Source organism: Xyrauchen texanus, chromosome 19, assembly GCF_025860055.1.
Source record: "Xyrauchen texanus isolate HMW12.3.18 chromosome 19, RBS_HiC_50CHRs, whole genome shotgun sequence".
In the NCBI taxonomy this organism is placed as follows: domain Eukaryota; kingdom Metazoa; phylum Chordata; class Actinopteri; order Cypriniformes; family Catostomidae; genus Xyrauchen; species Xyrauchen texanus.
Window position 1 is genome coordinate 21,666,635 of NC_068294.1, and position 72,089 is coordinate 21,738,723.

General features: G+C 39.4%; 1 protein-coding gene across 2 annotated transcripts; it reads right to left on the bottom strand.

Moving 5' to 3' along the window:
- Positions 1-16,738: 16,738 nt before the first annotated feature.
- On the bottom strand, positions 16,739-44,712 carry LOC127659642 (F-box only protein 38-like). Of its 2 annotated transcripts, XM_052149550.1 has the most exons (21): positions 44,341-44,712; positions 43,829-44,027; positions 43,480-43,613; positions 36,546-36,709; positions 33,134-33,299; positions 32,771-33,046; positions 32,405-32,498; positions 32,181-32,311; positions 31,386-31,556; positions 31,036-31,178; positions 30,570-30,768; positions 30,361-30,483; positions 29,840-30,007; positions 28,319-28,903; positions 26,700-26,800; positions 26,508-26,610; positions 25,927-26,093; positions 25,252-25,397; positions 24,763-24,866; positions 24,353-24,466; positions 16,739-20,206 (listed from the first exon to the last, which is right to left on the bottom strand). In XM_052149550.1, the coding sequence occupies exons 2-21, from the start codon at positions 43,957-43,959 to the stop codon at positions 20,028-20,030; spliced, it is 3,399 nt and encodes a 1,132-aa protein (XP_052005510.1). In that variant the 5' UTR covers positions 43,960-44,027; positions 44,341-44,712; the 3' UTR covers positions 16,739-20,027. The 2 variants fall into 2 exon arrangements, 1 of the variants encoding a protein (XP_052005510.1); XR_007972561.1 differs by lacking the exon at positions 16,739-20,206 and having other exon boundaries at positions 24,763-24,864.
- Positions 44,713-72,089: the final 27,377 nt, after the last annotated feature.

The window sequence follows — 72,089 nt, forward strand, 5'->3', positions numbered from 1 at the left end:
CTTCCCTGTTGAAAAGACCAGTATGCTCCAGAAAGACCATGTTGGTTGACCAGCATTTTCTACTGGTGAACAACATGGCTCTGCTGGTCCACCAGCTAAATTATCACTAAACCAGCCTAAACCACTATGCTGGTCTAAGATGGTCTTTTCAGCAGGGATGATGTCTTTAAACAGCTTAATTCTAAAATGTTATAACACAAGACAGATACATTTCACAAATCAACAAGACAATGATGGACAGTGGTGTTAGACATACAGTAAGTTGAGAACGACATACCTCTGTGCAGTCCAGAGTCTTGAAGGGAGGTTGGTAGGTGCCGGTCTGCATGTATGGTGTTGGGATGAGTTGCAAGGAGGGGGTTCCCACTTTGTTCCCATGGATGCCGTGTCAACCACAGTCTGAAGGGGGTTCCCGGCAAGAGGCTCCTTTTTAATATGTGGCTGGCCTGGGGAGCAAAGACTTTTCTTTTACCTTATATGAGGCAAAGAGCCGGCCCACCATCTGAGCAGCATGTTAGGGAAAGCCCCCTTAGCTGCCTGATTGGCTGGAGTAAGAGCCCCCATGACCCTGAGCTGTGACCCGCGGTGTGTGAGGATGAGAAGGGATGGGGAGGGAGGGCTGAGCCCATCCGCTCAGCTAAGGAAGGCACATTTGACAATTTTCATATTTCTTCTAAATTTGGAGTTTTCTGCCCGTGCTGGAGTCTTGGCCGCCCTCTCTGAGAGTCCATGTGGAAACCATTAACAACAGAGGGCTCCTTGCCATTCCTGGCTGGGAACACAAGGCCTGTGCGCAGACACAGTTATTTAAAATAATTAATTTCCTCTCAAAAGCGCAGTGCTTCCCCATATGGGAAAGCATTTGCTTACCGAATGCTAGGAATCATATACAAGTCACAAGGAGAAAAGAGTGAGAAAGGGCAAGCAAAAAGAAAAGAGAAAGAGGTTTGTTTATTTTCTCGAAGAAGGCAGTATCGCTGTCGGGCATGAATCACAAACTGGGTCTCCACACAAACAGTCCTCTCACCAAGCCACACAAAGACTTTCCCTGATGTTGGCTGTTTTATCTGTAATCAATGTACTCTAAATAGGTAAAACGTCAAGAGAGTATTTGGAGAAATTGGAATATCAAACTAAAATCAAACTTAAGCTTAAAATCCCATTGTAGAAACACAGGAAATAAGGAAAACTGTGGCGTGTTGTCACACTATGGTCACGATGGAAACAACATCTTATCACAGGCATTCCAGCTAAATTTAAATGAATGTTCTGGGTACATACAAGTTAAGCTCAATTGACGGCAGTTGTGCAATAATGTTATTTTGTACATAAATAAAAGTAATTTCAACTTATCTTTCATTTATTAAAAAAAAAAGATAAAAGAAAGCAAAAATTCACGGTTACAGTGCACTCAAAAAAATAGCTCATTGGCAGAGCTTGAAAGTGGACAGTGGTTCCACATGTTTGAAATGAGTTTGTAATAAGCTTACATTTATTATGTTATCTCAACAAACAATTTGTGTAGAAAAAACCTAGTTGATTTTTGGGTAAACCTAACAAAATCAGACAATGTGTTAATGTACCTCAAATAAATCTCTTTTATGTATTAACTACTGAAAGTCAATGTTAGCATGCTAAATGCATGCTGGTTGAAAGCACTACAGAGTGTAGTTTAGGATCTATGCTATGGTTAGCACAACATTTGCTCAACGAAGCAAACAATCAATTTCATGTGTGACATCTCATTGTAAGCTTTAACTCTACTCTTCACCATAAACCTCAAAAACTCCCACTTAACAACCTCTTCTCAATCTCATCATAACAAAACATTAAACACTAACAAGTAAAATAAACATTAAAAAAACATAAAATAACACTTAATTATAACATTTACTCTCCCTATAGAGCCCCATGCAAAGCATAATGGAAATCCCCTGCCCAGTTTCATCAATGCTACATTAACACCACATAAAATACTCATGTAGTCCCAACTCAAATGGATTAAGTAAATCTCAATTTTACTAATTTAAATGGGTAGAATGAGATCAAGTTGTGACATATAAACAAGGGACATGTTGAAATTATTTAATCTGGTAATGAACATTATGCCACAAATGCTGTGAACCCGAAACGCATTGAACCCGGAATATTCATTAAAACAGTAAAACAATTATGAAACAGCCCACAAAACAGTAAACTGTAAAAAGTAACATGCAAAATGTTAAAACATTTTTTAGCAAGAAAAAAATAAATTGCAACCTGACATTTTTGAAAAAAAATATTCTTGGCCTCAGAATAACATTTGAGTTAAAATATACCTTCATTATGTACACATTTGACCCTTGCTTAAATGCAAAAATGTATAGAAACTTTAGTTTGCAGGATAAAATTCACAAAAACGTTCCTAATGTAGGTCAGTTGTGAAGTTTGTGTGTGATTTTTGATACAAAACCTTTTAGTTTCTGAGATAGAGCCCTTGTTGCAACTTCCCTTTTGCAACAACTAGTCCTGGTCTACCCTACACATCTGAAAAATATTTAGATGAAACTGCTTTGTTTTTTTGCCTGCATGACACAAAGATTAATGACTCTCTGATGATAGACGCTGCGAGTGTAACAGACCAAGGCAAAGCTTTGCTGTAATAATAGAATATGGCTCTGTAAATCGCCTTGTTACACTGACTACTGGTAACACAAACAGTTCCGTAATGAAATTATGCCCCCACATGGATAAATATAGATTTTTGTTTTATTGATTAATATTTTAGTGTGTATTAATGAGTGAGTGAGATAGAATAACAAAAAGCACTGGCAAATTTGTCCAGTTACAGTGTTTTTTTTACAGAAGTTATGAGGCAAGAGATGGTCATGTTTGATATATTTAAAGTGCACTTTTACATTTACATGTATTCATTTGGCAGACGCTTTTATCCAAAGCAACTTACAAAAGAGGAAAAACATCAGCGAATCATCTTAGGGAGACAGTGGTACTAAAAGTGCCATATTACAAAGTTATAGTATACAAAACAGATTTAAGTGCAATAAGAAATGTAAATATTTTTTTTTATAATGTATATATGTAATTTTAATTTTCCTTTGTAAAAATTTTAGTTACCGGTTAATTGCTTTTGGAAAAGATGTGTTTTTAGCCATTTTTTGAAGATAGAGAGTGAGATAGCTTCCCGGATTGAGTTGGGAAGTTCATTCCACCACCGTGGTATGATGAAACTGAAAGTCCGGGAAAGTGTTTTGGTGCCTCTTTGTTTTAGTACGACAAGGCGACGTTTCTTAGCCGACCGCAGGCTTCTGGTGGGAACGTAGCTCTGCATAAATGTTTTTAGGTATGCTGGAGCAGACCCAGTGACCGTTTTGTATGCCAGCATCAGGGCCTTGAATTTAGTACGTGCATGAACCGGCAGCCAGTGGAGAGAGACAAAGAGTGGTGTAACATGTGCTCTCTTAGTTTCATTAAAGACCAGACATGCTGCTGCATTCTGGGTCATTTGGAGAGGTCTAATAGCACATGCAGGAAGGCCTGCAATGAGAGCGTTACAGTAGTCCAGTCTAGTTATGACAAGTGACTGAACGAGCAGTTGTGTGGCATGTACAGAGAGGAAGGGTATTATCTTCCTGATAAGACCCTTTGTATTTATTTAATTATAATGCATTTTGCCATGTTGTAGTACATTTCCTTATCCCCTTATAATTGCATAAATGTAAATATCACTGTATTCAAAAGGGGTTCAAATGTCCACATTAATAAATCTGAGTTTAAAATTCCATCCTGATCTCCAAATCTTCTTTTTTATTATACATAAAATGTAAATTATGTGACTGTGGCAAAATGACACATATAGCAGCAGTATTGATGTGAAATATCCACTGTGTGTCTCTAAAAGTGAGTACAATTTCCCCCCAAACAGAGGTTTTAAAGTTTAATGCTCTATCGAGGTTTAAATCAACAAAACTTACCTTCCTACCTTAAACCTTAACCAAAACTATAAAGTCACAAAAGCAAATGTGGGATGAAAAAGCTATTTTTTTCACTTCTATGACACTTTAATCTCACATGTCGATTCATGTGCTCACCATGCCTCGTACTCCTGGTCCTTTAGAGTAATGTTCTATCAACTGAGCTGAACAAACTGATTGTTTCTGAATAAGCCTGTAAGTGTAGTTGGTTATGTAACCCAAACATTCAAATATATCACCTTTTTTTGGTGGTAAAATTGGTTTGATGTCATAAGACTGCATTGTGTAAGTGTTTATTTACAGAAAAAATTGGGTTTTACTTGTCATTTATGTAAAGGAAAAAGCCACTGTTGTTTTTGCACCACTAGTGTTTGTTTCACCAGGAATCTGCAGCGATACGTTCAATGAGCCCCATAAAAATAATTGTGAAAAATGTAGGTATAGTTACATGATTCTAACTAAAATCGAACTATAGTGTTTTGTATTAATATATGTTGAAATTAACATTAACTAAGATTAAGAAATGCTTAAAAAGTATTGTTCATTGTTAGTTCAGGTTAACTATTGTTAACTGTAGTTACCTAATGTTAACAAATGGAACCTTATTGTAAAGTGATACCAATACATTTTTTAGAGGGACCTTTATATTATTGCCCTTTTTAGGTAAACCTGGAAAAAACAGAAAGTGTTGGGATATTGAAAAATTTCAAACAAAGAAACCCAAACAATCCAGACATTCAGCCACATCAAGTCTCGGCATCAACGGACCAGGACATCTGCTGAGAGGAGAGATAAGAGTAAGTATAAAGGAAAGCGTGACAAAGCCTTGACCTTGTGCTGTGCTGTCTGCCAGATGAATTTTCCTCCTGGACATATTGAGCCACAGAGGTCAAAGAAGCAGACTGAATATGGCTAAAGAGAGAAAGAGGGTGTTGAGCTTTGTCTGTGAAATGTCCATCAGGGTTAGAGCCCCTTTTCTCTTCCATAAGGGAGCCTGCAAATGCTTGTTACACTAATGTTTAGAGGTTCTGTCTCCTTCCAGACACATGCTCTGGAAAGTCTAAATTTAGACAATAGTGGGGAGAGGTGGGAGGGGGGTGACAATACAGTGTTGGTGTGAGTGATTGTTTGATGAGACCTTCATTAGCTTCAGTAAGTAACAGAAGAGGTCGCCCCCTAGCTCTCCCTGAGAAGTCTTAAAAAGGCAATGTTTGGGGAATATTCTCTGTTTACATCTTGAGAAACAGGGGCCATTAAAAACAGCAGCCAGCCAGTGCCTCCTGGCCTGGCACCTCTGAGCACTAACAGCCCTGCTGATAAGTTCTTTTCCTTCAAATAGAGAATGTCATACAAGTTCAGTTAAGCAGTCCAATTTCCTTCCTTTCTCAATTTATTTTTTGCACATTTGAATAACGGATCATTTATATATTTAATTATCTTTATATACAGTGGCCCCAAAGAAGTATTTGGACCTTTAAAGCTTGATTCTGTATAGCTGTCATTGCACTGCAAAACATCAAACGAAGTGAAAATTGACATGTTGCTTCCGAAAGTTAATGTACCTTGAAATCAACCCCATTCTGATGAATTACTGACAGGCGGCATTCACCATTATACATTTTTGCATAAATTCTAAAGTGATTATTTTTTCCTCAAGCCTTACAGATAGCGTGTACAACAGCAACCTTTGAGACCAGGTTCTGGTCCTGTGGGAACCAGGAAGTAATCGTGTTCACTTAAAAAAACTGATGGTTAGGTTTAGGGTTGTGGTTTGGATTAGGGTGTAGAGTTAATAAAATATGCATTCCTGTTGACTGTATTACATCATTTATGAATAAAAATACAACTCCACCCTTAGCCCTTTTCCACCGAAATTGTTCGGGGGCAGTGCAAATTCTCAAACTGTTCTGCATGTTTCCACTGCAGAAAAGGCTGTTCTGGGGTGGAAAATCTGGCTTTGCACCAGCCCCAAAAGCTTGCTGGTCTATATGCAGAAACCGATTATGCCAGAGGGCGTGAATATGTTCCGTCAGCAAAGTTTTACAAACAACAACAGAAGCTACTGTCTGCAGCACTGAGTACGTCATCACTCTATCGCAACAAAAAAATTAAAAAATAAATAAAAAGAAAAAAAAGGAAATGTGGACGAAAAGAGCACTCTACTTGCTTCTATGGAGATCCAAGTTAAACTAGAGATTGTAAAGAAAGAAAAAAGAGATACAGCAAGAAATGATGCATGCCGGTGTTCTGAAGCTGATCTCAGTAAGTTAATAGCAGACATTGTTAGCTTTTTTTTCACTATTCTCATCTTATTTTGTCCATTGTTTTATCCAGTAAGGGGATTTTTATCAAGATATACACTAAATCAGGACAATTGCGGCTATGTGTTATGTAAACCGGTGGGATTCTCAATCAAGACGTAAAGATTCAAGACAATCAATATTCCACTGTTACATTAGCAAGATAAGACACTTTAAAACTGTTAATACATTATAATGCTATTATGTTATCTGTTGACTTGGAGATAGTATCGTCACTGGCAATCTTGTTGAGCTCTATATGTTTAAATTTCTCCTAAAAACAGGAGTTAAAACTGTAGGCTACACAAACACGTGCCATGTTTGTTCATGTTTGAGGTAGTCAGGTAAAACTACACACAGCCACGTAACCCGTTTCGCAACCGTTCGGCTCTCAATTAGTGGAAAAGCGCGGCCCGTTTACGACAGGCTCTAGATTGTGAACCAGCCGAGCACAGGCTGGCAAGTGAACCATTTCAATTTCGGTGGATAAGGGCTATCTGTGGACATTTCACCCAGAAAGGCCCACACTATTCTCCAAGGCATCCACGCACAACTCACCACACGACCCACCGAGAGCGAGAACCACTTTATAGCGACCATGAGGAGGTTACCCCATGTGACTCTACCCTCCCTTGCAACCGGCCAATCTGGTTGCTTAGGAGACCTGGCTGGAGTCACTCAACACAACCTGGATTCGAACTAGCGACTCCAGGGGTGGTAGTCAGTATCAATAATCACTGAGCTACCCAGGCCCCCCTCAATTCGAACACTTTTAAGTGTATCATAGTGTCCAAATATGTTTCAGGGCCACTGTATATTATAGAACGTTTTGAGTCTATAGAGGTCAGTAGTTTATTTTTGAGCTATAATCTGTTTTCTGCCATAGACTTTGACCCCAAACAGAACAATGTTTTTAGTTTTAGTGATAGATGACTGCCCGAGACTGGTACACTGCTCAAATATACAAAGATAAATAAAATCTTAAAGACTATTTACATTAATGTGTTTTGTGGGGCCCTTGCTTGGGTTAACAAACTGTGGCAAACTGATTCCAAATGTCTTGAAAGGAATTCAAAGCAACTAAGTCAACAATACAGGTAACAACATCTTGAAACAACTGCAAAAACTTGAAACTGTGGGACCAATTTCACAGTCAATTTCCATGAAAAATACATGCTGGTGTAATCAGTTTCATTTTGCTATTTGTATGAAATTACACTTTAGTAACCGCAAAGATTTTTTTATGATGACACAACTAGTCTTTTAAAATGTGTGGTTGTTGTGAGGTTTAAAGTGTGTATATAGTGGTATAATCAACTACATCTCTTGGTTCCCACAAAACATGCCCCTATTTCCCAAAAGAATAACACAGAACCCACTCCAAATGTAGATGAAATGATGGATCAGGAAGATGACGGACTAGAAGATACAGCCAGTCAATGATTCAAAGTATATAATAAGGACAACTCTCAATGCAAATAATGTGTACATTTATTTTTGTATCCTTAAATGCTTGCATGGAAGTATATGAAAAAAGAGTAAGTGCTTAAAGGGATAGTTCACCCAAAAATGAAAATTCTCTCATCATTTATTAACCCTCATAACACAAACAAAGATTTTAGAAGAATATCTCAGCTCTGTAGATCCAAATGACTCCAGTGGTTTAATCCATATATGAATCCATAAATTAAAACATTAATCGGTTTCTAATCCACACTTATCATATCAAGTACGGATTACTTTTATGCTGCCTTTGTGTCCTTATGGAGTTTCAAAGTTCTGGCCACCATTCAATTGTATTTTATGGATCTACAGAGCTGAAATATTCTTATAAAAATCTTCATTTGTGTTCTGCAGAAGAAAGAAAGTCATTCACATCTGGGATGGCACGAGGGTGAGTAAATGATGAGAATTTTCATTTTTGGATGAATTATCCTTTCCAGCATGTTCATTTGGGGGACCGGATTGATATTCACTTTTTTGCTTTTAAAGGTTATTTATAAACATTATGTAATGTCCAATGAAAAAACTTGTCTAGTTTCCCCAGTAAAAAATATCTATAAATTCTTAAAACAAGATCAAATTACATTAGAAGCAAAATGACAGATAAGCTTAAAAAAGATATTATGTCTTGTTTTTTGAGAAATCGAACACAATTTACAAATGATTAAAAAAATTGTTTCAAAGGGAAAACTATTTTTTTTCTAACCCCATTGGCACAAAGTTTTTTTAAGCAGAAACCCCACTAAATGTGGTAAATTTTTCGCTGAAAATCTTATAACAAGGGATTAAAAAATGGTTTAAGGAACGAAAATGAACAACATTTTTAGCAGAACGTTACTGAAACCGGAACAATGTGATTTGTTCCTTAATTTTTGTAATTATATTTTTTTCATGAAATTAAAGGCCAAAGGGTTTATCACATTATATGTTTGGCACTACACCACTTCATGTTGCCTGTAAAAATGAAACGTGATTTGAACCTGAAGGAATTTTTTTTTTAACAACTATGTATAATTACATATACATGCACGTCTAATTCAGATACAGGGAAAACATTATTAGATGTAAAAAAAAGTTTCTCAGTTGTTTCCAATACTTCACTGATTTATTGTAAGATATGATTCATTAATACAGATTTGATGCTGCTGGGTTTTGAGAGATATGTAAATAAAATTTTACTTAACTGTTAATTAACTAAATGCTTGTTATGATTTCTATTGTGATAAATCGCTAATGATTTGTTTATTTTGAGCTTGTTTTTCTTGACCAGATATGGCAACACTGCAATTGGCATTTCACCAATAGTCCTTTGCATCAAAAATTTTGAAAACCCTTGAACTCTATGACAAAGGGAGATTTAACCGAAATGATTATTGGACATTTTTACTGTTTAATTTAGCTCAAATGTCTATAATAGGCTGTTTAATGGCATGTTCCATATGACAACTTATCCAATTTAGTGACAACATGCCCTGCTATTTGGTTAAGTTGTCACAAAAAGGTCAAGGTGTATTCAATGAACTGTATCTTTTTACCTGGGCAATAACAGTGGAAATGTTCAATAGCTTTTCTATAGCAAAGACAATTAAAAAATAAACAAATATTCACTGAAGTAAAAAGAGTGATGACCAGCCCGGTCTCTTCTACATGTCTATCACTCACATTCATCTCCTCCTGCACTGTCCTCTGAACAACCTCTCTATACTCCAGGAATACCTCGCAGTAGATCAGTTCCTTGGCCATACTCAGTAGACAGACACTGAATTATCTCTACACACTCAAGATTCATTTGCTTTACCTTCACATGGCCTAAAGGAAGGAGCCAGCCAAGGTGTCTAATTTAACTGGCCTGTCACATCTGGTTGTACTTACTTCCACCAGAGCAGGTTCAGCACATCCTTGAGAACGTAGCCAGGGAGGTAAATGACGAAAGCCATACGCTCACACATGGCAGGATGTATCAGCAAAGGGAAAACAATTCCCAGTGTCTGACAGCTTTAGCAATGCTCTATGTGTGAAGGAGACCAGTGGGGTGTTAGTATGTAATCCTGCAGCACTGTTTATATACCATATCCAATTAATTTGGTTCTTAGGCATTTCTACATACAGTGGGGCCCAAAAGCTGGAGACCACTAGGGAAAATGCCTTAATTTGCTTAAATGACAGCATGCACTAAACTCCACAAGTTTGTGCAAAGCATAATGATTCATGTTAACCAGCATGATTTGTCAAAAATGTCCCAAAGAGTTCTAAAAAAGCCTCTTGTGTGCCTCAAATGACACAAGAAAATCAGACCTTTTTATTGACCTTCATTATATACTCACACTCATGTTGCTATGTGGTTCTAAATCCATATGACTTTCTGCTATGGAACACAAATGGAGATGCCAGGCAGAATGTAAGCCTCAGTCACCATTCACTTTCATTGCATTTCATTTCATTTTTTTTCTAAATAAAGCAAGGAGATCTGACCTTTTGTGCAAAGGTGATTGCATGCTCATTATCACAAATTACATTACCGGTACAAATGTTTAGTAACCTGGGAACAGTGCAGAATATTACACATTTCTTTAATATTTTTATGTCATTACTTCTTTGTTTGAAATATCTTAAACCTTACAAGATGTTTTAAGCATGATTAAATGAACACTTTTGGACCCCACTGTACATTCATGAACTGCCTGTATTTATGGAAAATCTATCTTGACTATAGTTCATTTTTCCCATTAACGCTATCCTCAAATACACTGAAGTAGATAAAGTTTTAAGAAGATAAAGGCCTTTCTTCTTTATAAGGTGCTCACTCATGGTGTATTAACCTCTAACATGTTTGTCCTCCCTTTGAGACTGCACTACGTCACCAACTACATGCATCTTTTGCCCTTAACTGAAAAAATAGAAGGAATAAGGGAGGTTTAAAAAAAAAAACAAAAAACACACACACCTTGAACTTTAATGGGATTTATTAGAAAATGTATTAATTAATTATTGATTTATTCAAGGGTATACCTCAACCATTAATTCATGCAGAGATGATACAGTAGATGCAAGTCACACAGTGTAAAAATAGCTGCCTGGTCCAAATTGGCCTGTTTTGGGGTACTATTTTCAAAATTAGATATTATAGAATGTATGGCAGTGTGAGTGGGTCTGGAGTGTCTCAAAGGGAGGAAATTATGTTTACATGAGCCAAGAACACAAGCAGGGGGGTCAATCAAAAATAAGTAAAGCTGACAAAAGTAAAAAGCGTCACCAAACGGATGGTTTTCAAACTAATTTCCCGAACACTCACCCTGTCCTCCATTGTTGGAACCACTGCTCCAGGGCCGGCCCAAGCCTTTATGGGGCCCTAAGCAGAATTTGATTTGGGGGCCCCTCGGTGCCGCCAATATGATTGAATATTGTCAATGCTTGATTATTCACACACTATAATTCTAACACACCCCTTATCAATTTTATTAGTTGTAGCTGTGTTGCTTACAACATACCAATGTCTGCCTGGCATGATTTTACCCTTCTACGGTTTTAAATGTAACAGTAGCACACCTATATTTACCCAATCCTGTTGATCCTCTGTTACCAGTTTTGTGGACTTCCTAGAGAACAGTTTGCAGCAGAATCTGTAGACAGTATCATTTCTTTTTGAATAAGTGAGCAGCTCCACTTACATTTTCCCCCCATTAATTAATTTTCTGTAGGTGTAGTGGAAGCTTCGGCCATCAGGTTTTTCAGGGAATGTGAAGTTTTCCTTTACAGGCAGTGGCCCTCTGCTTACCAGATCAGTCCTTTCTGAGTCAGACAGGATAGATGACAACATCAGTGGATGTACATGATGGGAAGTGCTCCTCGCCTGCAGAGGATGGACCTGATGAAAGATGAAAATAATAATAAAAGCTAGCCATGTTAGATGTCATATTAGAAGGTAATGCAACTGTCTGTCAAAAACAAAGGCATGGTTTATCCATATAAATATAATGATCTGGGATTGTTGAAAAATCATCATCAGCTGTGGCACTGGAACTTGGGGCAGGTGGCGTTGGTTGTGCCCCACGTCCAAAATATTTCAACAGTGCTCCTAGGGATGTTTCATAAGAGTACATATTTGACAGAATATTTGACAAAATATGTTATTTTCTCAACACAAATTATTATACACAGCAGCAAGCCATCTGTACACCTAAACAACAACTCTTAATCTATAACTAGCTAACTGAGGCATAATGATATTGGAATATAATAGCAAAGACCCCAAAATGGTAGACTAATGTAAATAATGTTAAGTTGTTATCAGTACAAAGTTTATGGAACAGAAGCTTATTTTTATTACAAAAATATATACCCAGGAAAGTTATTTTTACATAGAACGCAAAAACTTTAATCTAGAACTTGCTAAGTAATATGTTGTACTAATATATTAAGATGTCAAGGCTATTTACAGATGATTAATCAAACTTTCCTAAAAAAGAAGATATACTACATAGGCTATGTTAATTAACTAGCCAGCTAATGTTAGCTCGTAACTTAGCCTAGCTACTTAACATACCTTTATCTTGCTGTTTTTTCTCTTCCTCTGTTTTCTTCTTTTCCTTTTCTCTGCACCAGAGGATATGTCCTTTTTTGTGACATTGCTGTTTTACTGTCTGAATGTGCTTGCATCCTGCAGCCCGTTAACATAATATTGCATTTAATATTGCGTTTTTGTATAATTACCATTGTCCATTGACAGTATAATCACAAAAAAAAAAAAACTTGTGTGCTCTTGGGGGCCCCCTGGTGGCCACAGGGGCCCTAAGCAGCCGCTTAGTTCGCTTATGACTTGGGCCGGCTCTGCACTGCTCGGTTGGTCGGGATGCCTAAACAAAAGGAGAAAGTATTTTAAACTAATTTACCGGGTTCAATACAAGTAAAGCTCAATCGACTGTATTTGTGGCATAATAGCCTATTGATTACCACAAAAAAGTATCATGACTTGCCCCTCCTTTTCTTTAAAAAAAAGAAGAAAAAAATCTGGTTTCCAGTGAGACATTTAAAATGGAAGTGAAGGGAGCAATTCTGTAAATATTAAAATATTCACCGTTTCAAAAGTATAGCCACAATACATAAACAATATGCATGTAAATATGATTTTAGTGTGATAAATTGCTTACTAAACCTTTCTGTGTAAAGTTATATCCAATTTTACAACTTTGTAGCCATGACGGCCTTTAAAAAATATATAAACTGGCCACAAATTTGCCGCTCGTTATTTTGACATGCAAATGAGCTTTTGATTCACAGCAAATGTTTGCCAGAAGTTTGGGGTATTTACCGGTAGTGGTAAACCTCCGGCAAACCTTTGGCAACAATGGACAATTTGCTGCAAAGCTCATTTGCATGTAAAAATTATCAGTGGCGAATTTGCGGCAACTCTTGATTATCGTAAGGGGGTATAATGTAAACAAACCCTAAAATGACTGTAAGAATATCGATTTAAACAACTTTATAGCTTCAAATTTCTATATTTCAAACCTCTGAAAGCTGGCCCCATTCTCTCCCATTGTAAGTGCCTCACTGTAATCTCGACTTTTGCTTTTTTGTTTATTTTGAAAAAAAGTAGGAACAAGTCAAATTTTTTTTTTTTGTGGAAATCAACATTATGCCACAAATGCTGTCGATTGAGCTTATCTTATATTGAACCCAGAATATTCTTTTAACATAAAAATAATGTGATATTCAAAAAAACCATTAAAGCCAAGATAAAAATTGTATGCTGCTTGCTTGTGCAAGTTATTGGTTTTGGAAGCCGACACAATAAAATGCATTATATGCACAAAGATCAGAGCAGGTTAAACACTAAAAACAGGAATCCAGGTTAATTACTGTTGTTACCCAAGCACGAGTACACTCTAACCATCAACACAAACCACATGCTTGTGTTTATTTTCTTGCATGTTTAGCTCAGGACAGCTGAAAAAGATTACCATGATGTGTCCTACAAAGAAAAAAAGTCAATTTCACCACCGAGATTGATTTCTCTTTGTGAAACTCGCAGGATTTCAATGAATCATCCGGAAATGTTGCAGGTTTGGCCGGTTCCTCCAGACAGGAACTGAAGACTGAAGGGGTGTTCTGCTCCAACCACAAATCTCTCCTCTTCCTGCTTATACAATGTTAAGCGACAAATGACCTGAAACATTAAACACCTTCTTGGTGTCAGTGACGCACTGTAAACAATGTGACAAGACTAAATCCAGAGTGGGTCATGTACACGCATAGGCATGTAGACAAACTACCTTCTCTCGCCTTGTGGGTTATTGAGTTTGGAAATGGAATGAACTGTAGTGATACTGTACGTGGGATTGTGTTACACTACTGTAGGAACCGATTGCCTTTTTGCCTATGTTACATATTTGTAGCTTTGTATAAAAACAGATGCTGAAGGGAAATAATAAACCTTAGGAGGGGATTTAGGAATCAAATACTTGATATCGCTAATATCTACTATTATTTCAGTCATGGTTAAGTTCACTCAAAATGGAAAATTCTGTCATTTACTCACCCTCATGATGTTCCAAACTCATGACTTTATTTTGCTGAACACAAGAAGTTTTAGCAGTTAATAGTGAATCATCATTTGAAAGCTTAAAAAAGCACCAGTCAAAAGAGAGTAGTCCATCCCAATTTTGCATCACATTTCAAGTTTTCTAAAAGGATGCAGTCACTTTGTATGATGAACAGACTTAAATTTAAGGCGTATTCACTCTCAAGTAAATTTAAACCATTGATCAACAAGAGTAAGAGCGCAAATCAAATATGGCGACAACTCAGTATACTCTATATAATAACTTCAGGCCAAACATACATGCTTAGGGCATAAGATTTCATAAATGTGTAAGGGATAATGTGCAGTCAGACGGTTATTATCACAAAACAAACACAGACAGGGTCTTTTTGGGTTTTATATTTTCAAAAGTTTGATATAATTATATGGTCATTATACAAAATATTTGACCACAGAATCACGTGATTGACTAGTCAAATAATCCAGAGAGCTGTGCAATAAATTCAGAAAATGTCAAAATCAAAGGACCCACTTTATATTAGATGTCTTTAACTACTATATACTTAAGGATTTGATACAATGTACTTATTAAATACACTACCGTTCAAAAGTTTAGGGTCACTTACAGTGAGGAAAATAAGTATTTGAACACCCTGCTATTTTGCAAGTTCTCCCACTTGGAAATCATGGAGGGGTCTGAAATTGTCATCGTAGGTGCATGTCCACTGTGAGAGACATAATCTAAAAAAAAAAAATCCAGAAATCACAATGTATGATTTTTTAACTATTTATTTGTATGATACAGCTGCAAATAAGTATTTGAACACCTGTCTATCAGCTAGAATTCTGACCCTCAAAGACCTGTTAGTCTGCCTTTAAAATGTCCACCTCCACTCCATTTATTATCCTAAATTAGATGCACCTGTTTGAGGTTGTTAGCTGCATAAAGACACCTGTCCACCCCATACAATCAGTAAGAATCCAACTACTAACATGACCAAGACCAAAGAGCTGTCCAAAGACACTAGAGACAAAATTGTACACCTCCACAAGGCTGGAAAGGGCTACGGGAAATTGCCAAGCAGCTTGGTGAAAAAAGTTCCACTGTTGGAGCAATCATTAGAAAATGGAAGAAGCTAAACATGACTGTCAATCTCCCTCAGACTGGGGCTCCATGCAAGATCTCACCTCGTGGGGTCTCAATGATCCTAAGAAAGGTGAGAAATCAGCCCAGAACTACACGGGAGGAGCTGGTCAATGACCTGAAAAGAGCTGGGACCACCGTTTCCAAGGTTACTGTTGGTATTACACCAAGACGTCATGGTTTGAAATCATGCATGGCACGGAAGGTTCCCCTGCGTAAACCAGCACATGTCAAGGCCCGTCTTAAGTTTGCCAATGACCATTTGGATGATCCAGAGGAGTCATGGGAGAAAGTCATGTGGTCAGATGAGACCAAAATAGAACTTTTTGGTCATAATTCCACTAACCGTGTTTGGAGGAACAAGAATGATGAGTACCATCCCAAGAACACCATCCCTACTGTGAAGCATGGGGGTGGTAGCATCATGCTTTGGGGGTGTTTTTCTGCACATGGGACAGGGCTGACTGCACTGTATTAAGGAGAGGATGACCGGGGCCATGTATTGCGAGATTTTGGGGAACAACCTCCTTCCCTCAGTTAGAGCATTGAAGATGGGTCGAGGCTGGGTCTTCCAACATGACAATGACCCGAAGCACACAGCCAGGATAACCAAGGAGTGGCTCTGTAAGAAGCATATCAAGGTTCTGGCGTGGCCTAGCCAGTCTCCAGACCTAAACCCAATAGAGAATCTTTGGAGGGAGCTCAAACTCCGTGTTTCTCAGCGACAGCCCAGAAACCTGACTGATCTAGAGAAGATCTGTGTGGAGGAGTGGGCCAAAATCCCTCCTGCAGTGTGTGCAAACCTGGTGAAAAACTACAGGAAACGTTTGACCTCTGTAATTGCAATATTAACATTGATTTTCTCAGGTGTTCAAATACTTATTTGCAGCTGTATCATACCAATAAATATTTAAAAAATCATACATTGTGATTTCTGGATTTTCTTTTTTAGATTATGTCTCTCACAGTGGACATGCACCTACGATGACAATTTCAGACCCCTCCATGATTTCTAAGTGGGAGAACTTGCAAAATAGCAGGGTGTTCAAATACTTATTTTCCTCACTGTATCTTTTTGAATATCTTTATTTTGAACTTTTTTCCACATTTTAGAATAATAGTAAAGTCATCACAACTATGGAATAATTTATATAAAAATATGGGAATTATGTTGTAACATAAAAAAATAAATGAATCAAAACTCTGTTATATTTTAGCATCTTCAAAGTGGCCACACTTTGCTTAGAATTTGCAGAAATGTACTCTTGGCATTTTCTCAACCAAATTCTTGAGGTATCACCCTGGGATGCTTTTTAAACAGTATTGAAGAAGTTCCCATCTATATGCTGGGCACTTAGTGGCTGCTTTTCTTAATTATTCAGTCCACGTCATCATTTCAAAAACTTAAAAACTTTTAAATAAAAATGTAGTTTTGTAATTTAATTTATGTGGGCACAATTATATTTTTGTCTACAAAACTAATTTCAAACATTTAAGCATACACCTTCACAACAAAAGATTTTTAAGATCATGAGAAACATTTCAGGCAAGTGACCCCAAACTTTTGAATGGCAGTGTACATGTGTACCTGTTGCATTTAATTACATCTGTAGTTACTGTACACCGTTAACCTTAACCCCAATCCTAAATCAAACCCTACCCCTACACCTACCTATTCCTCATCCTCAGTTGCAGCAAATGTGAATCTTGTGAGAATTTTGCAGAACAACACATAGTTACACAATAAGTACATTGTATTGTATGTATTTTAATGTTAGTACATAGTAATTAAAGACAACAAATACACAGATGAGCCAAAACATAATGACCAAAACAGCGCCAACCTGCCGAGGCATGGACCCTCAATACCCCTGAAGGTGTCCTGTGGTATCTGGCACCAAGAAATTAGCAGCAGATCCTTGACATACTGTAAATTGGGAGGTGGAGCAACCGTGGATCAGACTTGTTAGCATCAGATTGAGATCTGGGGATTTTGGAAGCCAAATCAACACCTTGAACTCTTCATATTCATCGTGTTCCTCAAACCATTCCCAAACAATGTGTGCAGTGTGGCAGGGCGCATTATCCTGAAGAAAGAGGCCACTGACATCAGGGAATACCATTGTCATGATCGGGTGAACCTGGTCTGCAGTGATGTTTAGGTAGGTGGCATGTGTCAAATTGACATCATGAATGGCCAGACCAGAGTTTCCTCGGAGAACATCACACTCCCTCCATCAGCTTGTAGTCTTCCCACAGTGCATCCTGGTGCCATCACTTCCCCAGGTATAGGTGCACACCTACACAACCGACCAGGTGATGTAAAAGTAAAAGGGACTAATCGGACCAGACGACCTGCTTCCACTGCTCCATGTTCCAGTTCCGATGCTCACGTGCCCATTGTAGAAACTTTAGATGGTGGACAGGGGTCATCATGGGCACTTTGACCAGTCTGTGGCTATGCAGCCCCATGGGCATCAGGGTGCAATGCACTGTAACACATTCCTCCCATAATAATCTTTAAAACTTTTGCAAGTTGTGCCACAGTAGACCTTCAGTTGGTTCAGACCAGACGGGATAGCCTTCATTGCCCTTTTACACCAGTGAGCCTTGGGCACCCAACACACTGTTGCCATTTTATGGTTTGTTAATCCTCAGACCACTGTCGGTAGGTACTCACCACTGCTGACCGTGAGCACCACACAAGCCTTGAAGTTTCAGAGATGCTCTGAGCCAGTCATCAGGCCATTACAATTTGAACCTTGCCAAAGTCGCTCAGGTCTTTACTCCTGCATTCAACATGTTGACTATGAGAACTGATTATTCACTTACCAACTAATCTACCCAGACCTTGACATGTGGCTTTGTTGGGAGATAATCAACGTTATTTGCTTCACTTGTGAGTGGTCATAATGTTTTGACTCGTCAGTGTGTAAAGTGGGACCATAAAAATAAATAGTCATGCCACAACTTCCAATTTTATTTTGTGAAATATTTATTCGTCATATAAACATATAAAACCAATCTTGGAAGGTCATTTAAATACAGAATTTATGTACACAGGCTTTGTACACAAGTTTCTGCAGTGCTCAGCATGGGTGTAGAATCAATCCATGTAGTTTCTTGGCTTCTGAGCATTGCAGAGTTGGTCACCCAGAAAAAATATAAAGTAGAGCAGCTAGAAGGGGGGTTCGTGCATTAATAGCTCTTGGACTCTCAACCCTCTGCTAATTAAACAAGTTTTCCTTACCACTCATCACAAACACAAGTGGGTAAAATCTATTCTGCACCAAGCTGCCAGTTAAGACATATTGTGTGTTCTGTTTTATTCCCACTTTTTCTTCTTTTGTGCACACAAAACATTTAGCTACAACATGGACTAGGCAAGAAAGAAGGAATGAGGAATCTAGATACCTGTAATACTATGGAGTACTTTTTACAGGTCTCATATTATTATGCAGGTTAATGGCTGCAAATTGTCGAGGCCATTTTGAAGATGCTTCACCCTAAGTAGAGAGAGCGCTTGTGTGAAAAAGAGTGTGCGTCAAAGTCATCTGAAGATGAATATGGGATATGCTTGGTAACGTTATGCACTGTACTTTTGATTTAAAACTATACTGCTGTAGGTTCATAAAAATGTTGTTTCAACTAAAGGGATTGGTCTAAAAAATATTGCATAAAACACTTATGTCTCACACACATCTCTTTTTTCCACAATTTGTTTTTAGCTCTATGGAGGACCACAGGGTGCCATGTTCCTCTCAAAGGTCAAGAAACAGTTACAACATCTCTTCAACAGGTTCTGGGTTAAACTGATTTACACCAATGTTAATAGTGAAAATCAAATAACCAAAACCAATGAACCAACCTCTGGGGGACATTGAGATGAAAAACAAGTATAAAATATGACAAAAAAAAAGAAAAACGTCTCTCACCAGCATGAAAGGTATGAGGTGCAAAAAAAAAAAAAAAAAGCACTCTAGAATGATGATATTGCCAGTGAGGCATAGATCCTAGCCAAGACATTATGCTATGTGGCAAAAATCCTGCTTGGGTTATAAAAATAAAAAAAAGCTCAGGAAAAAGAAATATACCATGGGATTTATTTCTGTTTCCACCAAAACCCAAACAATTGATTTCACTTACCACCTGTCGTGGCTCTACATGTCTTTTTCCTCATGCACAACTGTTAACAAATCAAACAGCTGATGACGCCATCACCAACTCTTTACAGCAAGGGTGCAGCAAGTCAGTACCAGGCTGCTATTCCTCTTTCATGACGAGAAGAGACACACAAGCAAAAGGACAAGACACAATTATTCTACAGTTCATCAGTCCATCAACTTCACACATGAAAGCAATGGTTAACAATGGATTATTCAATGCGATCAGTTTCAAGTAGTCTCCGATATAAAGGCAACTGGAAATGTCTTGGCATTCAACACTGAGGCTGTATAAGATGCCTCTCTGTTCTCATTCAGAAGGCAGCAGGGGTGATCAGAGCCTGGCAGAGGGCTAAATTAGAGCCCTTCATCATCTCCAGGCCCTCTGGCTGAGCAGTGACTGTTCTAGATGTAATCATCTTCCACTGGTTCTCCACGAACATCACAGTAGTGGATGAAGATGACCACTACGCGCTGGAAAACGCCCTTACATGTCTGCCGCCGCTCTGAGATCTCCTCGCCGATCGTTTCCATACAGATGTCAGCCGATAGCTGTCCTTTACGCCGTGGCGCATAGATAGTTGCTGAGAAACAGAGAAAGAAGTTTCAGAGAGCAAGTTGAGGAAAAAGGAGTGGCCAACAATTCGTTTTTCAACTAAATCTTTGCAAATTTGGACATTAAGGGAATAGTTTAATGTGGTGCCACCCTGTGCACAGATGCGTGAACATTGTATTTTGGCTTCGTTACACACAACGCATAATTAAAATGTATTTAAACCAAATGATTTCAGTTCAGAAGACCTTGTCTAAATGGTTAACCTTTCCAAACATGTCATGTGACAAAAAAACATGGTGCCGATCACAGCGGAGTTTGTCTTTGGGAGGAATGCCAACAAAACTACATCTGGTAAGAAACCTAAATAAGTTTTTACATTGAAACCTGTTTGAGTCAAAAGATTAGTCTCTAGTTTTATCCGATATGCCATTTAAACAATTTTAGCTATATATCGCAAAATGCCAGGCTGCTTAAACACAAGTACACTAATGTGTACTTCAGTGCATTTTTAATTAGAAATTCTATATTTACTATGCATTTTCACATTGAGAATTTTTGTTTGGACTTCAGAGGCTTTATATGCAGTTAGTTTGAAAATAAGGTGCATTTCAAAACTGTTCTGAGACCAGTGCAGTTAGACAGCACACTGGAGGCTACGTTTCTCACTTATTAAGGAGTAAGGGAGCATCCTACAGATTTTCTATGCAGTTAAGTTGCAGTTTCAGACTGCAGATGATGTTTGGATCACTCACATGTTTGGCAGACATGTGACAATGGTAAACAGTACATGGATTCAGAATTTACACAGATCAGCCACAACATTAAAACCACCTGCCAATTATTTTGTTGGTCCCCCTTGTGCCACCAAAACAGCGCCAACCCGCATCTCAGAATAGTATTCTGAAATGATATTCTTCTCACCACAATTGTACAGAGAGGTTTTGAGTTACTGTAGACTTTGTCAGTTCGAACCAGTCTGGCCATTCTCTGTTGACCTCTCTCATCAACAAGGCATTAACGTTCACAAAACTGCCGCTCACAGGATAATTTTTTTGGCACCATTCAGAGTAAATTCTAGAGACTGTTGTGCTTGAAAATCCCAGGAGATCAGCAGTTACAGAAATGCTCAAACCAGCCCGTCTGGGATCAACAATCATGCCATGCTCCAAATCACTGATACATTTTTTTGTCCCCATTCTGGTGGTTGATGTGAACATTAACTGAAGCTCATGACCCTTATCTGCATGACTTTATGCACTGCAGGCACTGTTGGTGCCAGACGGGCTGGTTTAAGTATTTCTGTAACTGCTGATCTCCTGGGATTTTCAAGCACAACAGTCTCTAGAATTTACTCTGAATGGTGCCAAAAAAAAAATAAAATAATTCACAGCAGTTCTGTGAATGTTAATGCCTTGTTTATGAGAGAGGTCAACAGAGAATGGCCAGACTGGTTCAACATGATAAAGTCTTCGGTAACTCAGAAAACTGCTCTGTAAAATTGCGGCGAGAACAATATCTCTAATATACTATTCTGAGATGCAGGTTGGCGCTGTTTTGGTGGCACGAGGGGAACATGTTTGGCAGTGATTGGATGATGCTGGCCATTACTTGTATCAGAATTATGCAAATTTTTGATGTAATGTCTTTAATGTCTCAAAAACATGAATAACCAACACTCCTGGAAACATAAACATTGTGATAAAAAAATCTGACTTTCTATAACAGTGGTTCTCAACCTTTTTAGATGAATGCCCCCCTACTTCATTCCTTTACCCAAGCCAGAAACAGAAACTCATAAAATTGGTATTGTTATTATATTTAAAAAATAATTGAAAAGACTAATAATATTGCATATTTTGTCACACTGAAATGCTCATTCTACATTTTTTTTTTATGTTTGAAAGTAGGCCTTAAAATACATCCACAGGTACACCACCAATTGACTCCAATTAGCCTAATTGGCTAATTGCCTAAAGGCATGACATCACTTTCTGGAATTTTCCAAGCTGCTTTAAGGCACAGTTAACTTAGTGTATGTAAACGTTTGACACACTGTAATTGTGATATAGTCCATTAAAAGTGACACAATCAATCTTTTACTTTACTAATTTGGAATCTGTGGAGTGGTTAAAAAATTGCAATTATTTTTAGTATATTTAATTCAAGTGTATGTAAACTTCTGACTTCAACTGTAAATATGTTTAAATGTAAATGTATGTATTTCTATATGTTGCATTCTCTTGCACTGGAAGCTTCCTTGTTTGTGTAAGCATACTTTGCAATGAAGCTCATTCTGCTTCTGATTCTACAAAAAGTTAACAACTAATTTACAAGACTAAATTATTCTAACAGTATGACTGGAGTGAGTTGGAACTCCTTTCATCAGGTTTTATTGATTCAAATTAGTCATCTCTTGGAATTTCTGAAGGCAAACAAAATCAGTTATACTTTCTTACACTCAAACGAAAATATTTTAGCCTATTTATATTTTTAGGAGTTACATGTTTCTATTTCATAAAAAAAAAAAAAAAATTGCCCTTATAAAAATGTAAATGTATTAATTTATTTATCTTTATAGTTTTAACAGTGGTTTTTGTAACAAGACCCTAGTAAGCACATGGATGTTCTTCACTACTGTGGTTAGATGTAACTTGATTTCTATAAAACAAATTATGGCATTTGTGTAATTACAAACAGTAGGCCTGCTCTAAACAAATGTAAAAACAATAAATACAAAATATAAACATTTAAAAGTTTTTAACAACTTTTATTATACAATGTATCACTCCCCTAATGTAGCCTATGACAAATGTAATAGAGCTGAAGTAGTGATATGATATGTATTATGAATCTATTTCTGCCTAACGTACAGTTAGTGTTACTATAGTAAATTCAAGGGTAGTGATGTAGAATTCTGTGCTGAATTTAAATGGTTTCCACATCTCACACCTTGCTTCTCAATGATTCTTGCAAATCTGCGAGTTTAAGAGCTTGAGCTTTAAGAGCTTTGCACTCGTACGGCTCTGTCCATTCAGCCATATCCACCGGTCTATTTGATGCTGCTAAACAAGACACTTCAGATGCGTCGCTAAACTTCAGAATCAGATGAACCGTGGTGCAAATCATACCATCCCATATAATCCATACCAGAGTCCAGATAAACATTTTAATGCAAACAGGAACTTGACAACAGATTTGATTAACATGACTGATAAACGACCACCATTTGTAACCCAACACCCCCCCTCTCTACTAATTTGTTCTCAGCGCCCCTTGGCATCCTTTAAATGTCCACTAGGGGGTGGTACAGTCCCCGTTGAGAACCCTTGTTCTATAGCTTGGTAGTCCCGCTGTCCACATTTTTTTTTGCATGTTTATCAGGTGCTACTAGTTACAAATCAAAAAGGGAAAAGGAAAAAGCACATAGCAGTCAGGCTCCGGTCTCAGGAGGTTAAAAGGAATAGTTTAAATAAAATAATAGGAAAAAAAAAACGTATGACCCTTATGCTGTTCCAAACCTGAATGACTTCCTTTCTTCTGTGCTCTTTTTCAAAATATGACCGTGACATGTCATATTTGAATGTGAACGCAAATGAGATCTGATTTACGAAGATACTGAGATTTACGAAGATATTTTCAAATAGCGGATCCAAATTTGTCCTGTTCCTCACACAAAGCAATCATATGTTTAAGAAGACTTCAGTCAAATGGGCTACTTTTATAATACTTCATGGTAATAAAAGCCTGACATCATGTCCACATTCACTTTCATTTAGTGTAAATAGAACACCTTGTAGTTTCTGCTAAACTTCTCATTTTGTTTGCATAGAAAAAAGTAAGTCGAACATGATTAAAATTACATCAGGGTGAGCAAATTATGGCAATTAAATTTTTTGCATGAATTTTCCCTTTTAGGCATGGGCCTTTCATTTTTTTTTAAGACATTGCATTTTAGCAGGAAAGGATCATAAATGTGTGTAAATAATATTAGATACAAGTTAATAGGTAATGGTTCATGAGAAAAAAATATTGTGGACAGGGTATTAAAAGCACTAAATATGACAAAGATGTAGTCACGTTTGAACAACCGTGCAATAACAAGCAATCAGTGAAATCATAGTTATAGATTAACAGGTTTTTAATTTCATGCGAGACATCACCGAGCATTACTTACTGCTTTCATCATCCTCAAAGTCATATCGAGCGTAACTGTTGGGCTTTGCTGTGCGTAAAGAACGAAGCCATGGGAAATCTGTGATCATAGAGTATGGTGCCCCATCTACTAGTCCTATAGCACAAACAGAATATGAGAAAGGTCAAATAACATCACTGCAAGACAACATTTGTATTAACTTCAAACTAAAAGGCATTCTTTAAATATTTACAGCAAGATTTCTACAACATGAGAGAAACAAATTTTCTCATATATTCATTGTTTTTTTTTACTTAGTGTAAGGGATTTGTGAAGTGTAAATTCAGATGTAAATAGCTCTCCCCCTCATTCACACACATAACTACATTTGTGTTTCCAGAGGATCCAGAGGAAGTGAAGGCAACATGAAGCTAGTGATTCGTTCTTCTCACCCTCTAATGTGTAGATGTCTCGGCCCCAGGGATAGCTGGGATACTTCTTTACATCCTCTTCTGTCCGTGTGGCCTCCGGAAAGAATTCATACTTGATGAGTTCTCTTGTCAAAGGATAAAAACACAACTTAGTGAGCTTTTTGTTTATTGTACAACCATGTTAAGAAAACCGTGTCAGCTGGTGTACAAAGCAAGTATCTGGCGAGCTTTTGAAGAATTCAAGTATGATAAAACAGAAATGAGTAGACATATACTATTGTTTATATACAGTATACAAATATCATAAAGATTACTGTATCTCAACACAGTTTTTAGATTATATTCAATGATAAAATAAAGAATATTCTCACTCCTAATGTACTCCAGTTGATAGAAACTCAGCTTAGTGTGTTATGTCTATAGCAGACAACATCTTAATAAATATCTGTATTGATGTCTGTAGCAGACAACGACTTAAAAAGTGTTTTATGGGTAAAGTAATTCACTCACTGGCTAATGTTGGCAATAGTGTCCATCCAGCTACGGACACGCACTTTGTTCCTGACATTAGGTGGGTTGCTGAACTCATGGATAATAGCAATATGGTATGGGTACGGACCACTGAAGAGCTTTTTCTCCAGAGCCAGAGAGTCAATCTAGAGATGAACAGTCAAATAACAGAAGATGATAAAAAAAAGAAATAATGCCTCAAATACCCCTTTATGTCTTTGGAAAAAAGCATTTTTATTGTTTTTACTTATCAGTGGTAAACATTGTTCACTGCCTTTATGGCATCAATAGCAAAAACATACACTTGTAAAAACAGCATAGTTTTTAACCGTGAAGCAGTAAAAATTGTGAGGACTGTTTCTAATGGGAATTGTGAACAAACATAACTTAAGGGGCAGTAACACAGAAAGCGTCTTAAGTTACAAAAAAAGCTATGAATCTCAAGATGTGTTTAAAAATCGTAAAAATGTAAGATATGCTGAAAAAGCAATAAGATGCATTGTGACAGTCATAGATGTCCATCTAGTGTATATTTACACAGAAATAGAATTCCAAAACAGTACAGACAAATGCAATAACATGTCATATGTGAACAGCCCCTTAAAAACTATGCTAAAATCCATTGATTATTGCTGCTATGGCAACCTCACTGTTTGCTACATGGACAGCACTGACCTGCTGCATGGGCCTCATGTAAATGATGCGGTTTCTTTCCGGGGGCATTCGCAAGATCTGATCCAGTACCTGCATAATGTCCATTTTTTTACATTGCGCATAGTCAAAGCGATTCACTATAGGCGCACTTTCCACTACCAGATGTTTCAGCACCCTACAGCGAGTGGCTGCCAAAAAAACAAAAACAAATTACATATGATTGGAGAAGCGTTCTTACTCTTTTTAAAAATAAAATTACATAATCTTTCTAGTCATTTGTATTTGTTGGATACAGCTTTTTAAAAATCATTGTGACAAAGACCAAAGGTAATTAATCATTCAGACCCATTTGTTAACTTATTAGTTACTACTGTGGGACTTATTCATTGACTTATAAGAATATAACGTTCACAAATCAGAAAACTCTGTGGCTTGCAGGCAAGTTTTCCTCTGCCTATAATATCTCATCGATTAGATATTGTGCTTACGTACAGGAAAATCTTTCATATTTGTTCACTTTAGAAATTTCCATGGAAAACACAGTTGAAGAGCTTTGCTAAAGTTTCAGATGTCAATTCCAAGGTGTTCTGCTACAAACTTACCGTGGACAAACATCATTTTGGGGCACTCCTTAAGGACTAGGTCTGTGATACCACAATTTGTAAGTGTGATCCCCACCAGGTTCTTAGATTTAAGGGCTAGAACCTGTGCGATAATATGACAATAAGATCATTCCGTTTAAGTAACTACACTAAAGAAACATTAACCTGAGACAATCAAAATCATGAACTCACCTGCACGTGGTCATCTTCAGTCACAGGGTCACTGGTGCTGGTGGACTTGTCTGCCATACGTTTCCTCTTCACTGCAGGCTGTGGCTTTGCTTTGGGCAGCTCTGGACAGATCAAGATGTGATGAGGCATATTACAATTGAACTGCCATTGTTGGTCAGAATAATCTTAGCTAAATTTCATCTCATTATCCAAGCTTAACATTGACAACTTTTAATATCTGTACTTTATTGACACAAGATTATGTGACATCCACAATTTTACTCTTTTCTACTGTGTCGTTTTAAATAAAACACATAAAATTGTCCACAAGGCACTATACATGCCTCTACAACTAGGACATACTAAGATGTAACTGTACCATCACAGGCCTTGTTATTTATTAAATCAAGCTCATTCATTTGAAAAGGTCTGGTTTTTACAGGTGGTCCTTCCCTTAGCACACAATTACCGCATTTCCACTATCGGGCCAAATGAGGGCGTGACAGTGCGTTCCAGGTCTAGTTGCGTTTACACTGTCACTTCTGGGGCATCATTGTGCCACCTTGGGGCTAATGGTCAAGTGCCTTTGGCCCACCGATTACCATTGGGCCAAAGGCCAACTGGTGATTAAGGCAGGGTCAATGTCAAAGGCGGAGTTTCGGCAAGTAAGGTCAGAGGTTTCAGCACAAAGATACTCATTTCACAATTCTTCATATCTAGCTACAAGCTCACCGCAACAGAACAATGTAGAATCATCAGTACTGGTCAGTAGACGAAATCAGGGATCTTCTGAATATTTGGGCTGATAAAAATGTGCAATGTCAGATTGATGTCATCTGCCAAAATGAAGATGTGATTAAGTATATTGTTGCCAAACTTGCCAAGTTATGTAACCAGCACACTACAGTACAGGTTCACGAAAAACACACTACAAATCACTGTTCATTTCGAGGGCTAGATAGACTCCAGAGTTTGATACCTCAGAGTTTCCCTCTTGCTTGTGAAATGGGCGGGGTGTGTAACCTTAGCACCAGGGTGGCATATTAAGGGCAATGCTGCGGCGCTATTGGCCTGATGGTGGGAATGAAAATTGATGTTGATCTCGTGGCTCAAGGCCAGAGGCTGCTGGCCACAGCTGACCAGTTGATAGCCCTGGCTCACAGGTTGAAAAGCGGCTAATGAGTGTACAAGTCAAAACAAGCCTGAGATGTGAAAATTACACACTTCACATACATTTTATAAACACATGGGACTCATTTCCAAAAGCTGGTGAGCTGCCATGCTATCTACTACCTACATACACATGATGCTGCCTTAGAATTTGGCCATAAGAGGGTATTATTTAAGGCAGCATAATTTACCTGCCAACCTTGTTGAACAGCTTTGGCATTGGAAGTGTTAAGATGCCTTAAAATGCTGCCTATGTAGACAGCTCACTAGGTTTTGGAACGTGAAGATATTCTGATGTTGGCAATATAGTTTACAGTGGAGTAATCCAGATCCCCATCACACACCACCATCTGCTTTTATGCTGCGTACAAATGGCACACCACAAGGCTTAGCCCTTGCCCAACTGTGCCTTTTTCCATTTCTCATTGATGTGCTAATGCCCCACTGCGTGGATCCTCTGCTCGTTTTACCTGACTCATACACCAGGGGCACAGAGGAAAGTCTGCTGCTGGCACGAGTGACTGGTCTCCTGGGGAACTCATCTGTTGGGGTTCTGTGTGATGAATCTGTACTCAGGCCCTGCTGGTGACCTGCATGGCCCTCAGATGAGCTCTGAGTTCTGGATGGAGTGTTGGAGTGCCTGTCCTCCATCTCATCTCCCCCTGATCTCTGCTCCTGGCTGTGATGTTCTGGCATGCAGTTGTCGCCCCCTTCTGGCTGGTTGTGGCCACTGCGAGTCCTGTTTTCAGAGGCAGAACGAGACCTGCTGCATGTGCAGCGTGTCCTAATCATTTCTTCATCCCCCCTACCCGCCCCACCCTGGCCCACCTGATTAGCTGAGTCCTCCCTCCAGCGAATGGAGCAAACGCAGCTCCCAGAAGCATAGCCTGAAGCAGGTCCAGCCCCACTGTTTCCTTCTCTGCCCCCACACTCAGCTGTCTCACTGGCTGCCTTCATGTCAGCCTTGATCTGCTCGCTGGTTACCTGACAGCCTTTCTCACAGCTTAGCTCATGAGGCTGTGGGCCACGCCTACGAAGTGGCGTTTTTCCTTTACCTATCACAATATAAAACAACATTTATAAATCATTGGCTTAAGTTAGACATCATGATTAAATTAGTTTGGTATTATTCTACATCTGATGGCGTGGTCACACTGACAGCATTTTGCTATGATGGAGTGATCAGAATACATTTATTTTCAGATGGTTGGAGACTTTAGGCAATATGAGTTAAAACGACTATAGCCTATGCAACAAAGAGGAGCGGAGTTTAACTTTTCATTATGCACAGGTTTGGGAAGTAATGGAACGCATGCAATGGGATTCAAATTTAAAATACAAAATATTAGTAAATGTATTCCATTACAGTTACAATTGAAATAGTTTGTAATCAGAATACAGTTATATTCAATAAGTATTTTATTTACTGAAGAGATAACTTTGCAATTTATTGTAATTTCTTTCATTTAATATTTTGTCTATTCAGTTGGAAAACATTTGTCCATATAAATAATGCGATCCACGGAATGTTTGAACTGTGGTGAAACGCTTTCTTTTAATGTGTTACATACATACAGTACGTGCAGACAGTGGGTGATATGACATCATGGAAGAAAAAGATGTGGTTGTGTACACTGGGTTTGAAGTAAGTTTGGAGCAGAAATAGTTAACCTTGTGTAAATTGTCATGTGAACATTTATATTTAAGCTAAGCTAAAATGCTTAAACCAAGATAAATGTACTTGGATATTTTTAATATAAGTGTATTTTGTCTTACTCTACTGGCAGAAGTTTTTGTACAAGAGAACAAAAATAAATAAATCAGCCACAATAAGGTGTTTAACATCAAGTACCTTGTCTAACATAAATACTATGACTGACAATAAATAAAGTACAGTGACAAGATGAATGAATGACTCCATAGGCTGAATGGGATTGTATTGTACTGTGATCTGATGCAATGACGGTGTGAACGTTTTGAATGTTAACTACCATGTGGAGTCACAGCTGTGCTGCTCTTCTCCTGGGCTTCTGTCTCAGTGTACTGGCCTTGAGAGCGGGCAGCACCCTGCGTCCTGACTGGACTGTACTCGTCCTCACTGTCTGAGTCTGACACCACCACGGACTGCTTCTTCACAGCAGTCTGAACTCCACTAGGCCCTGGATGATGGACATAAAAAAAAAGCAAAAAAGTTAGAGGTGAATGGTGTAAAACAGGTTTCCAGAACACTCTCCTTTCCACTGGTCAACCAAATAGATATTCCTGCCCCAAACTCGTGGCAATGTTTGAGATAATTTTTCCAAGTCAGGCAGGTTGGAATGCTCAAACAAACGGAGCAATGCTTTCACAGCATTAGGGGAACCAAAAAATGGCTCACTTATGGTTATCTTTGCATTTTATTTTGGGATAAGAGAAAGTATTTTAACATCAAAACAAACACATTTTACATCTAATGGCTGATCATTGAAAGCTTGCATCTATGATCATATAATTTAGTGTTTTCTTTTCAGACCTGCTTGTTCCTCATCCTGCTCAGGTGAAGGATTAGTAGTCTGGCTGGAACTTTTGGTGTCTTCTGCTGGACTACCAGTCACAAGAACAGGCTCTGCCACCATGCCCTCTACATCAGGAATCTCTGAATGAAGTCAGCAAATTAGATTTCAGATCAGCACCAAACAACAGAGAGTTAATGTCAGATGGTGATGTAGGTGGTATACGCACCCTCTGCACCTCGGTGATGTTGTTGAGGAACGTCTTCTGCCTGATTGTCATTGTTATTTGGTGGAATGTTTGCATTGTTATTGTTCTGGTGATTGTTGTTGTTATTGTTGTCATTATCGTTGTTGGAATTTTGATTGCTGACCAGGGCAGATGATACACCGATACCTGTGCCTGCACTGAGTCCCACACGTGCACACCCCTGCGGTATACAAGTTACATTAACATGCCTTACAACATTGAAGTCTATCAGTCTTTTGAGCCAAAATCACTTTCATGTTTCCAGCCATTTATTAAGTTCAAATATTGGGAAAAGCATAAGATTATTAATATTGATGATTTGACAGATTTAGACAGAGACATAAATGGGAATCAGATATAAATGATGGTGTTTAGGTAATGTAAATCACTGTCAACTGGAAGAAAGTATTGTTTTATTTTCTCCATCGGTAGTCAGTGCCATGCTCACCTTAGGAGGCTCACGAAACATCTGGTCCAGACAGATGAATTCCAGGCTGGGAAGCATCTCGATGAACTGACTGAAAGACTCCAGCTTGATAGCATGACAGCGCACCAAAGTGAGGTCCACCAACCGACTCCAGCGAGAGTGATCTAAAACAAAGAGCAGCAAATCAGTGAGTCACCGATCGATGTATAAAAGGCATTTTACAGTGTGTATGAGACATACAAACACCAACATAAAACAACATAAAAACAACCACCAAATACCCAGGACATTACTTATATTGTCCACAAATAATCCACAAGGCACCTAAAATCCGTATCATTATGACTGAAAGAACTGACCCCAAATATTACCTGTAATCCAGTTGTGCGGGTTATGAAGATGTGGACAGTTATAAATAACAAGATACTTGATGGAGGCAAACACCTCATTAACAGCCTTCATTCCAATGTCTGTGATGATTCCTGGATTCTCAATCACATCAGCAAGACCATATTTCACTAACTCAGCATGGCTCATTTTACCTGTTTAAAACAACACATGTTTCTGAAACACAACGAGCAAGTTGTGGTCCATGAATGCAACCTACGGTTTAAATGCCATTGGTGATGCCAGGATAATATTAACCATTTCATCTTTAGCATATTGGCCAAGTGAGAAGTTTACTTGTGGGTTGCAGGCTATTTTATTAAAGCTGAAGTATGTAACTTCTGTGCTACCAGTGCCACCGAACAGAATTGCAAAAATAAACTTAGTTTTCAAAACAGGTTTCTGAAACAGCTGCCATTGGTCAAACAAAGAGGTAGTCCCACCCCCAACTTCCGCCGAGTCAATGTAATTGTACATTAACACAGAAACATTTACATACTTCAGTATTTAAGGAATTTATATTCACTTGAAATTGTGCTACTTGAGAGTGGTGAATGTGAGGAAATGAGCTCATATATCAATATTTAGAGACATTTAAAAACAATGAATGCAATTAAAATGTTAGGAATTAATATTTATATACAAAAAAACAAACAATTAAGTTACATAAACACCAAACATTCTGTTTGTTATTACTTCTGCATTTATTCTTTCATATTATGCTATTTAAGCTCTTGATAGCAAGAGGTGATCATTCACATTATATAGTGAAGACTTACACTGCAATAAGAACTCATCAACATATCCAATGTGCAAAGTCTCAAACTGGGGGAATTCCAGTTCAGCCATCTTCAGTGCAGAGAACACCCCATCTTTGGCTAAGGAAGGCTGGATTCGAACTTCGTGCAATCTGGACAATGAGAGCCGATGCTGTCAGCACCTTTAATTCTATTGCGTAATCAGAGAAAGTATAAAATGCATGGAATATCTGCTGAATACCTACCTGCGAGCAGCAGTAATGATGAGGTAGCCCAAGTCGACTTCAAGTGCATTCTTACAGGCACCAAATACAATTGTGTGCAAATTACGAAACCCCCCTAGAAGACATTAGTAAGAATATGACTAATTGACCTGACATATCCTTTATTACGTACCATGCTTAAAGAATTAAAACAATGAAAAACAATGAGTTTCGACTACACTTTGCCATAAGAAAATAAAAATGAAGATAAGAAGACAATAATAAAAGTAATAAGACAATAATAAAGACAATATACATTTCGACAATATCAAACAGCAGAATTTACTCCCCTTATACTTCTATTTAATATAATTCTCACATAGTGAGCAGACATGATGTTGTTCTTACCTGACCTCCAGCTGTCCTCCACCACATGCTGAATCAGTCCCCCTAAGAAGGGCACCCTCACCAGCTCCAGCTGCTCAAGGTTGCGGGCGGAGGCCAGACCGGTGACAAGAGGCACATACTTTAGAGAATTGGTGGGACCGGCACAGTTCCTCATGACGAATGTACGCAAGTTTACACAGAGAAAGTCTTTAAAGGGCTGAGGCTTGGTGAGGCGCACCCATTTCAGGTACAGATGGCGGAGCATGGACAGACAGGGGATCTCTGGCACATTCACACCTGCAGGAAAGAGAATGCGGAAAGGTTTGTGACAGGATGTGAAGTGATATTAAAAAGTCTGTACCCTGGAGAAGATTTAAAACCAACCGACAAGATGGAGAGTCTGGATTTTAGCTGCAACTGGAATGGTGAGTTTGTTCTCAGATGGAATAGGAAAAGCCCCGTTTCGGTTCCTGAACTTGCCCAGAATGTGAACCTGAGGCATGTAGTTCCATATTGCCTCCACCAGCTCCAGATGTGATGTCTCCACACCCTACGAGCCAAATATTGTCTGCATTTCAACAACTGTAGGATAACTGTAGGAGACCAATGATTCATGGCACACAGTAACAGTAATAGGATTAAAGGGATAGTTCAACCAAAAATGAAAATTCTGTCATTGTTTATTCACCCCTGTGTTGTTAAAATTCTATATGACGTTCTTTCTTTTTCTTATCACAAAGGGTGAAATTGTGAAAAAAGTTGTGTTTACAACTTTTATGGTGGCTAACTCTTCAAGCTTCAAAAAGAATGCAAAAGTACAATTCAGAAGTCTAATAAATTATTCCATGGGATTCATGATTTTTATCAAAGCATACAATAAGGTTTGGTGAGAAACAAAATGAAATCTAATGAATTACTTAGCAAAATGATGTTTTGTTTAAAATTTTCACTTCATGATAATCTCCTCTGCGTGTTCATGATAGGTCACAAGAGCAACAGTTCACAAAACACCCTCACGACATTGGGGCGTTCGTTTATCTAAAAACAGGTTCGCCACAGTGATAGCAACAACAGAACACAGCTGTACAAAAACCAGAGAACAGAATAAACATGTCCGAAGAGTTTGTTGTTGAAGAATTGATGCATTTCTATGCCCAGCCTTATTTCAGCGATCGATAGAATGTACCATCGTGACTGTTGGTTAGGACAAAAACTCTGATTACTATAGAAAATTTACATTTACATTTATGCATTTGGCAGACACTTTTATCCAAAGCGACTTACAATGCAATTATTACAGGCAACCTGGAGTTAAGTGCCTTGCTCAAGCGCACAATGGTGGTGACCGTGGGGTTCGAACCAGTGATTAGCAGCCTTCTGATTAACAGCCCTGTGCTTTAGCCACTACGCCACCACCACTAACTCAAAATATGTATTATCGCATGTTGTATGCTGTCAGGTTAGGACACAGTGTGACTGTGGCTGCCTGCCTTCTCTTTGTTTCTGTTTGAATTTCAAGTACTCCATTCAAAAAAATAAGTCTGAGCATAGATTTGTATCAATTCTTCTACTACAATTTCTTAAGTCATGTTTAGTAAGATCTGTTCTCCGTTTTATGTGCAGCTGTGCTGTGTTCTGTTGTTGCTATCACAGTGACAAACCCGTATTTAGATAAACAAAACAAGTTTTCACCCCAATGTCGCGAGGGGGCTCCGTGAACCGTTGCTCTTGTGCCCTAACATGAACACGCACAGGACATCAACGTTCAGTGAAAATTTTCCCTAAATAATACATTAGCTTTCAGATTGTTTCTCACCAAGCCATATTGTATGCTTTCATAAAAATCACAAGTAACATGAAATAATTTATTCGATTTCTGAATTATAGTTTTGCATTCTTTTGAAGCTTGAAGAGGTGGTCACCATAAACTGCCATTGTATGACATCACTGGATATCTTTTTACAATTTCTCCCTTTGTGTTAGGAAAAAGACATACAGGGTTATAACAACACAGGGGTGAGAAAACAATGAAATCATTTTTTCATTTTTGGGTGAACTAATCCATTAATCCAAGAGTAAACAACTGCATTTAAGAAAAATTCACAGCTGAAATTTTTTATTTTGTTAATACTTTTTCTGAAAGATATTCACAAAAATAATGATGAAAGCCAAAACATTTAATGCCATTAAAAGCCTTTTATTTTGGAGCAAAAGAATGTAAAAAGAAATCTTAGAAAGGTGGCAGAATCATTATTTTATTTTTCCTTAGTAAATATTGATGCATGTTATTTAATATTTTGCCTTTGATCATCATTTATGCATTTACTTTAATGGTTCAAAAAATGGCATACCCCTTCAAACATTCAACATCCTTTCACGTACCCCCTCTCTAATGCATAGATAAAATTCATACAAGGTAATTTGAAAATATGTCTGTTTAACACACTTATCTTTGTAAAACAGCTCCCTTATATTAAACAGGTTATATTTTACATGTTTTGTACATGTTATATTAATCATATACATACTGAATAAATGTCTTACCAATTGAGATGGGAATGCTAGATATGATATAACTGCATAACTTAACTGCAAAAACTCCCCCCTCATCGCGTCGTGGTATGCAATAACAGCGTTCGGTTCTGTGCCTGGAATTGCGCATCACTGCAGTACCTGCATTGCTGGCCGAATTCGAGCACTGAGTGCAAGTATCTGTGCAATTGCGCGGTCAGCTCAAGGTGCTTTTTTTTTGTCACATTTGAAACTGTTAGCAAGGTTGAGCTCATTTGCTGAAAAATCATCATGCAACAATGTAAAAACAGGCCTCTTACTGCATGTGAATGTGGAAAATAATTTGGCGGCACTGAATGTCTGACACCTTTCATCAAATCTTTTGAACTTGTACCATCAGTATCAAAACTCCCAATGCATCTAACCTTAAATACAAATTGTGTTTTAAACTGCAAAACAAAAAAAAACTAAACTAAAATCGTATTTTACATGCTATCACTAAGCTACATCAACTAGCACTGGACTGGGCTGGTGAAAAAAGATACTTGTGTGACACACGACGCATGAGTAGATGCATTTTTGTAACTGCAAAAGATAGAGTTATTTCATTGCATATTTTTCTGACCTTTATGGCACAACCATTTTGGTGTTTCTACACTAGATCACTAGGCACACAAAATAATTTTACTAATACATGAACTGGGTTTGAATGTTATATTAGACTGTGATGAAATTGAAAGAACTGTAAATCTCAGAATGTTATTCGTGTACCCCCATACGTGTCACCTCAAATACCCCCAGGGGTACGCGTACCCCAGTTTGGGAAATACTGGTGTACAGTATACCACATAATTGTGCCTAAAATTTAAGTAAATGTTTTCATACAGATATGATCCATCCAAAAGTACATATTTAAATATTTTCTGAATTTAGGATACATTTATATGGAAAAATAAAAAATAAAATAGAAAAAAATAGGACTCAACTTGCACTTAGAAACAAAGAATGTGAAAGGCTGAAATGCTTTTATATTATTATAAGAAATTGAATACTACATTTCCACTGTTTATTACACTTGAATACCCTACAAAAAGTCTTATTACAGAGTATCAAAGGTAAGAACAAATTTATGGCAACAATCGTTGAAATCTTGCACAAAAATGATCTTCTGTGCACATAAATAAGAACACTTGTACACAATTATTTTTGAAGGTGAGTGTGAGGACATAATGTTTTCCATAAACTGAGATGACAGATATCACTAACTTGGAAATCATGGACTCACAATAAGGTTGGGACAGGCCTGTAGAGCCTCCAAAACACCAGGAATACTGAAAGCCTCGTAACCTCTAACCCTCCGTCTTTCTAGGTAACGTGGATGAAGACCATACAGCTGCTCCAAATCAGGCATCTTCTTCATCAGCATGAGGAAACTGGAGTCTGTGAAACCTAAGATGTACACAAACACACACCAGTTCAAATAATCTATTACATTACATAGCTTTAAGATCATTGATTTATGACTTCATCGATTTAATTCCAAACTTTATCGATTTAAATTGTGTATCAATCTCATTTGCCATCATTAAACTTAGATATACAGTATATTATGTATACTGTATATTAAGTATAGGCTTTATATTGCCCAACGGCCACCCTGCTCTCTAGACATATACATTGACCACTCCATACATATAACTTGAAAGTAAGTATACACAGAATCTGTGCACATTAACATTTTATGTGCTGGAAATGTTACATTTTGCATTGCATGGCAAAACATGAAGATTTAAATATGGTCAAATGTGTTAAACAGAGCTGAGAGTACTACACGTGTATTGGTAGCGAAAATATCCCAAACATTTAATGAAAAAACTTGGAAGGGATATACACTCACCTAAAGGATTATTAGGAACACCATACTAATACTGTGTTTGACCCCCTTTCGCCTTCAGAACTGCCTTAATTCTACGTGGCATTGATTCAACAAGGTGCTGAAAGCATTCTTTAGAAATGTTGGCCCATATTGATAGGATAGCATATTGCAGTTGATGGAGATTTGTGGGATGAACATCCAGGGCACGAAGCTCCCGTTCCACCACATCCCAAAGATCAAGTTAAGTCAAGTCAAGTCAAGTCAAGTGGTTTTTATTGTCGTTTCAACCATATACAGTTAGTACAGTACACAGCAAAACGAGACAACGTTCCTCCAGGACCATGGTGCTACATAAAAACAACAAAGGACCAACACAGGACCACATGAGACAACACAACGAAATAAAATACCTATATATACCTATATAAAGTTCACGTGCAAACATGTGCAAAGTACGGGACAGTACAACAAATTACTGACAATGAACAGGACAATAGACACAGTGCAGTGCCGACCAGTACTCAGTAGTGCAAAAAGATGACAGTTTCTAAAAACGTAAACATAACATACTATGAGATAGTGTTCTATGCACATAGCAGTTATTGAGGTAGCAGACAGTTATAAAGTGACTGTAATTAAAGTGCAACTCAGGACACGTGTGTGTGTGTGTGTGTGTGTGTGTGTGTGTGTCAGTCCAGTCTCTGAGTATTGAGGAGTCTGATGGCTTGGGGGAAGAAGCTGTTACACAGTCTGGCCGTGAGGGCCTGAATGCTTCGGTACCTCTTGCCAGACGGCAGGAGGGTAAAGAGTTTGTGTGAGGGGTGTGTGGGGTCGTCCACAATGCTGGTTGCTTTGCGGATACAGTGTTTTTTGTAAATGTCTTTGATGGAGGGAAGAGAGACCCCAATGATCTTCTCAGCTGTCCTCACTATCCTCTGCAGGGCTTTGCTGTCCGAAACGGTGCAAGTCCCAAACCAGGCAGTGATGCAGCTGCTCAGGATGCTCTCAATAGTCCCTCTATAGAATGTAATGAGGATGGGGGGTGGGAGATGTGCTTTCCTCAGCCTTCGAAGAAAGTAGAGACGCTGCTAGGCTTTCTTGGTGATAGAGCTGGTGTTGAGGGACCAGGTGAGGTTCTCCGCCAGGTGAACACCAAGGAATTTGGTGCTCTTGACGATCTCCACAGAGGAGCCGTCGATGTTCAGCAGAGTGTGTTCACCTTGTGCTCTCCTAAAGTCAACAACCATCTCTTTTGTTTTGTCGACATTCAGGGACAGGTTGTTGGCTCTACACCAGTTCGTCAGCCGCTGCACCTCCTCTCTGTATGCTGACTCGTCGTTCTTGCTGATGAGACCCACCACGGTCGTGTCATCTGCGAACTTGACGATGTGGTTCGAGCTGTGCATTGCTGCACAGTCGTGAGTCAGCAGAGTGAACAGCAGTGGACTGAGCACACAGCCCTGGGGGGGCCCCAGTGCTCAGTGTGGTGGTGGTGGAGATGCTGTTCCCGATCCGGACAGACTGAGGTCTCCCAGTCAGGAAGTCCAGGATCCAGTTGCAGAGGGAGGTGTCCAGGCCCAGCAGGTTCAGCTTTCCAATCAGGTGCTGGGGAATGATTGTGTTGAATGCTGAGCTGAAATCTATGAACAGCATTCGAACGTATGAGTCCTTATTGTCTAGGTGGGTGAGGGCCAGATGGAGGGTTGTGGCGATGGCATCGTCCGTTGAACGGTTTGGACGATACGCAAACTGTAGTGGGTCTAGTGAGGGGGGCAGCTGGGTCTTAATGTGCCTCATGACGAGCCTCTCGAAGCACTTCATGATGATGGGTGTAAGTGCGACGGGACGGTAGTCGTTGAGGCAGGACACTGAAGACTTCTTTGGCATGGGGATGATGGTGGTGGCCTTGAAGCACGTTGGAACGACGGCGGTAAGAACATCTGCTAGCTGGTCTGCACATCCTCTGAGCACTTTGCCAGGAATGTTGTCTGGTCCAGCAGCCTTCCGTGGGTTGACTCTACGTAGAGTTTTCCTCACATCTGCCGTGGTAAGAGCACCTGGTCATTGGGAGGAGGGGTGGTCTTCCTCGCCACCACGTCGTTCTGCTCTTCAAACCGAGCATAGAAGTCGTTCAGCACATCTGGAAGGGAGGCATCTTTGTCACAGGCAACTGATGTTGTCCTGTAGTTGGTGATGGCCTGGATGCCCTGCCACATGCGCCGCGTGTCACAGCTGTCCTGGAAGTGACTGTGGATTCTCTGGGCGTGTACGCGCTTTGCCTCTCTGATTGCCCGTGACAGTTTGGCCCTAGCTGTTCTTAGGGCTGCCTTATCGCCTGCTCTGAAGGCGGAGTCTCGGGACCTCAGCAGCGTGCGCACCTCCGCAGTCATCCACGGCTTCTGGTTGGAGCGTGTGGTGATGGTCTTGGAGAAAGTGACATCATCAATGCACTTGCTGATGTAGCTGGTCACTGATGCTGTGTATTTCTCCAAGTTGGTAGAATCGCCATATGTTGCAGCGTCCCTGAACATGTGCCAGTCAGTACACTCAAAACAGTCCTGAAGAGCAGAGATGGCTCCTGCTGGCCAGGTTTTCACCTGCTTTTGAAGCGGTTTTGTGCGTCTGACGAGCGGTCTGTATGCTGGAATTAACATAACAGTGATGTGGTCTGAGTAGCCGAGGTGGGGGCGGGGCTCCACCAGTCACGCCTGGGATGTTTGTGTAAACAAGATCAAGCGCGTTCGCCCCTCTCGTTGCAAAGTCCACATACTGATGGAATTTAGGGAGCACTGTCTTGAGATTCGCATGGTTGAAATCTCCGGCGACAATAAACAGTCCGTCGGGGTGAGCGTTCTGCAGTTCGCTCATAGCCCCATACAGTTCACAGAGCGCTTCCTTAGCATTAGCGCTGGGGGGAATGTAAACTCCGGTTATGTAAACAGTGGTGAATTCCCGTGGTAGATAAAAAGGTCTGCATCTAACAGTCACAAGCTCCAACAGCGATGAACAGTAACTAGAGACTAGCATAGAGTTCTTGCACCATTCCGTGTTGATGTAAACACACAAGCCACCACCGCGAGTCTTACCGCAAAGAGCTGTATTTCTGTCGGCACGAAACGAGGTGAGCCCGTCTAGCTGAATGGCGGCATCCGGAACTCTGTCGCTGAGCCACGTCTCCGTGAAAACAAAGACGCAGCAATCTCTAAACTCACGCTGCGTAGCCTGCTGGAGTCGGATATAGTCCAGTTTATTGTCCAGGGAGCAAACATTTGAGAGCAGGATAGACGGGAGAGCCAGCCGGCTAGGGTTTGTTTTTAGCCTAGCATGAACCCCCGCCCTCTTGCCGCGCTTCCGCTTTCTCGCACACCGCTTACGACGTCCTCTCCCCCGGCCACCGGCATCAGGCGACGCCGAGGACTGGAGGCCTGGTCTCCGCAGCAAGCCGAGTACGCGTAGCGCCTCCTGCAGGTCATCATGCAGCTTGGTTTTTGCATAAGTCTTATATTTTAGTAGTGTCTGGCGATGGTAGACACGAACACCGGTTGCTCCGATGTCCATGTGCTGCAAAAGTCGGGCTTTTTAAACAAAAATAGCACCATTGTGGATCCGGAGTGGCCGCTGCGTGCTACCGCGCCGCCATCTTGGATCAAGATGGATCTTGGATCAAAGATGCTCTATTGGGTTGAGATCTGGTGACTGTGGGGGCCATTTTAGTACAGTGAACTCATTGTCATGTTCAAGAAACCAATTTGAAATGATTCGAGCTTTGTGACATGGTGCATTATCCTGCTGGAAGTAGCCATCAGAGGATGGGTACATGGTGGCCATAAAGGAATGGACATGGTCAGAAACAATGCTCAGGTAGGCCGTGGCATTTAAACGATGCCCAATTGGCACTAAGGGGCCTAAAGTGTGCCAAGAAAACATCCCCCACACCATTACACCACCACCACCAGCCTGCACAGTGGTAACAAGGCATGATGGATCCATGTTCTCATTCTGTTTACGCCAAATTCTGACTCTACCATCTGAATGTCTCAACAGAAATCGAGACTCATCAGACCAGGCAACATTTTTCCAGTCTTCAACTGTCCAATTTTGGTGAGCTCTTGCAAATTGTAGCCTCTTTTTCCTATTTGCAGTGGAGATGAGTGGTACCCGGCGGGGTCTTCTGCTGTTGTAGCCCATCCGCCTCAAGGTTGTGCGTGTTGTGGCTTCACAAATGCTTTGCTGCATACCTCGGTTGTAACGAGTGGTTATTTCAGGCAAAGTTGCTCTTCTATCAGCTTGAATCAGTCGGCCCATTCTCCTCTGACCTCTAGCATCAACAAGGTATTTTCGCCCACAGGACTGCCGCATACTGGATGTTTTTCCCTTTTCACACCATTCTTTGTAAACCCTAGAAATAGTTGTGCGTGAAAATCGCAGTAACTGAGCAGATTGTGAAATACTCAGACCGGCCCGTCTGGCACCAACAACCATGCCACGCTCAAAATTGCTTAAATCACCTTTCTTTCCCATTCTGACATTCAGTTTGGAGTTCAGGAGATTGTCTTGACCAGGACTACACCCCTAAATGCATTGAAGCAACTGCCATGTGATTGGTTGATTAGATAATTGCATTAATGAGAAATTGAACAGGTGTTCATAATAATCCTTTAGGTGAGTGTATAAAACATTCTGAATGACAGGCATTCAAATTTCACAGAAGTCTGTAGAAGTGAGTGTTCTACTGTCAAATTAATGATTATGATCCTTAATATTAAAGGTGCATTCAGTAAAATGTGTTATAAGTTGCACTGACATCTAGTGGCATAGATGAAAAACAGATGTTCAGTTACTCAAGTCATTGTAAAAATGTGCAGTCAGTCATCATTGATTTATTCCATTCAATTACTAAGGATTATTGAGAGGGTTTTTACTGGTCATATGATCTCAATATGGCGTCGCTAATGAATGTGCACCCAGCACAATATAGTAGTCATATCAGTCTTAGAGAAAAAGACACTTTTAAAGTCTTCAACACCATCCCAAATGGCACCCTAGCCCTTGCGGTCCTCCTCCGAGTCCAGATTTTGATGACAAGCGAGTGCAGACTGATGAGGTGCTATTCATCAAGTATATGATTGTGCAAGAAATATAAAAGTGTTAATGATACATTTTTTTTTACATAACAACATTCTTGTACATAGTTTTAAAAATGATCAGAAGTCATGACATTATATAAACAGGGTAAAATAACATTAGCTCTTGGATATTTGTTTTTATTAAATAATTTAAAGCAACACACTGATAATAAAGCATTGCACAATTTAATCAAGATCCTCTGAAAAACAAGAGCACATAACAACAACAACAAAACCATGTTTTTCAATATTTAAAGAACAAATCAGAAATCTGGATAGCAGGTAGGTTCTTAAAACAGTCAAATGTATAGAGGAGAGAACACTAATCTCACACCGTCATAGATCACAAAAATCATCATATTTTACACTGACACACTTCTGTAGGTATACATATCGTCAGAAGACCAAATGTTGCTATATCAATAAATAAGCAATCTTACAGCTATGTTCAGGACAATACATGCCTTAATATTGTAGAGACTCTCTAATCCTCTTTGAAAGAACAATAACAAAGGTTTAGATTACTTTTAAAAATGTAAAACTTCCTCTAAACAATCTATTTAATAAAAACTGAATAAGAGTAATTCAATCTCTGGAAAACTGAATAAAACAAAGTCATTAACCACTTATACACATCAGACTAAAAAGTGATGCTATACACACACACACGAAAAGCAAGTGATCCGTCATTGACAATCAGGAAAAACAATTATTGAAAACAATTTTAAATCTGCACATGATCTTTTCCGCCATTCTTTTCCCACAGGCACGAAACGCCAGTCCGCTGTGATTGGTCAAGAGGATAAAAAGCGTGGACTGTTGGGTAGTAGAGTGCTGTGGAGCTCACACCAATAATGGCTCAGCTGAAGGGTGCAAAGGAGGAACTCATGAGCAGCCTTCTGAGCGCTAAAATGTCAAATGGGACACTCTACGATCTCATGATTTTTGTGGGGCGAGACTGCAAGTCCACATGAAGTGTGCTATTTGCGACCAGGCCTTCATCTTATTTGAGTGTACATAATTTTAAACATAATTTTCAAAAATAACATTATACTATTCATATTTATTTCAGTTCAAACGAGTGCACCTTTAATATAAACTCAAAAAGGTATGCCTGCCACAAAGCCCTTAGATGAACATTATTACCAGTTTTAATCAGAAACAAATCTCAGCAGTGAACTTTCACACAAAGTAGAAGTATTTTGGGTTCTGCCTACCTGAGGGCATGTACTCCCACCACCGGCTGGCACAAAGGTCGACCACCTTTACCACTCGCAAGTACAAAGTCACTGCCTCCCGCAGTTTACGTGACAGAAACTCCATACACATTATGTCCTGCATGGGCAGGTATCTGTGGGGAGATCCACCGATGTATTTTAATTTAAGTCATATTACGGTATTAAGGTATACATTTCTATAATTTGAGTCAATCCATGACAGTGCTGCAAGAAATCTCTAGAACTGGTGTGCTCATTACTCCTATTACACAATGACTCACTACTGAAACACCAACATTAAAAAGTGGTAATGGGTGGTAGGTTGTGGATGCACATATGCTACACTGACCGAAATATATGGCAGAGCACCTCATGTGAGAGCTCATTGATATAGTCTTTGGGTTCCTCATGTCCGAGCGAGCTGAACGTTCCTCCCCACAAACTTTGATTCCTGGTGACCTTCCGCCGTGGGCCCGTCATGTCCAGGGCAGTGAGATATTCACCTGAGCAAGGTAACAAAGTCACTCTTTCTCCCCTGGTCCGCTTTTCTAGAACATAAACACCAACACAAAATCTTCACTCAGTCCTACATAAATAAAACATATCAATTAAGCATCTGAAAAAGAAGCTGGTTGTCACTTGCAAATTACATGCATTTAAGACATTACATGTAAATTTGTCTAAACTATTATAATCCAATTGCTTCAGAAAGGCCACTAACAAATATTCCTTTTTAAGGCTGTTACCCTACCTCACAAATAATTGACAATAGCCCATAAAGGGAGTAAAGAAGGGGTAAATTCACCAAAATACACGAGACAATGGACATAACATCTACACTAAACTAAGCTTAACACTCACAGCAGGTTTCCAGGATATATGTGGATTTTAACAGCGCTTGTTGAGATGTATCATGGTCAAATAAAGCAGGAGTGGACCAGTTCAGTGACCCGCTGCAAGTGGAGAGGATGATGGAGATGAGGATGTTGTTGTTATTTATGTTTCAGGTTGTACTGTATGAACAGCTCTAGCTAACATTCAGCTGTCAGCAATCTCACCGCTGTTATTTAATTATTTAACAATGCTTTGAGGGGAAAATTGCAGTAGAACCTGGTCTGTATATGTCCTCTGAATTTCACGCAAACCCTAGAAGAGTGATTTACGGTGAATTGGAAGATATGCAGCAGATAAAATCGGTCTGGATCCGCGTTAAGCAGCGATGTGAAGCCAGAGTTTGACTCCCACACACAAACAGGAAATAGGGTTTAATTATTTTACAAAATAAAAGACCCGAATAACAGAGTGATTTAAAGGGAAAAATACTAATAATATAAAATCAAATAAAGTGAAATGAATTTTAATTTTGAAAAACATGTTTATCATGTACACTGACATGAGATTAAGATTACAGTAATATCAGTATTCTACAATTCAGTGCCTTTTAAGTTCCCCATTCAAGTTAGTCTATCTATATTAGCCTCAAGTTAGCCTGGTAGGCTATATTATCATTTTTAATTTCAACAAATTACTGTTTCAATAAAATTGAAGAATAAAGGCTATTGACAATATCACACACTGATGTGGTTCTAAATATCAAATGTCTAAATACAGTTATTAAAGTAATTAATACAGTAAGTTTTTCTCATGCCTTTAGAGCTGCAAGTCAAACATTTTTGTCAAAAAGAAACACTGAATCATTGGGTTTCTAATTTTCTTTCCATGTAATCAAATTTTAGTATTACATTCTCTACTAACATGTATTCAACTGTGGTGGTAAATGTGTCATTTTAACACTAATAGTGGAGCTTTTGTGTGTGTCCCTTAATTTATTGTCCATCCTGTTATGTTTATGTTATGATACTGTGACCTAATTAAAGTTGTTTGTTGTGAAAAGACATCACACACTGGAGGTGACATCAGTCATTCAAGTCAAGTCAAGACAAGTAACTTTTATTTGTATAGCACTTTTCACAACACACACTGTTTCAAAGCAGCTTTACAGAAGATCAGGAATTAACAGAAGATAAAACTGTAATATCTATAATGTCTATGATTCATCATTGTGAATTGTGTTTAAAAAACAAGTAATTAAATAATAATTTAATTTATAACCCCAGTGGGCAAGCCGAAGGCAACTGTGGCAAGGAACACAAAACTCCAAGATGTTGGTTAATGGAGAAAAATAACCTTGGGAGAAACCAGAGAAACCAGACTCTGTGGGGGCCACCTCTGCTAACCATGGTGCAGGGCTTTTTTCTTATATTTTCTTATCAAGAGTGCTAGAGAAGACTGCATTTATATTTTTGTTATTTCATCAAGTTCTTCTGGGCTTTGGGGTTTATTGAGTGTATGAGATAGATCTGGAAGTTTATTAGTGAAGCTATCTTTAGTGGTCGAAAGAATAGTTCTACCTGTGTAAAGCGCTTTGGTAACCTCTGAGAAAAAGTGCTATATAAGTGCAGACCATTTACCATTTACTATTTACCTGAATGATAGCGTGGTGTAGATTGAGTAACATTAGTTGATTGCAGCATTCAAGAGACGAGGTAATGATCTGAGATGTCATCGCTCTACTGCAGAATTTCTATATTATCAACATCAACTCCATATGACAGAATTAAATCTAGCATATGATTATGGCGATGAGTTGTTCCTGTTACATTTTGACTGACTCCAAGAGAGTTGAGAATATCGATAAATGCTAATCCCAATGTGTAATTTTCATTATCTATGTGATTGTTGAAGTCACCAACAATTAAAGCTCTATCTACAGTAACTACAAGATCTGATAAAAAATTAGCAAATTCACCAAGGAAATCAGAATAAGATCCAGGTGATCTATACATTGTAGCAAGGGTAAAAGATGACATAGTTTTTTTTATTTATATCTGACAGTGTCACATTAAGCATTATTAGTTCAAAATACTTACATTTATATCCTGTCCTCTGAGTAACACTGAAAATGTCACTGTAAATTGTAGCAACACCTCCTCCTCGACCCTTCAGACGAGGCTCATGTTTATAACAATAACCTGGGGGAGTAGATTCATTTAAACTAATATATTCATCCAGTTTAAGCCAGGTTTCAGTCAAACGCATCCAATCTATGATCTGTAATCATTTCATTAACAATTAGTGCTTTGGTAGAAAGAGATCTAATGTTTAGTAGCCCTATCTTTATATGACGCTTATCTTTAATTTGTTTGTTTTTTTCAAGTTTGACCTTAATCAAATTTTTCGAAATGATTTAGTAAGGATTTGTGTTTGGTAGTTTGTGGAACAGACACAGTCTCTATGAGATATCTAGACTAGATTTAATTCTGTTATATTCAGCAAAATAATGTTGGAATTATTTGAAGTGTAACTCTTTCGTTTAATTTATATTTTCTTGGAGGACGCATCCTTCCAAACGAGACACAGTCAATGTGTGAGTAAGTGAAGCCGGTGCAGTTTTTGGTGCCCTCCTATGGAGTTGGTGCCCTACGCAGACTTAATATTCGTAATATGCATATAGGGAGTGGCAGTACTGATTACCAACTAACGAAAACCCTGCTGCTGTCTCAACGTTTCTGTCACAGTGTCTCTGTTTGATACTGCACTAGCCAATGCAGAAGTTGGAGACATTGCTGGAACCCTGCAGGTAATCTACACTGACAGTCACAATTGTAACCGGTGGGATTAACCCATTTAATCCCACCAGTTACAATTGTGACTGCAAAATACATCAAAAACTCCTAGTTTCAAAGCCGAGAAGGCTGGAAGAATTGTTGGAATTTTATTTTACATGGTACTGGTCTGCTTCATGGGACTGCCATGTTGAGATCACATGAATTGCTGAAGACAGTGGATGAGTTTGGATGGCATACTACCCATACTACTCCTGCTACTTTTGCCATTGGGCCGTGGGGCCCCGGATGTCGGGGGGTGCCCCGCCCCAGTAGGAAAGCAGTAGGAAAGCTCCACAAACAATGCTGAGGGGTGACATGTTGTTCTGGGTACACGTGCAAATACGCTATTGTCAGCACTCTTGGAGCGGTTCACGTTAGAAGCCGCTGGGGTCAGGGGCCAGAGTTTTTTTTAGTAGGGTCCGGTTTTGTAATTTATGAAAAAATCTATAGGCCGTCAGCAATTTTTTTGCGGAAGTGCTCTCACTCACTGATACGCGCAAATGGATGTGTTCACACCGAACGTATTTTTGTCTGTGTCTGCTCTGTTTTTTCATTGTTTTCCAGTTTAAACATGGAAAATGTCTCGGTTCTGCCATGGAACAGCGTCTTGCTGTTTCGCCAGAGTTTCACCGAGGACTGGCACATTTGTAGACACTGTGTCAAGTTAATAAGAGCTTCAGGTTTCAAAAATGCATGTCAAGACACCTGCGTTCTGTTTCAGTCCTTGAACATTGTCTAGATTGATTTTTATTTTATTTTTTTAGCGCAGGTGTCACAAAGATTTAACGTTCTGCACACGTCCAGGTTGCAAAGAGGGGACTGTTACAATGCTTAACTTTATTCCAGATTATTCTGCACCAAGCACCGTTTCAGCACTTCATGAACGGCAATGTTTTTTCCCTTCTGCTGAGGAGCTGCTGTGCCTTGTATGTTTACTGCTACAGTTATGAATGTTGCCTACAATGCTTACAGAAAATACAGCCTCAGAGTCAGAATATAAGCTCCAGGTGAAAGTAAAGTAAATAAAAAGTAATAATAATTCTGTATCATATTATAATGACAAACTGGACAACAATAAATACTTTTTGGGTTATAAAATGTATAAATAACAACTGAATTCCAAAATGTTACTGGGTTAAGTAGTAGGTTTTTTGCACACCCTGTTCAAAAATTGTTTTGTATAAATTTAAAAATAGCTTTTTTATTATTACTGTATTGTGGAAAAACTGGAAAACATACATTAAATAACTTTAATTAGATTTTTATTTCATTAAACATTTTGAATGCACTTGGCTACTTAAAATTTATCAAAATAAAAACTGCACCGTGCATATTATTGCAATCAATAAAACATCAAACTGATCAAATAGCCATGTGTCATGTGTTGTTGGAAAGCTCTCAAAGAGTAAAATACAACCAGCCTATTTGTTTTACTCAGACAAAAATGAAGCGAGTTACAGCAAGTATGTCTTTGACAATTATATTGGTTTTGCTTATATATGTTGGTGTTGTTTTCTCTTAAACTTCACGAAAATAAACGGAACAGAAAATATCACATACCATTAGTTAGAGGAGGTGTTTATCTTAAAACTCAATACATACATAATTACATAATTAGACAATCCACACAAAGCACAATATGGTTACATATGGCCAACAGGAGGAGTAAGAAACAGGACATCTTTAAAAACACATTTAGAGCTTGAAGGGTTAATATAAACAAATATAATTTTACTGGCTTTTCTAAAATAAACAAATTAGATGAGTCTCAACAATAGAACAAGCACACAACTTGGGAAGTTCCATTACAAGAAAAATGCTGCACACTGTAATTGCAGTGATGTCATCATCAAGTGCAGTCAGCCTGAAGAACTCACAGCTGCTTTGAGATGTAAGAAAATTAAGAAGACAAGTGTGCAGCTACTAGAGCCATTTTTATTGAGGGTCAAGAAACAACATATGTTTGTATACATTTTAACCTCATTCTCCCTCTTTTTGAAGGTATGTATGCACAAAACACATCACAGAAAGAAATGAATAGAAGAATGCTACACTTTACCATAGCTTAGGAATACACTGTTAAAGAAAACATCACTAGAATGAACAACTACACCCCACTAGTTAATTTAATTTGTCTATTAATAATACCCAACTTTGTATTTATATGCATAGTGTAATATCCACCACATCTCAAACTCAAATTAATTGTGTTTAATAGCATTCAGTGGTGGGAATTACTTTAAAAAAAAATTTGAATAGTAATGACACATATCTCTTTCTAAGGCTAATAGCATAGCAAACAGTATATGCATCAAAAATACAAACAATTCAATTATATTTGTATACTTTTTGCATTCATTTATAAAATTGCAGCTTGATTGAAAATGTGTCATTATAAAAACTTTTTGTTCACAAGTGTTTTTTTTTTCCCTCATCACACGTCTCGTTTTTCATTTCAAGCATCTCACTGATGTGGTTGTCTCCTTGGTAACCAAGTACACAATTTGTATTATTATAAAGGGTCAAAATTGTTAACGCTTGCTCTAACACCCAGAATACATGTTTCCACTTGAAAAGAAAGACAGAAAATGAGAACTAAAAAAAGAATAGGAAAAAAGAACAGTAAAACAAAATGAAGCTATGAAAGGCTGTATTCAGCCTGACATCTATCATCAACCAGTCACAATCAAGCCTTCCTCATAATGTATCGGCCATCCTTGGTCACACGCCACAACAATGTAACGGGTAGACTTTTTACCTCTGTATTTACAATTTGGGTGTCTCTCCCCACTCTTTAATTTACACGTTATCACATTAAAAGGCTTGCTGCTCACATAAAATCTTTCATCTTTAGTTCTCTTTCCTCCAGATTCACAAACTGTTTTAACTTCGTTTGAATTGGCTTGAATAAAGCTGTTAACCTCTTTGCATTCATTGTCAGTTTGGCCTCTCGAGATGCCTCTCTTGTGGATCTCACCGTCACATCTTTTCTCAGTCATTTGGCCAAACACATGCTGATTGAGGAATTTATTGTAACGTACCCTTACATCTGCAGGTTGACCATAAGTGGACAATGAGACACACAAGACCAGGAGCAGAATCACAGTAGATTGATGGATCTCCATGATCTGGTGAGATATACATACAGAATATCAAGACACTCTCTACTGACATTTGACTATTTAAAAATACATGTTGTGAAGACATACCTCGCTCTTCTTTACAAAGCAATTTTTTGTTCAAGCAGCTGTCTTCTTTTGTCTGTTGGCTGTAAAACAATAAAAAGAAACTTAAAACCTTGCAAAATGATGATGAAACTTGTTACAAACACTTTATGTTCTGTAATACTACTAACCAGCTTCAGTTTAGTCTTCACTGCTGTCTGTCAGTAATGCTGGAGTTTTTAACTGTAACCTAACATGACCTTTAAACACATGATGGTGCAATTTGTGACCTGATTTACAGGAAATTTCACCACCCTTGTTTGACATCGGTCAGGTTTGATTAAACAATTATTTAAACATGAAAATTCAAGGACAAAGTCCACATTTGATCACACATGAGCCCTGTTGATTTTTTGGAGCACATAATGGGCCTGATATGGGTTTTATGTTTTGTTTTTTATCCTTCCTGGTCCAGTGAAAGTCATCCCTCACAAACGTTCACGGCAGCACACATGTTCCCTCCAATGGTTTCTTTTTCCTCAATAAAGTGTTCTTTCAGTGTTTTAAACTTTAGTTCCACACACTGTTAATTGTAACAAAAGCAGATGGGGAGAATTTTGGAGAACATTGCATTTCTTCCAGATAGCAGTCTATTACCGGATAAAGGAATGGGAATAAAAAACATCTGAGAACAATGGGCATTTACAACTGAAGGACTGAATTATTATTGGGTTAAAACACTGAGTAGAGAGTATGAATACTGCACTATATAGGCCCATTCAGCAGAATGTTGTGTGCTTGTGTTACAGAGCTATGGCATTATTAATAGATAAAACATATTTAACAATGTAGTCATGACATACCTAAAGATACTGAATACACATGAAGATGCAGACCTTACAGATATTTACCTCTTAGTGCAGTGCTTTCTGAGACCTACTACAGGACACCAGTTTTCTAGTGCTCTGAATATTATTGATAGGCACCTCTTTCTGTATTCGTCACTCAAGAATTGCAGTGGACAAAGAAAGAATGATTGATTCTGATGGAGCTGGTTTGAACAAAAGTCACTTATTGTGGGAAGTCTGTATGGGAAAATAAAGCTGTTTTTCCAAGATTCGTTTGCCATATTTTGAATTTCTGGTGCTCAGTCCAAATATTGTAGGTCTGAATCTTGGCAATGTCACTCTTTATATAGCACAGCTTAACAGTGTAACAAATTGAACTGGTTTAACTTTAAAACATATCATTGCCACAAACACTGTTAGGATGTAAAGGCATAGAGTCAACATTTATACATGTTTCATAATGTTATTTTAACATTCACAGCCAGCTCCCAACAACTAATCTTTCATTTATAGAGCAACTTTCACGTAAGTATCTCACAGTGCTTTAGGAAAAAATTTAAGTAAAGAAATTGTATGAATGAAAAAGTGAAACCTAATTTTTTTTTATCTGTTTGCAATGGAAATATTTGAGATTAAAAATGTTTAGTCAGTCAGAGTAAACATTCTTATTTATTTTTGATAGTTGACCTTATCTTACCCAGAAAAGTAGTCCACAGTGAACGAGCCACCTGAGTAACTCTCTTGAATGCCGAGCTTATAAGCACAGGCATATTTTTCTGTAGAAGACAATAGTCACTGTGATTTCAAATAGATTTATTTGTATGTGTGTGTGTGTGTTTAATTTAATTTAATCAAATATTGCAATGTTGTGATTTTACAATTTTACAGTTGCTTCAATGCATTTAGGGGTGTGGTCCTGGTCAAGACAATCTCCTGAACTCCAAACTGAATGTCAGAATGGGAAAGAAAGGTGATTTAAGCAATTTTGAGCGTGGCATGGTTGTTGGTGCCAGACGGGCCGGTCTGAGTATTTCACAATCTGCTCAGTTACTGGGATTTTCATGCACAACTATTTCTAGGGTTTACAAAGAATGGTGTGAAAAGGGAAAAACATCCAGTATGCGGCTGTCCTGTGGGCGAAAATGCCTTGTTGATGCTAGAGGTCAGAGGAGAATGGGCCGACTGATTCAAGCTGATAGAAGAGCAACTTTGCCTGAAATAACCACTCGTTACAACCGAGGTATGCAGCAAAGCATTTGTGAAGCCACAACACGCACAACCTTGAGGCGGATGGGCTACAAAAGCAGAAGACCCCACCGGGTACCGCTCATCTCCACTACAAATAGGAAAAAGAGGCTACAATTTGCAAGAGCTCACCAAAATTGGACAGTTGAAGACTGGAAAAATGTTGCCTGGTCTGATGAGTCTCGATTTCTGTTGAGACATTCAGATGGTAGAGTCAGAATTTGGCGTAAACAGAATGAGAACATGGATCCATCATGCCTTGTTACCACTGTGCAGGCTGGTGGTGGTGGTGTAATGGTGTGGGGGATGTTTTCTTGGCACACTTTAGGCCCCTTAGTGCCAATTGGGCATCGTTTAAATTCCACGGCCTACCTGAGCATTGTTTCTGACCATGTCCATCCCTTTATGGCCACCATGTACCCATCCTCTGATGGCTACTTCCAGCAGGATAATGCACCATGTCACAAAGCTCGAATCATTTCAAATTGGTTTCTTGAACATGACAATGAGTTCACTGTACTAAAATGGCCCCCACAGTCACCAGATCTCAACCCAGTAGAGCATCTTTGGGATGTGGTGGAACGAGAGCTTCGTGCCCTGGATGTGCATCCCACAAATCTCCATCAACTGCAAGATGCTATCCTATCAATATGGGCCAACATTTCTAAAGAATGCTTTCAGCACCTTGTTGAATCAATGCCACGTAGAATTAAGGCAGTTCTGAAGGCGAAAGGGGTCAAACACAGTATTAGTATGGTGTTCCTAATAATCCTTTAGGTGAGTGTAGTTTATATTCAAGGACATTCATGGTAATAATACAAATATATTTCAAATGCAATATGGATGTTTTAAAATTGCATGCTTATAAATCTAGACAAAACTTTTACGAGCATGGAGAGCGGGCAAGTAGGTTACTCTCTCACCAGCTGCGTCAATATTCTGCTGCCAATTTTATTACAAAAATACAAACTGCGGATGGAGAAGTTAAGCTTGACCCCAAAGACATTAACGAGCAATTCAGATTATTTTATTCATCCTTATATTCTTCAGACAATCCTAGTGACCATGTTTTTCTTGACAATGTAACTCTCCCGACTATAGCTGAGGAAGATAAGGCCATCCTTGAGCAGCCGATTTTCGAAACTGAGATTAGTCAAGCAATTAGATCAATGAAAAATAGAAAGGCACCAGGCCCAGATGGCTATCCAATTGAGTTTTATAAGGCTTTTTCCCCTAAGTTGATAACTTTACTGTGCCTCGTCTACAATGAATCACTCAAACAAGAGAAGCTGCCTACATCTATGACCCAAGCCACAATATCTGTGCTTCCCAAAAAGGACAAAGACCCCACTAAATGCGAGTCTTATCGCCCAATCAGCCTACTCACATGTGATTATAAAATACTTACAAAGATTCTCTCCTTAAGATTGGAATCTATAGTACCAAAAATTGTGCATCCTGACCAGACAGGCTTTGTAAAGGGCAGACAGTCTTTTCACAATTTACGTCGCCTCTTTAACATAATATATTCTAAACATTCGATTCACTCGCCAGAAATAGTGATTTCACTAGACGCGCATAAAGCTTTCGATCGAATTGAGTATGGACACCTTTTCAAAACTCTAAGCAAATTCGGCTTTGGTCCAGTCTTTGTTTCTTGGATTCAGACGCTGTATGCAGCACCCCAAGCTAGAGTGAGGACTAATAACTTTAATTCGCAATATTTCACTGTTCAGAGAGGGACACGACAGGGTTGCCCGTTGTCTCCTCTTCTTTTTGATCTGGTCATTGAGCCACTTGCTGCGGCATTGCGATGTAATAACAATATATGGGGTATCACGAGGGGCGGCCTGGTTCATAAAGTGTCTTTGTATGCCGATGATTTGCTGATGTTTTTATCAGATCTGGAGACTTCAATCCCAGAATACCTAGACACCATTTCTCAATTTGGTAAATCTTCTGGGTACAAGATTAACCTAATTAAGTGTTTTGTTTCCAATTAATGTTTTGGCTCGGAATCGATCCTTTGACTCATTCCCATTCAGGACTACAGAGGGCCTCATGACATACCTGGGAGTAAGTGTCACAAGTAGATATAAGGACCTATTCCAAAATAACTTTAAATCAGCCTTAGGACAAATCAAGGAGAACCTTAATCGTTGGTCTACTCTGCCTCTGTCCCTGGCTGGACGTATTAATTCAATTAAGATGGTAACGTTACCTAAGATCTTGTACTTATTCCAAACAGTCCCAATCTTCATACCCAAATCATTCTTTAAGGAGCTTGACAGGCACATCAGTACATTTATATGGAACAAAACTATACCTCAGCATCTGAAAAACAGTTCTCGAGAGACGCAAGGAGAATGCTGGACTAGCTCTACCAAATTTTCTATACTATTATTGGGCTGCAAACATTCACAAATTAGTAATATGGTATGGAGCTTCTATTGGTGGGAGTAGTCCGAGTTGGTGTCTAATGGAACAACATTCATGCTCGTCTGTCTCTTTGGCCTCAATGCTGTGTGCTCCACTGCCAGTGGCAGTGGGTGCACATACGGACAATCCTATTGTAAGAGGCAGCTTACGCATATGGACCCAATTTCGCAAACATTTTGGTCACATACAAGCTTTGGTGTCTATGCCTCTATCCTCAAACTTTCTTTTTAAGCCATCGCTTATAGATACGGCCTTTCTCACCTGGGCTAGAAAAGGCATAAACAGTGTAGGAGATATTTTGTAGATGGCACGTTCGTTTCTTTTGATTATTTGGTTAATGAGTTAAGTTTACCAAAAACAATTTTTTTTAGGTATCTTCAGGTCCGCGATTTTGTCCTTTCCCAGTTTCGTTCATTCCCCTTAAAACCAAATATCGGCCCTCTTGATTATTGTCTGACGGTCAAGCCCCATCTCTCGGGTGGTGTCTCCCAGCTGTATACTGCTATTCAGGACATGAAATGCCCATCTCTTCTGTCTCTTAAGGTACAGTGGGAGGAGGATCTAGATACAGAATTGACGAAATTTGGCAAAGAGCTATACATAAAATATACACATCGTCTATCTGTGTTAGGCACAGGTTGATACAATTCAAAGTATTTAATCGCCTGCACCGCTCTAGGACCAAATTGGCCAAAATATATCCTGATGTGGATCCCAACTGTACACGTTGTCACCAAGCCCCTGCTTCTCTGGCTCACATGTTCTGGTCATGCCCAAGCATAGGCACATTCTGGTCGGAGATATTTAATACATTCACCTACATTTGTAAAAAGAATATCGATCCGGATCCTATCATTGCAATATTTGGGGTGGTACATAGTAAAGTTGGGGTTTCAAGAGGCCAATCTCAATTAATAGAATTCTCTACATTGTTAGCCCGCCGACTAATTCTTACAAATTGGAAATCTTCCTCACCCCCAAAACACTCACGTTGGGTATGCAAATCTATGTCCTTCCTCCAGCTTGAAAAGTTAAGAGCTACATTCCAAAACTCAGCAGAAAGGTTTCAGAATGTATGGCAACCTTTATTGGATTATTATGAAAATGCATTTTTTTTTTTTTTTTTTTTTGTGTACTGTGTGCATTCTCAGTATTTGTACGAACCTTGGAATCTACGATGAAAGGGGGTATGTGAAATAATGTATACAAAGTATGAGGTTTGTGGATGGGGATGCCTTGTATGACATAAGAGAATGTATGTTGGTTTGCTTGTGTTATGTACATTTAAAACAATAAAAACACTTTGAAATAAAAAATAAAATTGCATGCTTATTTGCTCTGAAGTTGAAGTACAACTGATATTAAATTGCAATTAATGACCTCAAACATTATACTTTAATATATTCTTAATATATTAAAATATATTTTCAATATATTTCAAGTGCATTATAAGACACTACAATATGAAATATTTAGAACTACATAAGTGCTACTTGTGTGGGTCCAAGAAAGCACCCAAACGTTGAACAAATGTTTGAAATGAACAAATGAAATGCAATAGCAGCAGTCATCAGTAAGATGTGTCAGATATACTTGAGCTGGCCATCAGAAACTAAAGCGTATCCTTATATCCAGTGCATGCATGTCACTTTTCATCAGGGTGACATGCATTTTCACATCTAATGGATTGCATGAAAAACTTGTCATTTTTATATATATATTTAGAGGGTATCAAATCTTCCATTCTGTTTTGGATTCTTTACATACTGTATGCATTTATGTCAATAATGACAAGCAGAAAGATACCTAATATGACAGCTTTCCTATGGATTCCAACCAGCCAAATTACAGATAAGAAAGGGAAGAGAAGAAATCCTGAATTCAATATCTGATGCACACGATTCACTGTAACACACCATTGAATGTCAACACACCATGGGGTGTCAATCAGAGAAATCTGATTAGACTATTAATTGAAGCAAAGGCATGTTTGTAATACCAGTTACACTCATGTTATGTTGAAAATATGATTACATTGTACTTAGAAATGACTCAATTCATGCGTCTGACTGACCCCGTCTTCTAATCTTTCAACCATAAAATTACAATCCTTTCAACAATTACAATCTCTGAGTAAAATTTGGTGTATGATGAAAACTGAGTGAAATCTGGTGGAAACCCATGGAGGGTTGTTTGCTCAATGCTCTCAGCAACATATCTTAGACATGAAGCACATAGCGGGCCTCTGATATATCTGCCAGCTACATAAATGGAAACACACACAAAACTGAACACAACCAGAGGAGAGGTCACATCATAACACAAATAATAACATCATAAATACCTAATTCATGTAAGAGAATGTTGTAACAATTTTGCCAGCTTTTGTTCAGCTATCATCCTCAGGCATACTTAGAATATTGTTCTTTGTTCATCTTTTTTTGTGTTTTCAATGTACTGGCATGTACATAAACATGAAAATAAATTAGCCTCAAAGAAAAATACATTTTGACTTTGTTATGTTTAATATCACACATTTAGTTGACTACACTCTTTTCTGAAATTCAATCTCATGCATCATTTTTAATCAAGACTTCAAAAAGTATAAATACTCCTCTATAGTCTATAGAAAATGCAAAATTTGGGCCAGTAATGCAGTTGTAGATGTTATTTAAAATTATACCTGAATGCAAAAAAGGCTACTTTTAAAGGGTTGTACAGGACAATTGCTAATTAATGTAATCAAGTGTGAAAAACACTTTTAGGGCAACACCTGTTCAATGAATTGTATTTTTTGCACTGGGCGATAATGATGGAGATGTTGAATATAATGTTTTTTTATGTAGCCAAGACTTTAAGGTTTGTGCCTATACATAAATTGCCCTTTTTTTTAAAGTATCCTACTCTGACAAATATTCACTGGAATAAAATTGTGACAACTAGCCCCTATTTGGTGACATCACAGAGCTGTTAAGAGCTGTTAAAAACACTGCCTCCACAGGTTAGACGATCAAGCTTCAACTGAAGTTTTTGCCATTGGAAAGGTTTTAGAGAGAGAAAAGAAGGTAAATGAGATGTTCCTGTCTGTGAACAAATTCAGTCTCACACCAAATGTATTTACACATTGAAGAATGTGATTGAACCACTGCTCAAATAATCATTTGGAGAGATAGGAATAAACGTATCGCTCTCGTGTGAAGATTCTAATCCACAATGCAAGTCAGTGATAAAATAATTATGCCATTACCACATCTGCCAATGAACATCACTTCAAAGTAGTTTCAATCAGCTTGGTCAGACAAGGCATTTTTTCCCTATCTCACAAGACATTGTTCCATTGAAATATCTTGCTTGATCTGACCAACTGCTTAAAAACCAATTATGAATGAAAGCCAGCGATGTATGGGTCCGGTTGCGTAGATGGGTTTCATTTGAAAGGACAATGAGGAGTGGCAGCTCTGGGATTTTGTCCAGGCGATACTGTAAATTGGACGGCTAAAACACATTATTCCGAATCCTCTGAGACGAACGGAATAAAGCACAAGATGAGATTCAAACCCTTTACTTTCCCCTATGTGACATAGGGGCTTCTCCATTAATATGAATGACATCAGTTCTTTAAAAAAGGGATCTTGATACATCACACAAACTGTAATGCTCTTTATAAATGTGTACATTTATCACATCTGGATTTTCTGCTCTGAAATTTGGAATATCATACAGATAAGAAATAGCATAAAATACAGAAAATTCATATTTTTAATATGATTTCTGAATTTCTATGAATAAGTGATTGTAGTAACAGCCATGAATGAGGACACAGTGCTGTTAAAGTAATATCAATACAATTGGAATGCTTGTCAGTTATTTGAGGATCAACAGAACTAACTGTTTTATAATATAAGCATCACACAAATCTCAGACATGAATGAAGAGAGGTCCAGTCTAAAACTTATGACATGGTTTGAATTGATTTTGCTGACCAAGAGTTACTACCCATGGACAATCATTCACAGAGCTTTGCTTTTATTTAATTTTTATTCAAACTTTATTTTATTCATCACACGTCAATTCTAATTCTGCAGTAATAAGAGTCTTTGAGGTTTTATTGTCCCTCCAACAAAGGGGCATAAGCTTGGTCTTTGCAGAGTGAAAGAGAAAAAACAGAGACAGATAAAGTCTTATAAAAAGAAGATATATGCAGCTAATGTATGTGTATTTGTTTGCTTGGGCACACTCTTCCCAGGAGAATAAAACCCTTGCAGAGTGTTCTGTAAAGTACACATCAATAAATAATGCATTGCAATGTTTGCACAAGCTCATTTTAGTTCTTATAGCCTTACACTGGAGTAATTTTGTAATCCTAAACACCTTGGCTCTTTGAGATAATTATTATAATACCAAACATATTACAATATGTTCAGACTTTTCCCTCATCTTTCAAAACTTCCATTTGTTTTCTATTGTACTGAACCAGTATGTAATGTCTTTCCCAGTATTGTAGAAACAGAATACATTTTGTGATACACTAAAAGAATATTTCAGGTTCAATATAATTTAAGATCAATCAACAGCACTGATGATTTGACCCCATTCACTTCTATTGCAAGTGCTCACTGTAACCCCGATTTGTTTATTTTTCTTTTAAGAAAAAGAGGGACAAATCAAAATAAATTTTTGTGGTAGTCACAAATTATGTTAGTTGATCTTAACTACTATTGAACCTAGAATATTCCATTGTTTGTCATTTTTGTGGCACTGGTTGCACTAAACAAGAACTAAAACACCAAACCAAATTAAACCAAAACAAAAATTTTATTAGTTTGAATAAAATTAGTTGGACCAACCTGAAAATAGCATTTTTAGTATTGTTAATTTGATTGTTGTCAGATTTTATAGCTGATTTAAAGTTTGTAATAATATTGACCAACCATTTTGAAAATTTTAGTCTTTCTCCATTCAAGTAAATACAGCTGTACTGCAGCCCGGAGCCATTATAAACATGGCCACTGAGTGACCAGACTTGACTTAAAGGGACTTTGGCTTGGCTGGTCGTGATTCTTAAACCACCGGGCTATGCTTTGTTGCCACAGATCCAAAGTGTTTACATTTTTCAGGGAAATCAACCTACAAATGGCTAACTTACAAATACAGTAGTTGTCTCAGCATGTTAGGTTGGGACAGGATAAAATATTTTTACTTTAAAAGTCAATACCGCCGCTCCCAATACGCATATTATGCAGTCTGTGTAGGGCACCAACTCTCTAGGTGGGGACACCAAAACTCCACTAGCTACCTTTAATTGCACGTTATACGTTATTCAAGGACCCGATTGCAGTCAAGTGACACAGATGATCACCTCGTGCTCGCAATTTCGCACCCTGCATTGCACTTATTATCAGATTACATTTACTTTTTAAGTATTATGTGATTACATATTAATCAGGCAAAGGCCTGATTAATATGTAATCACATAATCCATTAAAAGGTCAAATCCTTTTTTTTTTTACATTTTAAATTCTAAATCAGCCTAAAACAGCTGATGTACAGTATGTTCGGCAAGTCTTCGATTGTTTTTGACAAGGAAGATGGAGTGGAAATACAACAAATAAATGCTGAACCACTTGCACCATTACGGTAAGGTTAGTTTTTATTTTGCAAATTGCTTTTGTACTCAGCTTCACATGTATGTGATTTTGCTTTTGTGACAACTTTTGAGACACAATGATTGCATTTGTAATGCCAATATTGCTGGAGTAAGAACATTTTAAGTGACTTTTTTTTATTTCACTCAGGATCAGACACTTGAAATAGCAAATAAAACACACGTACCAAAAATATATAAAGTCTCATATTTGTATACAATAAGTATGTTTTTTGAATGCATTTAAGCAACATTGCCAAAGTGGTACCATCAAATCCAACTCAAATGTATGTGACAATAAATATACAAGAATTATGTCAGAAGTAATCCAAAAGTAATCCAAAGCATTAAAATTAGATTACCTAAAAATGTAATCCAAAACATAGCATTGCTGACAACAATGTTGTCATGTAATTTGTAATCAATACCAGATTACAATTAGAAAGTAATCTACCCAGTGCTGATTTTTTTTTTATTTCAACATATTACCTTAGACAGGGTTTCCCGAAGAACTAAGTAGAAGCAGTAGCCCTTAAGTAGTATTTAATCTCTGTGGCACGTTTCCCAAAAGCATTGTTATGTAAGTAGTACATAAAAACCTTCGTAAATTAACTATAATTCTGTAAACATTTTATATATAATAGGCCTTTGATAAGCATACGATAAGATGTGATATTATTAAACAGATTTCTTAAGGTACACACATGAGTAATGTGACCCTGCAGTATATAATTTAAATAAATAGACCTTAATAAATAATTAAAATATTGTTAACAAAGGAGATTAGAATGTGAGTGTGCAAGAGTGCACAGAGTGTGCAATGACACCCTTCCCCCCTCTAGCTTCCTCCTCCTCCTCCTCTTCTTCCTTCTTCTAATAGCTGGTTCAAATCATCTCCAGCAGCATAATGTCTGTTTACATGGTAGTTACTAATTGCATGTTGCACAATGGCAGTAAGAATACAGGTGAACAGTGCTTAGAACTGTAACCAGATTATCTATTAATAATTAGATAGGTCTATGAGTAGTTCAATATTGATGTTTGTCATTTTAATCATGTTCTGTGTGCTCCTGTTCAGGTTCCAGCCAAAGAAACAAAATTTTAGGCTACACGAGAGCCCCTTATTATGGTGCACATTGCATGCATTCACATTATACATTCACATGCTACACACTCTCATGGTGAAATGACTTTCCTAAATTTGGCTAATGTGTATGATATTGTGCCACTGCACTCGTTTGAATTACTACAACTTTCACTACAGCCAATGACATTGCTGGACATTGTTTTCATCTAATACGCAACATTTACTTGCTTCTGTCACACACAACAGCTTCCTATTATGTTTACACACTCTACTGAATGGTTAAGTTTAGATAAGGGGTTTGGGTTAGGGCATAATATTAATAAGTAAGTCCTTAACACCTCATGTGTGAAACTCGTGCTTACTTCCACATTACACATCTGGGAATTTGCACATGATGAAATCGTTCAAATTTATATGAACAAACTCATAAGAAATCATATAAAATAGCCAACTCGTAAAATATGTACGAATTTTCATGAAACTGGGTTGTCACATGCATTTTTTGCGTCACTCTTAATAATCTTTAAGAAAATGAGCATCAATTCATCTGAAACCTCATCTTACAAAAGCCATCAGTTTTTCTTTAATTAAATTCAGTTAAAGGAATAATTCACCCAATAATGAAAATTCTCTCATAATTTAATCACCCTCATGTCATACCAGATGTGAATGACTTTCTTTCTTCTGCAGAACACAAATTAAGATTTTTAGAAGAATATCTCAGCTCTGTAGGTCCAAGTGAATGGGGTCCAACACTTTCAAGCTCCAAAACGCAAATAAAGGCAGCATAAAACTAATCCATAAAACTCCAGTGGTTTAATCTGTCTTCTGAAGAGATCTAATGGATTTTGGGTGAGAACATACAAAATATAACTCCTTTTTCACTGTACATCTCGCCATTGCAGTCTCTTGGCACGGTAATGATTTCAAGCTCAATTCCACTTCCTACTGCTTGACACAAACGCAGAGCACTAGATGACGCCAGGAAGTGTAATTGAATGTAAATGGATTAAAACAATAGAGTCATATGGATTACTTTTATGCTGCCTTTATGTCCTTTTGGAGCTTCAAAGTTCTGGCCACCATTCACGTACATTGAATTAACCTACAGAGCTAAAATATTGTTCTTTAAAATTGTATTTGTGTTCTGCAGAAGTAAGAAAGTCATACACATCTGGGATGGCACGAGGGTGAGTAAATGATGAGATAATTCAAATTTTTGAGTGAACTATTAATTTAATAACTTTCTGTGCATCGACAATTTACATGTTTGTCTGTATTTCCAGATTTTTTCATTCAAGAAAAAAAACAATAAACTATCAATTACAAAATTAAATAAAGAAATAAATTAATTAAATATGTTTAATATTATAAATATTATATTTAACTATGGCTAAAATGTTTAGATTAGTTTTCATTACATTTTACAGCAGACGTCTCTTATCGTCAATTTGCATGGGATCAAGCGATTTCTATCCACATTATTTTGCAACGGGGAAGTAAGCAGCGGCTGCATTTCCGGTGAATTTGAGAAAGTTCCGAATACTGCTTTTACACTGCTGTTTCACGTTATTGATCTATGAGGAAATGTATTAAGCTGTGCTGATTAATTATAGAGAAAATATTACATTTGTGCATAATGGGATTATTAGACGAAATGTATTGGAATATTTGACAAATTACAACAGATCGCAATGTTCTTACTCTCTTGAATTAAAAAAAGATGAACAATACATTAAAGTTATATAATATTACTTTGTAACCTAATTCTGGAAAATAAAACCCCAAAACATGTTTTTCTTAAACGTTTATTTGAGGATGTGAAGTGTTTCTTTTCATTTTCTGGTGTCTTTGGCCGATGACTTTAGACACAGAGAACTTCAAAAACAAACATCAATAGATCAAGTGCTCACAGACAGCAAAGATACACTGGCTTTTTACCAGAATGTCAATTCGCAGTGGGCCACCTTTACCTGGGTTATTTTAAGGGCATGTTATAGAAGATAAAATCACTGTAATCTTTATTGTCAAGCACGTTCCTAAAAAAAGGCCAGAAAAAATACTGATATGCTCGTTTAGGAAGGGATTAAAAGCAATGAGAAGCTCTGGCAATCATTACATTGCCCCACATAAAACGTAACCAATCCTTAACACAGGTTAAGGTTGGGAAACAGGAGGCGGGAACCAGAAGAACCATCAAAATAATGTTTAATGAGAAATTAAAACAGACCAAGACAAAAAAGACAAAACTTAAACACAAATGCATTCACTGCAGCTGCATGTGGCTCTCTCTCTCCCAAATTGCAGCGTCCCGCTGCATTTATCCCTTTCCTTGGCTGATTAGCCCGACGTCACATGTCACATAGTTTTTTATGACTAGGGTGGCCAGATGTCTCGTTTTCTCGGGACAGTCCCATATTTAAGCACTTTTTCTAGTGTCCTGACTTATTCTGAAAAAATTGTGTTTTGTCCCGTATTTTCCCTTGCCTAAGCAACATTCTCAAAGGCAGCCAAGGATGCAGCTTGTAAAACCAATAAAATCACACCGTGTTATTTGATGTACATGATGGGATTAAACTTTCCAATAGCAATCCCCTATCAATAGTCAATTTGAAAGAGCACACAGATGAAAATGTGGCTGCATGTTCATACAAAAAAGCATGTGAATGCTGCTAAAAGTAAGTGTGCCACACCAAGTAGCGAATCTGACAAGGGGCATGTGGTCCGATAACGCGGCGGCTCATTGTTGCTTATCGCAGCCCATTGGGCATGTTTCAGCTTGTTTCCCCAGATGGACATTCTGACCCTAATTGGCCTAAAAGTGCGTCAGCCCACCGGGAAAATAGTATGATAGTATGCCAGATTACTAGTCCAGCCCTGGTCACAGCCTATCAGCAGTCACTGCTTGCATGCCACCTGGAAATTCTTCACCGTTAGCCCCACGGCCATTTTATTGTTGTTGTTTCCATCCAGGAAATGGATGGGGACAATGAAAAGTGGACTTGAAGACTGTGGCATGGGGGGCGTGGTCATGTGTCGGTCTGCGGGAGAGAGAGAGCGGTAAGGCTTGTCACCTGGTTTGTAATTACCTCTAACACCTGTGTCTTGTTATAGTGATACGGAGAGAGACATTTAAGGGACGCCAAATGTCGAGAGGGAGAGAGAGAATTGCCAGAAAGCACGACAGACGGGAGAGTGCGTCTCGATCGTGCTCTATAAATTTATATACACTTATATATCTTTGTGGGAAGTGTAATTGTGATCGACGGTCATGTCGATTCTGTGTGTGGGAAAGCACGATCAATAAAAGGTCTAAACTTGAACCTGCCTCGTTGTCTCCTGACTCCTCCATCGCTCCAATCAGACCAGTTCACAGTGGTGCCGAGAACCCGGGTTTGGAGGAGAGTGCCGCTATGGAGCCTTCACCGCTGGCCGAAGTCATCAACGCCACCAGCATCCAGCAGACACAACACCATGCCCTCTTGGAGGTTCGCCGGGAGCAAGAACAACGCTTCCAAGCCTTGCTCTAGGCACAAGCCGAGGACCGGCAAGCGCTGCGGAGCCTGATCGCCGGAGAGGGGGCTGGTGCTGCGTCCTCCTCGGTTCCCACCCCACCGCTTGCCCTCGCGAAAATGGGGCCAAGCGATGATCCGGAGGCCTTCCTCGACCTGTTCGAGAAAACGGCGGAGGTATGGAGGTGGCCTCCCGAGCAGTGGGCGGCCCACCTATTGCCCCTACTTTCCAGGGAGGCGCAGCTGGCGGCACAACAACTTCCCGCCGCCAGCCTCCTGGACTATAGCCACTTGAAGAAAGCCATCCAGCAATGGGTCGGTCGCACCCCAGAGCAGAGTCGACAGTTATTCCGCTCATTAAGCTTCGGGAAGGACGGCAGCCCGTTCGCGTTTGCGCAACAGCTCCGTGACGCATGCCGGAAATGGCTGCTGGTGGTGGGGAACCCGCGACGTCGTGGAAGTGGTCGACATGGTGGTGCTGGAGCAGTTCGTCTCTCAGCTTCCCCGAGGCATGTCGGAGTGGGCCCAGTGCCACCGCCCGGCGTTGTTGGATGGAGCCGTCCAGCTGGCAGAGGACTACATGGCGGTGTTCCCAGGAGACGGCGAGGCAGTATCCTCTCTCTCTCTCTCTCTCTCTCCACCCCCTGTGCCTGCTGTTCCCTCCCCTTCTCCCCGTTCCCCTCACTCCCGCCCAGTTCCGGCTCCTCGTAGGTGGGGAGGCCCGCCCAGACCCCGACCCCGGTCCAGAGGACCCTTCCCCTTCTCTGCCCCTTCAAACCCCCCTGTCTCTCTCCGTTATTCTACCCAGGTTGGCGAGCCGGCCTCCACGAGTGCGGAAGGAAGACCTGGGCCGGTCTGCTGGAGCTGTGGGGAAGCCGGACATAGCCAGGAGCGGTGTCCAGTGATGGAGGTGGGGACACTGGTTCGGATCCCCGATGCTCCACAGGCCGCCCCCGATCGGGCAGGAATGTATCGCATACCGGTAAGGGTGAAGGGGGTTACACATCAAGCTTTGGTGGATACAGGTTGTTCTCAAACCTCGATCCACCAACGCTTGGTGCAAGGCGGGGCATTGGATAAAGATAAATTGGTGAGGGTGAGGTGTGTGCATGGGGACATTCACAAATATCCAGTGGTTACCGTTGAGATACGATTCAGGGGGAAAAGGCATAGAGTCGAGGCCGCGGTTAATTCCCTCCTCACCCATCCACTAATCTTGGGAACGAATTGGCCCGGCTTTAAAAATTTACTGAGGGTAATGTGTGTGTGGATGGGTCCTGCAGAGTGGTGGCACGGGGTGTGGCGTGTGATACTATGGCGGTGGAGGCGGTGCCGGGGTCAAGATGACGCAGACGAGGGTGTTTCCGCCCTCAGGGGCTTCCCTGAGGGGGATTTCCCTCTGGAGCAGTCCCGTGACGAGTCCCTTAGGCACGCCTTCGACCAAGTGAAAGTAATTGATGGTCAACAGCTCCAGCCCGGTGTTGCGCTCACATACCCGTACTTTTCTATTATCAAAGAGCGGTTGTATCGAGTGACGCAGGACACTCAAACCAAAGAGGTTACAACACAGCTGTTAGTACCGAAGAGCCGTCGGGAAACACTCTTCCAGGCGGCTCACTATAACCCAATGGCCGGCCACTTAGGTCATGAAAATTCTTTGAAACGTATAATGGCCCGTATCTTTTGGCCGGGCATTCACGGGGACGTTCGCAAGTGGTGTGCGGCGTGCCGGGAATGTCAGTTGTGAACCCACCGGCCACCCCAAAAGCGCCATTGCGCCCGCTGCCGTTGATCGAGATCCCCTTCGACAGAATTGGAATGGATCTCGTTGGGCCATTAGAAAAGACTGCACGTGGGCATCGCTTTGTGTTAGTTCTGGTGGACTATGCAACGCGATATCCGGAAGCAGTGCCTCTACGCAACATCTCAGCACGCAGTGTTGCAGAGGCACTCTTCAAAATTATCTCCCGAGTGGGGATTCCAAAGGAAATCCTCACAGATCAAGGCACAACGTTCATGTCACGTACACTTCGCAAACTATATGAATTATTAGGCATTAAGTCGATTCGTACCAGCGTCTACCACCCGCAGACCAATGGACTGGTGGGACGATTTAATAAGACCTTGAAAAAACATGATTCGTAAGTTCGTACACGAAGATGCTAAAACTGGGATAAGTGGCTCGAACCCCTGCTGTTTGCAGTACGAGAGGTCCCACAAGCCTCCACCGGCTTTTCTCCGTTTGAACTACTGTATGGGCGCCGGCCACGGGGCGTGCTTGACGTCATACGGGAAGCTTGGGAGGAAGGACCTTCGGATAGCAAAAACCAAATTCAATACGTTCTTGACCTTCGAGCAAAACTCCACACTTTGGGACAGGTAACACAGGAGAATTTGCTCCAAGCGCAAGAACGCCAACGCCGACTGTACGACGGGGGCACTCGGCTAAGGGAATTTTCACAGGGAGATAAAGTACTTGTGTTACTGCCCACCTCGAGCTCCAAATTACTCGCCAAGTGGCAAGGACCCTTTGAGGTGATTGGGCCAGCCCGGTAGTCCTGGTACCGAAGAGCGATGGCTCGGTCCGCTTCTGTGTTGACTATCGGAAAGTGAACGCGCTGTCCAAATTTGACGCATATCCAATGCCGCGTATTGACGAGTTACTCGATCGGTTGGGCGCGGCTCAATTTTACTCGACGCTGGACTTAACGAAGGGGTATTGGCAGATCCCTTTAACTCCAATGTCCCGAGAAAAACGCTTTTCAACACCGTTCAGATTACACCAATTTGTAACACTTCCGTTCGACTTGTTTGGAGCCCCGCCACGCTTCAGCGCCTTGTGGATAAGATCCTCAGACCGCTACGGCATATGCCGCCGCATATCTAGATGACATTATAATTTACAGTAATGACTGGCGGCGCATATGCAACATCTGAGGGCTGTCCTGAGAGCGCTGAGGCGGCGGACTCACGGCAAACCCGAAGAAGTGTGCAATTGGACGGGTGGAAGTTCGGTATCTGGGGTTCCACTTGGGTCACGGGCAGGTGCGTCCACAGGTTGACAAAACCGCAGCGATCGCAGCCTGCCCAGCACCCAAGACCAAAAAGGGGGTAAGGCAGTTTTTGGGGCTGGCTGGCTACTACCGAAGGTTTGTGCCTAGTTATTCTGATGTCACCAGCCCACTGACTGACCTTACTAAAAAGGGGGCTCCCGATCCGGTCCAGTGGACAGAGTCGTGCCAACAGGCCTTCCTTAAGGTAAAATCTGCACTGTGTGGGGGGCCGCTTTTACATGCACCTGATTTCTCTCTCCCCTTTATTTTGCAGACTGATGCATCTGACAGGGGGCTGGGCGCTGTGCTCTCGCAGGTGGTCGGAGGGGAGGAATGGCCAGTACTGTCTATTAGTCGCAAGCTCTCCTTCAGGGAGACGAAATATAGCACAATCGAAAAGGAGTGTCTTGCGATTAAGTGGGCAGTTCTGACGCTCCGCTACTACCTGCTGGGGCGGGCCTTCACCCTCTGTTCCGATCACGCCCCTCTGCAGTGGCTCCACCGCATGAAGGATACTAACGTGCGGATCACCCGTTGGTATCTGGCCCTCCAGCCCTTTAAGTTCAAGGTGGTCCACAGGCCGGGGGCGCAGATGGTTGTGGCTGACTTTCTCTCCAGAAATGGGGGGAGTGGGCAGGCCGGATGTTGCCCCGGCCTGAGTCAGCGGTGGGGGCATGTGACATGGGGGGTGTGGTCATGTGTTGGTCTGCGGGAGAGAGAGAGCGGTAAGGCTGGTTTGTAATTACCTCTAACACCTGTGTCTTGTTATAGTGATACGGAGAGAGACATTTAAGGGACGCCAAATGTCGAGAGGGAGAGAGAGAATTGCCAGAAAGCACGACAGACGGGAGAGTGCGTCTCGATCGTGCTCTATAAATTTATATACACTTATATATCTTTGTGGGAGGTGTAATTGTGATCGACGGTCACGTCGATTCTGTGTGTGGGAAAGCACGATCAATAAAAGGTCTAAACTTGAACCTGCCTCGTTGTCTCCTGACTCCTCCATCGCTCCAATCAGACCAGTTCACAAAGACATTTTCCAGTGACTGTGATTGTGGATCGCTCTGACTGCTCCTTCCCAGCTGTAAAGCATAATGTAGACCACTGTATTTGTTTGTACTGCGTCAGCCCCCCCATTCTCAGCTCAATGCTATTGTGTGTTAGCGCAATGCTTTGCTGCGTGAACCGTGTGACTGCTGCAATGGAGGGTAACAAGGCCTGGGTCTCTTTGTAGAGAGTTTACCCATGTACTTTTCAGCTGAACAGATTACCTTTGAAATATCTCTTATATTTATCTGTTTTTGTTTTTGTTTTTTGTTTTTATGAAACTATGTTCTGATGGATCCCTGGCATGTTTTAACTGCTATGTTTCAGTGAGTTTATGCCAATGCTATGAAGTGATGTGATGTGAATATTAAATTGTTAACCTGGTTGTGTTTGTTGCAGGATCTGGGTGCCGAAGGCAGAGAGGCCAGCTTTCTTTACCGCGTGTATTGATGGTGGTGTTTTTCACAGATATTCAGTCTTATTGTGTTGTGTGTGTGTGTGTGCGCGCGCGCGCGCACATGTGAATGCAGTGGTCGTCTATTCAAGGGCTGATACTGTTCCTTGTAGTCTGCCCCTGCTAGTAAACCCCAGTTCTTGCAGCTGTGTCTAATCATATATATTATAATTTTAAATATTATATTACATAACCCCAGTTGTGCTGTCTGTGTTCTGCTATTTGCACCAACTCCTGGTTAAGGCCAGTTCTCATTTTAAGATGAAGTGTTTTATTCAAATTTAATGTTTAATAAAATGCTTATTTTTGTACTTCTACTCATGTCTCTGGCCTTTCATTAGTGAAATTAACCTGTCTGACCTTATTAATTGACATCTTGCGTTTCATACTCCCTGGGAGGAATTATCAGGGTGGTGTTGTCGGGTACAGTTTTTTAGTTATTATTTTCAATCTTGTGCCACTCTGCTACAGTTGCACATTCATGACCTGAGTAAAGTCTTGCAGGCCAGGCTGGAGGAATCATTTATACCCTGTGACATTAAAAAGCCATTGAATGCGCTGGTTGAACTGGTGACATGCGAGCGGATGATTTCTTTTGTGCAGTGAGAAACTTTTGTTCGGCATCGATGGATTACCACTCATTGGAAAACACAGAAAAACTTGAGTGGGCCCTACTGAGAGACATCCCAGAGTGGAAAGACATTCAGAGCAGCCTATTTCTATTCCAGAATCCCCGCTCTCAGTTTGATTGACAAAACCATGCTCTTTGATGAGTGGGCTTGTGCGAAAAACATTGTCACTCCTTGCATTACTGAGTGGTGTAAGGTATGGCGGAGGATCAGTGGCCTCAGCAGATTCATGAATAAGAAAGAACCCACTGTTAAAACCCCTCTAATCACTGAAATAGCGCCAACTAGTCTCCACAAGCACAATAAATGTATTGACAAAGAGACAATTCACTATTGACAGGAAATCCTCGTGCCTGCTAAGCCCCCCCCTTTCCCATATGACTCGTCTCACACCGCATGCTTTACCATGTGAGATCTTGAACGTAAAAATGTGTGTGTGTGTTTTTCAGTTAAACCTAGAAATGCGTATTTTTAAAGAAATATGTTTTAATTCCCGTATGTTTTGTGTGTCTGATGTTAGATCAAACTAGTAAGACTGTTTAGTTGTGTAGCAAAACTCGGAGGCCGTATATTTATTAGCCTCATATATGCTTCTCATATATGCATATATGAGTGTATATCCCCTAAGTGTACTAAATACACGTTTCTTGGTATCAAATTAAACCTTACGACTTGTCCTAGCTGAATATAAATATAAGATTACCTTAGAATGGTGTTCTGCTAGGTATTACCATCTTTTGAGTTATTCAAACCAAAGTCCTGACCCCGAGTCATAAAGGATGCAAATGAGCCTTGACAGGACAAAGGAACTCTCTCATGCCCAAATAAAGTAGACTTTTACGACCTCCAAAGGAATGTTCAGAGAGTGCTGAGCCTCGTGCTCTCTTACTGAGAAGGAGAAATTAACCCTTTTAATCCTATATATTCTATCCATGGGATAAATGTATTGACATGTATCTAATGTTCCATCTCATGATTTTCCTAAATGTTGTTTGGTCTATGTTTTCTTGCAAACTCTAATGGGTTAATGTTTCAGACTGTGCATACTATGGTTAACCGAAATCATATGTGTGGCATGTTTGGTCTCTATAACTTGGTATTTTGAAGATTGAAATGACTGTGTACATGATATGTCGATAACAACAACATATTAGTATTACAAGAATATTTCCTAGTTTCTTTCTTGCACATGCAAGTAGCCCCCTGAGAACAAAGTGCAATAAACCAAATTCCCACCTGGAGCTTCCACCCTTCTTATTGGTCGAGCCAATGAGAGGTGGGACATGTTTTCTAAGGTTATAAATTGCATCCACAACGGCCCTTTTTTTCTCTCTTGCTTCTTGCCCTCTTGCTTCCTGTCTCTCTTGCTTTCTGGTCCTCTTAGCTCTCTGAGCCTCGTGCTCTTTTACTCTCTTGCTTCTTGTCCTCTTGCTGAATGATGCTGAACTAGAAGGCCCCCAAGGACTCCCAAGCGTGCGCCAGGCTACGGCCTTGTCTTTCCATTCACCAAAGATCCTCTGACTCCCACTGGTTCTCTCTCATCAAGACAACATCATTAAAGATCAACTGGAGCCTCAACAAATTACATCAGGACAGTTTAATTCAAATGGGACATGCAAGTATCAAACTTAGTCTCATTATTTGATACATTAAGTATCCTTACCCCTTTCTAAAAAGGGCGTGTCAGAACTAATATGATGGTTTGCTCAGGCTGTTGATCTGCTGAACTTCAAACAATGCTATAACTTCTTGACTTCCTGTATTCTGCTTCAGCCCTCTTTCCCTTGGTAAACTGTATGCATGTATGTATATGTATG

Excerpts from the sequence above, each read along its gene's own strand:
- LOC127659642 (XM_052149550.1), bottom strand. The coding sequence starts at position 43,959 with ATGACGGGCCCACGGCGGAAGGTCACCAGGAATCAAAGTTTGTGGGGA. Across the intron at positions 33,300-36,545 it reads AGGCCTGTCCCAACCTTATT|GGTGTGGAGACATCACATCT; the intron begins GTGAGTCCATGA and ends TTTGGCTCGTAG. Across the intron at positions 20,207-24,352 it reads CTTTGAGGATGATGAAAGCA|CAACTATCTATGCGCCACGG; the intron begins GTAAGTAATGCT and ends TCTGTTTCTCAG.